This window comes from Artemia sp. Qi Xiang Cuo, chromosome 15, assembly GCF_049724085.1.
Source record: "Artemia sp. Qi Xiang Cuo chromosome 15, ASM4972408v1, whole genome shotgun sequence".
In the NCBI taxonomy this organism is placed as follows: domain Eukaryota; kingdom Metazoa; phylum Arthropoda; class Branchiopoda; order Anostraca; family Artemiidae; genus Artemia; species Artemia sp. Qi Xiang Cuo.
The window spans coordinates 24,041,632-24,113,720 of NC_142808.1; the positions used below are offsets into that span (position 1 = coordinate 24,041,632).

At 34.8% G+C, this 72,089-nt stretch overlaps 1 protein-coding gene across 1 annotated transcript; it reads right to left on the minus strand.

Annotated features, from left to right (window-relative positions):
* Positions 1-8,899: 8,899 nt before the first annotated feature.
* LOC148943472 (uncharacterized) lies at positions 8,900-46,900 on the minus strand. The gene is made up of 2 exons (XM_089101866.1): positions 46,145-46,900; positions 8,900-9,736 (listed from the first exon to the last, which is right to left on the minus strand). The coding sequence occupies exons 1-2, from the start codon at positions 46,716-46,718 to the stop codon at positions 9,405-9,407; spliced, it is 906 nt and encodes a 301-aa protein (XP_088957992.1). The 5' UTR covers positions 46,719-46,900; the 3' UTR covers positions 8,900-9,404.
* Positions 46,901-72,089: the final 25,189 nt, after the last annotated feature.

The following is a 72,089-nucleotide window of genomic DNA, read 5'->3' on the forward strand; positions in this document are numbered from 1 at the left end:
TGGGCCAAACTTTATTTTGCAATAACAAGCAAGGTTGAGCTTTACCGATTTTATCTACTGATTTTTCTTCAAATCTATGAAACATTTGCCAAATTTCACACGACCTTTGCCCGATTCCTGAACAACAAAAGGAAAGCACTTGTACTACATCGGTCCACTTCTTGGACTTCTTCGGTCCACATCGGTCCACTTCTTCGCTCGTTTTTACACCAATACAGGACTTAATTGTTTCAATCAGCTCGAAGGTGCCACTCATTCGGTTTGTTCAAAAAAAATTATTAAAAGTTCTTTGGCTGCTTAGAAGCTGTTTTTATCTATTTATTTATTTCTCTTATATATTAATTGGTATTTTTTTTGAAGTCTATTTAATCTACTTAATTAATTTAGTCTATTTAATATATTTAGTTTTGTTTTCTGAAGTTTTTATTTTATTTCTCCTTTTTGCTCTTCTCTCTCCGAGTAAGTGACTCATAATTTATTTTTCTCTAAGTAAGTAACTCGTTGTCTTCCCCCTTCTTTACAGGCCAATGACACTTTGGGGGAATAGTAATGTGTAATATTATATATGTATTATATGTATATAGATATATACATATATTATATAGACTACATATATACATATATTATATGTATATATGTAGTAATGTGTAATATTATATATGTATATATACATATATATATATATTATATATGTATATATGTATTATATGTATATATATGTAATGTGTAATATTGTATATGTATCTTATGATGATTAAATCTTATCTTATAACAGTGCGTCGGCAATCTTTCGTAGCTTGGACAAAGATCCATTAGAAGCCTAAAGCTGGTTGGAGGTATTCTTGAATCACGTAAAGTCCCAATACTCTAACTTTTAAGCCATGCAGCTGAATATTAATTGGAATCTTACAAAAGAGGAAGCTTAGAATTTTTACAAAAGAGGACCCGGTTTTTTTTTTTTTTACCTATGTCCAGGCCCGAATTTAAAACTTTGACGCTTCTAGGTCCAAGGTATTTTGCCGCTCCGTTTTTGCGACTTTTTCAGAGAAATCTCCGAAGCGTCAGGGATAGTGGAAACACTCAACAGAACGCAAATGATGAGCCAAAAGTAATGAAAGAAAGAGGTGATGGCGAACTCTCAACTGTCATTCTTGGGAGACAGCTTGTACGGCGGCTGAGGACACCTGGCACTTTGACGATAAAACACATCAGTCCAGTTTTTTTTCTAAGAAAAAATCACTCAGTGACAGTTTATTGCGCCCCCTGGCATTGTGTACCCCTAAGCCTGGGCCAAGTGAGCCTATTGGTAAATCCTGGCCTGGCTATTCCATGGACTTAAACACTTTTGACTTGGAGTTTTTCGTGTTTTGTGCTCTACATTGCCCAAAGTCGATGGGAAAAACAGTTTTTGCACTCACGGCATTTTGGAAAACCTTACGCTTGTATTTAGGCAAAACGTCATTTATTGTTCCACTGTATATGCCCTGTAAGTTTTGAACGAACCAGACCTTCTAAGCGTAATTCACAGGTTTTGCCCATCCTGGAGGACATAAATGGTTCTTTGTCCCTAAAATTACTTGCCCTGCAAGATTTACACCGATGGGACACAAAAAGAAATCATTATTCCCTGAAGCTCTAATGGTAAAACTTGTTGTGTGTTAAAGCTTCGTTGCCAAAAGCATATGTTCTGTAAGTCTCAAACGCATTAGACACAGAAATATCTTGTCTGTACTTCCACTTTTTTGAAACAAGTATGCGAGCTCTGAGGTGCACTTGGCCCCTAATACATACCCTGTAACTTTCACCCCAATCGTAAAAAAGCTTCTCTTTCAATCAGCACAAATATTTTCGGGATGTCTGGGTTAGGTTGGTCTGGGTCTGGTTCTAGGTTGGAAAGCTGCAGTGAGTCTCATGATCGATAAAAATACTCAAAATACAGTATATACCCTTGGTCTGGGCTACAAATATTGCAAGTTTGGGAGCCAGTTCTGGTCTGAGATAACCAAAGATTTTCTGACTCCGCTGTTCTTTTTAGTCCGGAATGTTAAATCTCTAACCTGTAAGTTTCAACCTGATTAGTTTGGAAAAACTTGTCTACGCCCCTTTTGTCCTGGATTAAATTTTTAAATAGTTTTGAAAAAAGGTTTCCAAAGAATATTATTCCCGCAAATTCCTCTGTTGACTTCTACAAAAGAAGATTCGACAGACGAGTGGCAGATCCAGGATTTTTTTAGGGGGGGCATAAAATAGGTTGATCCGATAAACTTGCGTTAGGAGCAAGTTTAATTAAAGTAAAATCGCGTTAATTAAGTAAATTACGCTACTTTAGACTATGTTAGGAGGATCCGCCACAGCGACAGACATTTAAAACTTTGAGGCTTAGGTAAGAGGTAAAAGAATAGCGGCATATCAGATACCTTTAAATACCTGGCGCCTTGATTATAGGAATTAAAAAAACAAAAATAGTCAAGAACCATATTAAAACCCAAATCGATTTGAAATAAAGTCATGTAATACTTCGAGCTTAAAACGAACAATAGTTGCTATCAATGAATAAATAAAACCTAAACCGAAGAGAAAGTTCAATTAACTCACAACCAAACCCTAAAGATAGTAGGAATTACTGTTGATGGATTAATTGATACTAAAGCAAACAGAAACAAAAATAATTATCAAGTCAAACTTAAAAGCAACAGAAATTATGGCAAGCAAGAGTTGGGCTACTGCCCCTCAAACAAACTAAAGTCCAGAGCGTCACTTGCTCTTTACTGAAAACGATTCTCATTTCAAGCAGTATGTTTTATTTTCTAAAAGTGTAAAAAAAATTATATTATCTGTTCAATCAAGGTTTCCGGCGAGAAGTGCTGCTAACCCTTCTCCTTCCTCTTTAATCTTTTATTGGCTTGAGGGGTAATTGCGTTTTATTGAAAACGATTTGGGTTTTGAACAGTGAGGTTTTAATTTGTCAACAATAAAAATGAATTCACCATATTAATCGAGATTACTGAAAAGAACTGATGAAAGTAGAATCTTTAATATATAATGATAATAATTCATGGTAGTCTCCTAAACTTTTGATTTTCAATGTTATATAAAAAGGAGGAATTTTTGAAAAAATATCTTGTTTTGGAGGTAGTACAATTGAGGCTCTGACTCTTAGAAGCTTTAAAAAGGGGGGATGGTCTCACTCCTCTTTGTGGTGTTTTGTGTTCATTGCATGTTTGAATTACTAATACTAATTTGTTTCTACCTGACCTAGGTTTTAACATGGATTTTTACTTTTCCTTGAAAAACTTCTTTCTTTTTGGAAAATATTTTTTTGATCGTTTTCAAGTGGTATAGTTTTATTCTCAGTTATATTAGGAATGTTTGTAAAGTTGTTTCTTCTTTCAGTTTTTTTTTCTTTGAGTTTTAACATAATTTGAATTTTCGTCAAAACTTTTCCTCAGAAATAGCTTTGTAGAATACATTTTGATGATAGCTTCACTATAGAATTTTGGGTGTAATGGATGGAAGATTACTATCCAAACGAATAACATATCTGCTTAATTTTTGGTCTTCCATAGAGCTGAAGGCATCTTACCCTTTCTCCTTCCTGTAGACACTCTTAAAGGTATTTATTTAAAAAGTAGTAAGTATTTATTTTATTTTCTTCAAGTTTTAAAACAAGTCGACGCAAAACGAACGAATTTTTCGTGCAAAGAATGGATGCAACTACAGGTTTCCTCTAGAATGTAGCACTTGTTCAGGCTCCTTGGTCTGAGCTGCTTTTCTTGAAAAACTTACATCTATCAGAACAAAGAATATTTTCCCCATTGTGGGCTATTAAAAACTGACATTTTTTTCTAAATATGTTTTCGGCGGTGACAAAAAAAAATTGAGCATATTTTGGGCGTCACAAATCAATACAAAGTTTTTCCATATATTTAGTCTTTATTGAGATCCCCTTGTTTCTGTCTACATGCCATATAAACCTGAGTAAAGAAAACAAAATTTGCTGACCCAGTTTCAGGGGTTAAACGTCAATGCAAGCAATCAATTTTTGTATTCATTGAGGTCTACTTGGTCCTGTCTTGGTCCTTGTTCCGGTCCATTCTCTGTTATTCGGACAAAAAGCATTACGAAACGGTACAGCCAAGATTAGTTTCAAATTTGTTTTCTGCATTAGAGCCAACCTAGCCAAGAATCTTATGAGTGACATTTTCAAACCAATTGGATAGATGGCTCTGTTGTTTATGCGCTTCTAATATTTTTGTCTTTTGGCCTGGAATTACCAAGGAGAATTCAAAGTCAACTAGCTGGTATGAAAAAAGCATGTTGTGCTGACCAGAAAAAGAATTGGGCTCATTTTCTGGTGAAACAAGTTTTGTTAAAGTTTTCTTTTGTGCATAAAGACCCCCTTGACGCAATGGCTTACAGATCGTAGGTTTTATTCTTTTAAGAAAATCGTTGTCATTTTTCCCACAAACTGTTTCAGTTTGGCATTTTAAAAAAGTTACGTAAAGTTTTTTGGCACTTTAAAAAAGTTACTTATTATTCTAATTAAACGACCCTTGTCTTTCAGAAGTCTTACTTAAGGAATTGGGACAAAATCTAAACCTTAGCGTAAAGGGCAAGGTGCTGAGGAAGGGGAAGCCCTCCTCATATACATAATAGTTTCTGTTGGTTTTGAGTTTTAATGTTGCTCCTTACTTTGAGCTGAAAAAACTTGTTTTTTTTATTTAATTTCTGGTCGTTTTTTAAATAACATCAGATTTTTTAAAAATCCCCATCCCCAAAAAATGTCGTCTGGACAATTCAATCCTGGTGAAAATTTACCCCGGAAAATTTATCTTAAGATCTCCACGTGTAAAATTGAGTGGGTAAAGAGAAAACAAGACATATAAAGAAATTTCGTACAGGAATTCTGGCGAATTCCCCCGGAATAAAATTTCCCCTGAAAAGTTCACCCCCTGAAAACTTCCATTTCCTTTGAAAATTCTCTTCATGCAAAATCCCCCCAGCAGAAAATTCGTCCTCCCCACCCCGCTGAAAAATCTATGCATACTTCCCATTAACAAATACTATATGTAAACAAGGGGCAAATTTTATAACTTAGAGACCTTTCCCCAGGAGCTTTGGGGGGGTTGTTTTATCTCCAAAGACACAGTTATTCTGCCTTTCACCTTTGCTGAACAAAATAGTTACCTCAAAATTTTAATTGGACGATTTTGGGAACAAAGGGTCGTTGGAGGGGGCCTAGTTTCCCTGCAATTTTTGTTCACTCAAAATGGCACTAGAACTTTTGATTTCTACAGTAGGGTTCTCTGATATGCTAAATCTGATGGAGTGATTTTCATTAAGATTCTATGACTTTTAGAGGGTTTCGGCCCCTTTTTTAGAAATTCAAGCAAATTTTTTCAGGCTCGTAACCTGTGATCGGAAAAACAAAACTTAATAAAACTTATATATTTAAAATCAGCATAAAATTCGATTCTTTTAATATATCTGTTGATATCAAATTTCCGTTTTTTAGAGTTTTTGTTACTATTGAGCCTGGTCGCTCCTTGCTCACAGTTCGTTACCACGAACTATTTGATTTTAAATAAATAAAAATTGTTCTGTTTATTGTTACCCACCCAAAACCAAAAATCTGAAAAAAATTGCCTGATTTTTGAAAAAAGGGGAAACACCCCCCAAAAAGCAAGCGATTTTATTGAAAATCCCTTTATCGGATAAATCTTATAAGAGAACCCTACCGTAGAGGTTTCAAGCTCCAATATTCAAAATGTAGAATTTTGCTTAAAAAAAAAAAAAAAAAACATTGTCAATGCATGTTTATTTGTTTTTTTTTTTCCCAGGGGTGATTGTATCGGGTTCCCGTGATTTCCCCCCGAGAAAATTCCCCCCGGAGATTTTCTAGCGTAGGAGATTTCCCCCTGGTGATTTCCCCCCTGATTTCCACCCGCTGAAAATTCTCCCTCCTCTCGGAAATAATCGCCACCGGAGACTACCCTTACCTCAGCCTTATTTTCATCGGGTGTAGCCCATGACTCGAAAATTGTTGCAAAATTCTTCTCTTTCTCGGCGGCCTAAAATATAAAAGCGAGTGGAGAACACTTTTTAATTGCCAAGAAACTAGTTAGTTATACATAGTAAAAAATACACGGTTAAAACGCTACACTTTAAAACTAGCATTCCTTGCAATAAGCCTCAGGTACTCCAGCGTCCCGACGTTCGTGTAGTTTCCCATCTGTCGTAGGGTTCCGGCATTTAAATCCACATACTTTTTCTTAATTGGTTCACTGGATTGTCCCGCATTTGCTTGAATCATAACCGCCCTGTTAAGTGCTTGTTCGCGCTTACACGCGGCGGAAAGTTGCAAGGTACTCTCCTACTTCCAAGGATTCTACCGATGTAGTTATCTTCAAAATAGGTGATGATTGGCCCAAACACATTGTCAGTAAGTTTTACTACGACAGCTGTGTATGCAGAATGTACTTCCAAAATGGGCACGAAATACAAGAGCAGCTAGCATTTGGACGGAGACTGCAAATATTCATCATCGAAAAGAACGGATTTCAAGATATAAGAGCATTATATTTGGCTTTAGACCTGTCATTACTAGGCTTATATCAGAGTCAGGATGATCCAGATTTTGAATTGTATCCTGAAGAAATCTTGACAAGAAGTCAGAATATGACCAACTGCACATCTGCCCCAAGTTCAGAGTATGTTGCAGAAATAGTTGGAAGAAATTGTAAGACGCTTACCTTCAGTTATGTTGACCAAAGACTGGGCTAGAATCTGCTGTGGGGTTTCAAGCGTCTCGGTTGCTTTCCTCTTCATCTGGTTGCGGAGTTTTACACTCGCCTTACTTTTCCTTCGTCTGTCGTCTCAACTCACATTCGAAACTGACCACTCCAGCCGCTAAACTTTCTGTTTCGTGTAAACGAACCCTTCGAAAGCAATCTTGTCCACTCCACGCGTTGATTTGAAATATTCCGTTTTTTTACTAAACTTTACGTACTTCTGATGTGACACGAACAAAATAAATGACCCATTATGGCACAGCTAGGGAGCCTAAATAGCTTTCGAATGGAATAATCCGGGGTGGTTAACTGTTATGACATATTAATTATGGGATTTAATTAAGAAGACTAAGAGATTTCAATATTAGTCTCAAGGTCTCACGGATCTTGTGGAGCTAGGAGGGTCGGAATCTCTTACGGGGGAAAATTTCCATTGGGGAGTCTCCTACGGGGGGAAATTTCCTGGGGGGGTCTCATACGGGGGGAAACTTCCGGGGGGATATCTCTGGGGGGATTTTCTCGGGGGAAATCTCCTAGACCCCTCCTCTGTACCCTTGTCTCTTATATCCATCCTGCGAGTCTTCGATTTGCAGTAACATAATCAATGAGGTTGGTTGTCTCACCATCATGTGAGTACCATCGTGTCAGTATAACTAAAATATATTGGACATCAAAATATATTGCAAAATATGTGTTTTCCGCAAAAATTGTAGATAAAATCCCCCCAACCCTCCTACCGTATCACCTTTATGTACATTTTAAGTAGGTTTTCCCCCAAATTGCATTGCTTGCTAGTGACAAGCACGAAGATAGGCTAGGAACCTTAAACTTCGAAATATAATTTTGTAATTTTCCTCATCTTGTCTGATATATTTTGTAAATTTTTAACAAGTTTCGTCTATGGGTTGAGGTTTTGATCAATTCTTCTGTCTTCTCTAAATAAATTCTTCCCCATACAGAAAGTTTATCATAACTTTAAGTTCAGATGATAACGCATTTTGATCTGTTTCGTCTACAAAAGATAGAAAAAAGTACGAATTCAGAAAAATTTAATTTTTTAAACATCATCACAATTTCAAATTTGCACCTTAACAAAGAAAAAAAAACGAAAAACATATATTAACAAATTTTTACATTCACAAAGTTAAATCTCGAAATAAGACGATATATTATGAATTTAAGAGAGCTCTATTACGGTTAAACAATTGTGTCAATGCTCTAAAAGCTGCAAAATTAAATAAGTCATTCATAAACATGGTGAAAATTTTTCAACATTTTAGACCTCGAAAAGAAATAGATAGTCAACATAAAAAGGTACGTCTTGTGTTGAATAGGATGACATTCACTTAGCTCATACTTTCTCTATGGAGCTGAAAAAAAGAAAAATATTTTTCAGTTCGTATATTAACTCCGCATGATTTTTTTTTTAAATTATTCCACCTCAAGAAGAGGAAGAATAATTCCTATGAAACTCCCCAAACGAAGATTGACAAGATACACATTCAACGCCTTAAGGGGTGTACCCTGATAAAATGATATTAGTTTAATGTTAGTTGACATGCCGGAAAGTGCCAATCCTGCTTACTAGGCTGTGAATCTTCTGTTAGATACACTGATTTTTCTTCTTACTAAATCGTTATGTTCATCAATCTATGGCAACGGTGCACAAACAAGTATCTGAACTGTATTTGTTGCGACTTTTCTGTATTACGAATAAGCAAGGATAAAACATATATGTAGAACAATCATGTACATATAATCAATGTATGTCAAAGTACAAGAACCAGGCAGAACAGTTCCAGCGAGTAAGCTATACTACATTTTTTTTTAATCCTTCAGAAATCTAGCACTAGCTTTTCTATGAAAATTTTAAACTTCCAAATCAAGTTCCAAATTTAAATTAAAAAGAAGTCCTTATTCATGGACTTCTTATTATTTAAATTTAAATAATTAAATTTAATTATTTATATTAAATTTATTATATTAAATTTAAATTAAATTTATTATATTATATTAAATTTAAATTATTTTAAATTAAATTTAAATTATTTTAAATTAAATTTAACTTATTATATTAAATTTAAATTAAAAAGAAGTCCTTACTTTTATATGGTGTGCTTTAATTTTATCTAACTTCTCAAATAATTGTTACAACTTTTCAAACTGGTTTACGTTAATGAATAATATACTTCTGAAATTAAGAAATAGTATTTTCCCCCTATATATCTATTCTATAGCCTTCTAATTCATTAGTTCAATGGTCACTTTAACACTGCTGAGACCAGAATGTCTAAACAATTAAAAAAACAGCAACTATTTTACAAAAATCGAATGATAAATTATATTTTTTTTATTCAAAACGCTGCTTCTGTGCTAATTCTTGGGCGGTATGGGTGACAGTTTAATGCAATTAGAAAACAAGAAACGAAACATAAAAAAGCACTGACAGTTACGCAAGTCACTCTGCTCGTTTTGATTGCTTTGCATAAAAACAAACTCCCAGACGCACTCGGCTTGTATTGAAACCTAAATGAGATCTTCACAATCAATCACTTTTGACGTTTCAAAAATGATGGACAACTTCTTTATGCAACTGAGCCTAACCGTGATGAATTACATTTTATGCATATCAACACCAGTTAAGTCTGCCATTGTTAGGTGGTGGTGGTGTAAAGGATTGTACATTAGATGGTGGTGGTGTTGATGATGGTGATGCTGCATCATATTCATCGTAGCTATTTTATGCTCTTTCTTCCACTTCATTCGCCTGTTCTGAAACCATATTTTGATTTGTCGTTCCGACAAACAAAGAGTATGGGCAATTTCTATCCGTCGACGTCTCGTTAGGTAACGATTAAAATGAAATTCTTTTTCAAGTTCTAACGTCTGGTATCGCGTGTACGAAGTTCTCTGCCTTTTGGTCTCCCCGTTTGCATTAACAGCACCTAAAAATAAAGAAACATAGACTTTAATTCCATTTTCATAAGCCTGGTAATCAGAATTCTGGCAGGTTACTTATGTGTTACAGCGATTCCACTCAAGAAGTTTGATCTGATCTGTCTGCGTAGAACCGGTTTGTTCTATCTCCATTCGGAGACAATTAGCTTAGGCACAGTGAGAGGCATATTTTAATTAAATTTTTAATACATAGAGTTGATATTTTAGCTAGGTTAGGTATTTAATATAACGTGTTCTGAGTGGCCTGCTTTCCATAATTCTTTGTTGTAGTCTCCATAATTTTCTTACTAAAGTATTATATTTTCATCATATTTAGGTATATTTCAGTAGGATTAACCTATCTTCACTTCTTGAGTAGGGTCGCTATATTACATAAATACCCGAATTCTGACACTTATTACGAGGGAGACGCTTAACTGAGCCTCTCCCATAATTTTTCTTGACTTTTACTTTTAAGCTTTATTTTCTTAAATCTAACTTTTATTAAATGACATTGTAGTTAAAAATCCTGAATAAAATGAATTTTAAGAAAAGAAACGTTAAAAGGCTACAGGATATAACCGGAATAATCTCCATTCTCAATATCAAAGATTCGACCCTCAGTTATGAGGCCCTCAATAAAGCAAATTGGTGTTGGTGCATTATATATAACACAGCGCTACAGACTGTACAAGGGAATACAAATGGAAACCCGTGAAACGGGTATTTTCAAGAGATAATGGAGTGCAAAGCGTGATTTCTTTTCGCGTTTACTATATTTAAACTGTTGTATTTTGGGGTTTAGGGGGGAGGTACTTAGGTTAGGTTAGTTATTTAATATATGCTGTGCTTTACCTCCCATCCCCACCACCTAATGTGCAAATATATAGCCCAAATTTGTTTCTAAACTATTATATATTCATCCTATTTTATTTCATTAGCATTAACCAAACTTGACTTCTTTCGTGTGTTATATATAAAGCACCAGCAAATTTAATCAAATCATTGATAATAATGAATGCTGAGTAAGGATCAATCTTTGTCTCTAGAAACAAAACTCAAAAACACGGAAGTTTGAAAACGGCATATATGCAAGACAATTCATTGTTTAATGCTGATTTCAAAAATGTGAAGTTCATCAAATTTAATGTATTTCGTCAAAAGTTGTTAAGATAAGATAATACTTAAATAAAAGTTCAAATAGGTAAAAGTTCATCAGTAGTCATCATAACTACTGATAACCGTCACTGCATATGTGACCGAAATATCTAGTTTTTTATGAAATTTATCACTGTCTATTATAAAGATTTTATCCCTATTTGAACTTTTATTTATCGTCAGAGGAAGGCAGCGTGGTCTCCGAAATTATCTATAAGATAATACTCATTTAGATAATACTTATTTCAAACACATAGCATATAGATACGTAGAAAAATCGTTACTGATGCATTATATGGACACTTCTAAAAAGTCAAGTTTGGTTAATGCTAATAAAATAAAATAAAATAGGATGAATATATAATAGTTTATAAGCCAATATGGGCTACATATTTGCACATTAGGGGTGGGGGGGGGGGTTAAAGCATAGCATATATTAAATTCGTAACCTAACCTAGGTACCTTTTCCCCCTTAAATCCCAAAAAACAATCGTTTAAATATTGTAAATCATTGAGAAACCACGGCTTTACAGTCATTTATGTATGGCGGTCTCTTGAGAATAGCTTGTTTGACGGGTTTTTCGTGACTGGTTTCCTTGTACAATATATAAAACTGTCCGTATAACGCACCAGTACCGAAAATTCTATACCCTCACAAAGCTCTATAGCCTGGAATAGAGGGAGAAAGAAAAAAGTGCTATTAAAAAAGAAAAAAATCCATGCTATAAAGGAAAATGAAAATGACAAACTACCGCCCTCCAGTGACTACCCGCCGAATATCTGAAGGAGATTGGCTACCCGCTTGACTCCAATGACTCCAACGACTACCCGCTGAAGCAGAATGCTTTGCATAATAAGCAATGGAATAAATAATTATAACCAAGCCCAGAGACATCAGCCGCACCGCAACATCAAGAAAAAATAATTTCAAGGAAAATAACGTGGAGAAAAAAATTATCACGTAAGAAAATGTGCATAGTTTTAGAAAAAGGAAGAACCGTCCCCTGAAGGGGGAGGATGACTGACCAAGAAGAGAATTACATCATATACTCAAAACCGTCTGATAACCCTGTTTTGAAGTTCGAGCCCTTACGTCTAAAAACCAAAAATTTCAACCTGCATTAGATACTGATCATAATCAAACAGTTCGTGGTAACGAACTGACAGTAAGGAGGGGCCCGACTGAATGGTAACCAAAACTATAGAAAACAGAATTTTGATACTAATAGATACATCAAAAGAATCAGATTTTAATGCTGATTTCAAATATATAAGTTTCATCAAGTTTAGTCCTATCAAAAGTTAAACCTTACCTATCAAAAGTTGCGCGCCTGAAAAAAATTTGGCTGATTTTCGAAAAAGGAGGAAAGACCCCCTAAAAGCTATAGAACCTTAATGAAAATCACACCATTATATTCAGCGCATAAGAGAACCCTACTGTAGAGGTTTCAAGCACCTATCTATAAAAATGTGGAATTTTCCATTTTTTGCCAGAAGAAGATCACGGATGCGTGTTTATTTGTTTGTTTGTTTGTTTGTTGTTTTTTTTTCCCAGGGGTGATCGTATCGACCCAGTGGTCCTAGAATATCGTGGGAGGGTTCATTCAAATGGAAATTAAAAGTTCTAGTGCCCTTTTTATGTGACCAAAAAATGGAGGGCAACTAGGCCCCCTCCCACGCTCACTTTTTTCCCAAAGTCACCCGGTCAAAATTTTGAGATAGCCATTTTGTTCAGCATGGTCGAAAATATGATAACTATGTCTTTTAGGATGACTTAATCCCCCGAAGTCCCCGGGGGGAGGGCTGAAAGTTATGAATTTTAACCCAATGTTAACATATAGTATTGGTTATCACGTTTCAGAGAGGATTTCAGACGTTTTCAGAGAAGATTTTTCTGGTAGTAGGGGGGGGGAGTGGGTCGGGGGCTATGTGGGAGGATCTTAACATGAAGGAATTCTTCATGGGAGAAGGGACATTGCTATGAAGGGGGCGCTGGATTTCCCAGCATTATTTAAATAAAGATAGAAATTATATCTATAAAAAAAAACAAGTTTTTTAACTGAAAGTAAGGAGCAACATCAAAACTTAAAACGACAGGAAACATTACGTATATGATTGGGTTCATCCCCTGGTCAATACCTCGCTCTTTAAGCCAAAGATTATTTAGTACTTTCATAAGAGCTATTTATTCTAATTAACGGCATTTGTGATTAAGGGGTCATTTTTAAAGAATTGGAACACAATTCGAACTTTAGCTTAAAGAGCAAGGTGTTGACTAGGCGGTGAACAATCTAATATGCGTATTAAAAATAGAAGAATATAGAGGTTCGTTACGTAAGTTAGTTCGTAAGTTAAGTATATTTATTACTAATAAAAACGTTCGTAAATAAAATTAAACAGGTTTCGAGAAAGCCATTTAAACAAATAAAAGTAAAATTAATATTCAATTTTTTTTTTAAATTATTCATGTACGGTGAGCCAAAATCAAAACCTGCATTAATTCAAAAACATTCAAAAATTAAATAAAAAAAAACAAGTTTTTTTTAACTGAAAGTAAGGAACGACCTTAAAACTTAAAACGAACAGAAATTATTCCGTATATGAGAGAGGATGTCCCCTCCTCAAGGCCTCGCTCTTTACGCTAAAGTTTTTTATTGTGAAAAAAAAAGAGTTGCGAGAAAGCAAAACTTTAGCGTAAAGAGCGAGGCGTTGAGGAGGGGACAGCCCCTTTCATATACGGAATAATTTCTGTTCGTTTTAAGTTTTAACGTCGTTCCTTACTTTCAGTTAAAAAAACTTGTTTTTTTTTAATTTAATCTCATTAAAGCATAAGCTGGACTTTGCCTATGAATGGCCGTTTATATTGACATAGCCTACTATTTAAACAGTGACTCACAAAAGAAAGAGTCAGAGAGGAAAAGGGAAATGTTTCAGCAATTTTTAAGAATTTATTGTGGTTTATAAAACATTAATAACAGGTTGTTTAAAACATATACCACAGGTTTTTAAAACAACTTCTATCAAACAGTTCGTGGTAACGAACTGTAAGTAAGACTCAATGCTAACCGAAACTCTAAAAAACGAAATTTTGATACCAATAGATACATCAAAAGAATCAGATTTTAATTCTGATTTCAAATATATAAGTTTCATCAAGTTTAATCTTACCTATCAAAAGTTACGCGCCTGAGAAAATTTGGCTGATTTTCGAAAAAAGGGGAAAAGACCCCCTAAAAGTTATAGAACCTTAATGAAAATCACACCATCATATTCAGCGTATCAGAGAACCCTATCAGAGGTTTCAAGCTTCTATCTACAAAAATGTGGAATTTTTCATTTTTTGCCAGAAGAAAGATCACGGATGCGTGTTTATTTGTTTTTTTTTTCCCAGGGGTGATCGTATCGACCCAGGGGTCCTAGAATATTGGGGGAGGGCTCATTGGAACGGAAATTAAAAGTTATAGTGCCCTTTTTATGTGATAAAAAAAATGGCGGGAAACTAGACCCCTCCCACGCTCATTTTTTTCCCAAAGTCACCCAATCAAAATTTTGAGATAGCCCTATTTTTCAGCATGGTCGAAAATACTATAACTATGTCTTTTAGGATGACTTAATCCCTCGAAGCCCCTAGGGGGAGGGCTGAAAGTTATGAACTTTACCCGATCTTAACATATAGTATTGGTTATTGGGAAGTATACAGGCGTTTTCAGGGGGAATTTTTTCTGGTAGGGGGGGGGTGGGGGTGGGTCGGAGGTTACATGGAAGGATCTTTTCATGAAGGAAGTTTTCATGGGGGAAGGGATTTGGTATGAAGGGGGCGCCGGATTTCCCATCAGTATTTAAAAAAAAATCAGAAATTAAATATAAAAAACAAGTTTTTCAACTGAAAGTAAGGAGCAACATCAAAACTTAAAACGAACAAAAAATATTAGCTATATGATTGGGTTCTTCTTCTAGTTAATGCCTCGCTCTTTACGCTAAAGATTTCTTAGTACTTTCATAAGAGCTATTTATTCTAATTAACGGCCTTTGTGATTAAGGGGGCATTTTTAAAGAATTGGAACAAAATTCGAACTGTAGCTTAAAGAGCAAGGTGTTGACTGGGGCGCAAACCCCTTAATATACGTATTAAAAATATATGCATATAGAAGTTCGTTACGTAAGTTAATTCGTAAGTTACGTATATTTATTACTAATAAAAACGTTCGTAAATAAAATTAAACAAGTTTCGAGAAAGCCATTTAACCACATAAAAGTAGAATTAATATGCAAATTTCGTTTTAATTATTCATGCACTGTGAGCCAAAATCAAAACCTACATTAATTAAAAAACGTTCACAAATAAAATAAAAAAAAGTTTTTTTTTAACTGAAAGTAAGGAACGACGTTAAAGCTTAAAACGAACAGAAATTATTCCGTATATGAAAGGGGCTGTCCACTTCTCAAAGTCTTTCTGTTTACGTTACTGTTCGATATTTTCGAAGCTCATTTTTTTTAAAACAATAAAATTCTGTTTAAATTACAAATTTTTTAGATTAACTTTTAACAAAATTCACACCATCAGATGCAGCTTAGCGAAGAACATTATTTGGAATTTCCACAAAAATGTGGAATTTTGCTTTTTAATTAACTTTAACGAAAATTACACCATCACATTCAGCTTATCAGAAAACCCTATTAAAGAAGTTTCACGCTCCTATCTGCAAAAAGGTAGAAATTTTCATTTTTTGCTCGGAGAAAGATCACGATGCATGCCCTACAAAAATGGAGGGCAACCAGGCCCCCTCCCACGCTCATCTTTTTCTCAAAGTCACCCAATTAAAATTTTGAGATACCCATTTTGTTCAGCATAGTCGAAAATCTAATAAATTTGTCTTTTAGGATGACTTAATCCCCCACAGTTCCCAGAAGAAAGGCTGCAAGATATGAACTTTGCCCATTGCTTACATATTGTATTGGTTATTGGGAAGTATACAGACATTTTCAGGAAGGATTTTTTTCTGGGGGGGGGGGGGCGGAAGGAGGAGGATACTCGGGAGAATCTTTCCGTGGAGGATGTTTATTTGGGGCAAGGGACATTTCTATGAAGGGGGCACCGGATTTCCAAGCATTATTTAAAAAAACAATCAGAAATTAAATTTAAAAAAAAACAAGTTTTTTCAACTGAAAGTAAGAAGCAACATTAGAACTTAAAACGAACAGAAATTATTACGTATATGAGGGGGTTCTCCCCCAAGTCAATACCTCGCTCTTTACGCTACAGTTTTTTCTTTAGTGCTTTCAAAAGAGCTATCTATTCTAATTAAACGGCCTTTGTGATTCAGGGGTTTGTGAATTAAAATTTTTTTTTAAATTTTAACGTAAAGTGCGGGTTATGGACTTCGGGGAGAACCCCTTCATATGCGTAATAAGATATACGTAATAAAAAAAAAAAAGCGATACGGTTGAATAGTAATCGAAACTTTTTAAAATGTAATTTTGATGTCAATAAATGTATCAAAGCAATAGACTTCTAATGCTGATTCTAAACATATAAATTTTATTAAGTTTAGTATTAATCATCAAAGGCTACGAGCCTGAGAAAATTTACCTTATTTTTTAAAGAGGGAGGAAACATCCCCTACAAGTGAAAGGATTTTAATGAAAATCCCACCGTCAGATTCAGCGTATCAGAAAACCCTATTACATAGGTTTCAAGCTCATATCTGCAAAAATCTGAAACTATAACTGCAACATATTTTTTGCCAGAAGAAAAATATACGAATATAGAAATTCGTTACGTAAGTTAATTTGTAAATTACGTCAGAACCAAATTTGGAGACAGCCATTTAGCAAAAGAAGAGTAAAATTTTTATGCAAATTTTGTGTACTTATTCAATGACGGTGAGCCAAAATAAAAGCTGCATTAACTAAAAAACGATCAGAAATTAAATTAAAAAAAAAAGTTTTTTAAACTGAAAGTAAGGAGCGACATTAAAACTTATAACGAACAGAAATTATTCCGTATATGAAAGGGGCTGTCCCCTCCTCAACGCCTCGCTCTTTACGCTAAAGTTTGACTCTGTCTCACAACTTTATTTTTTAAGACAATTAAAAACTTTTGCATAAAGAGCGAGGCGTTGAGGAGGGGCCAGCCCCTTTCATATACGGAATAATTTCTGTTCGTTTTAAGTTTTAATGTCGCTCCTTACTTTCAGTTTAAAAAACCTGTTTCTTTTTATTTAATATTTTATAGAGGGTAAGGGACATTTCTATGACGGGTGTGCCGGATTTCCAAGCATTATTTAAAAAAACAATCAGAAATTAAATATAAAAAAAAACAAGTTTATTTAACTGAAAGTAAAAAGCACCATTAAAACTTAAAACGAACAGAAAGTTTGACTCTGTCTCACAACTTTATTTTTTAAAACAATAAAAAACTTTAGCGTAAAGAGCGAGACGTTGAGGAGGGGACAGCCCCTTTCATATACGGAATAATTTCTGTTCGTTTTAAGTTTTAATGTCGCTCCTTACTTTCAGTTTAAAAAACTTTGTTTTTTTTATTTAATATTTTATAGACTATTTGTTTCTCAGTTGTGAGACAGATTTGTCAATTACTATGCTACATTTAAGCAAATAAGTTTCATATAGTTGAGCTCAGGCAAACTAAGCTTAGGCACATTTACTTGTCTACAATAAGTGTTCATTTTGTATAGACTGCATGGGTAAGGACGAATGTCCAATTTTGCAGGAATATGCTTTTGCCGACCTGGAAGCTTTGTGTATAGGTTTTGAAATTTATAATTGATTGGTTACCAGAGTATTACCATTTAGTAGCATATTGACCGTATTTTTGACAACAAATTTGTTTCGTGAAACAAAAGCTTGAAATGCCCCGTTTTTCCGGCATGATCTCTTTCCTTATCTAAAAACTGCATTAAACCCTAAGTTTTTATTGGAGTGAGCCCTCTCTCCATATTTAATGACCCCGTGTTTGCCGATTTGGGCTGATCACCCATTGAAAATCAAACCTTCGTCTACGAAAAGGGTCTACGACAAGGGGAAATCTTTCTCAGGAAAAATGTAGTTGCCTCTTTCACATTTAAGAGAACCTTGGATTAAACGGTTGGTTTGAACCACTGTATATAAATAACGTAACTTATATCTATATACAGTGGCTTGAACAAAGTGTAAATAAACAGCGACTATTATCAATTGAAATCGAAATTCAAAAACCGAAGTTTAAAAAAAAGTATAAGCAACAACAAAATCTAATATTTATGATCATTCTATATGTCAAAGTGTATTAATTTAAAGATGCAGTCTCGATGGAAATTTTACTGTGATATCTGAACATGTATGAGAACCCTAAAGTAGCTATTGACAAAAAGGGCGATTTCTTACTTTTCCAGAGAAAAATGGACGTGCGTGTGGCCAGCCGTAGTTCACATGCTTAAAATAAGTTAAGAAGTTTCATTCGAATGGGCATGAAGATCTAGTGCCCTTTTTAAATGACAAATGAGATCACACCGCAGGTAATTGTCACATTCTAGCATATTGGCCAGTAAAACAGGAATCGTGGCGCGAACTTGGTCAAAATGTTATTGAGCAAAATTTTTGAAAACTATTGAAATGGTATTTATCTAGCCTTTCCGTCCAAGGGGAAGACTAGCGTGCATAAAATCATTTTTATGTTGCAAATTCGTATACTAAACATAACTGCAATCCATTAAAATGAACCGCTACGTTAGACCACTTATCAAACAGTTCGTGGTAACGAACTGTAAGTAAGGAGCAACCCGGCTCAATGGTAACCGAAACTCTAAAAAACGGAATTTTAATACCAATAGATACATCAAAAGAATCAGATTTTAATGCTGATTTCAAATATATAAGTTTCATCAAGTTTAGTCTTACTAATCAAAAGTTACTAATCTCACAGAGCCTGTTGTATATCTCACAGATATATATATATATATATATATATATATATATATATATATATATATATATATATATATATATATATATATATATATATATATATATATATATATATATATATATATATATATATATATATATATATATATATATATGTATATGTACATATATATGTTTAAATACATGGAAGCTTTGTATATACATAAAAAAACAAGTTATATAGATAAACATGTGAATGTAATATTTTATGCTACACAAAAAAAAACACTATCAGAATGGGAGGGGCACTATTAGCCAACCCTTAGCACCAATAACAAAGGCGTAGAACAAAAATATTATTGGGATCAAGAGATATTAGATATCAATTCTACCCTTTGGACAGTTAGACAATTTGAATATTGAAATACGCTCTTTTAGGCATCTTTCCTCCCCAGTCTACTCAATGACCTACCGCTTCTCCTTCATGTTAGCTGATGCTCAAATATACATTACTAAACATAATTTCATGAAAAACCAAGTGAATCAACTTAATCAGGCATTAAGATAAATGTCCAAGTTTACTATTTATCTTGTGTGGATTACGAGTCTTATCAGGAACTACTGTCCCGTGGTTTGGCATTACTGTCTCTACAACTGGGGAGCTCATTATATAGTTTTAAGACTTTAAAATTGGTGGGCTATCTTATAATTTCTAATTTACAGCAATTTGGTCTTCTTTGGGGCAAAATGGAAGTTTGGTGGTATAAAGTGGCAGGAAACCCTTTCCCGTAGCACGTTGTTTTTGGTCCAGAAGTGCCAAATTTGAACCAGAAGGATCGTAAAATTATTATTGTTTGTTAAATAAACCCAATTTTCAATTTTCTCAAGTTTCTATGGGTTCAACACTGGACAGGTTTCAGATAGAATGAAAGTGTCATATCTAACAGATATACAGGCTTTGACTATCAAGGGCGTATTCAGAGGTAAGGGGGTAGAGGTTTGAACCCCCCCCCCTACACGACTCCTCCTGTGTACGACACAGGCCCTCCCTGTACGACTGTCAAAAACGGAACAAAAATGAATATTCACAAATTTCTGATGCGTTTTAAAAGTTTTTTTGTAACCCCCTCCGAAAAAAAATCTTGGATATGGCCCTGTTGACTATAGATTTAGCAACTTGTGTCTTATTAAGCTTTGAATAAGCTAGCATATGCACATATATGGTAAATAAACATAGTTTTTCTCACTTTTCTCTTCAATTACTGGATGTTTTCAAACACTGTACCAGGTGCCAGAAAGAATGAAAGGGTAGTTGTACATAGATGAAGTAATTTTGACTAGATATTTGGCCATTTCCGTCTTATTAAGCTTGGACTAAGCAAAACTACGTGTATGTAAAGATAATAAATATCGTTCTTACTTTTTCTTTAAGTTCTGTATATTTTCTAATACTGCGCAGGTTTCCGATAGAATGAAAATGTGACTTTTCATAGGCATTAGACAAAAATTAGTTTTTTTCATGTGAAAGCATAGAGGACACTAAAACGTAACAAAAATTATGACAAAATTATTAAAATAAAAATTATTAAACAAAAAAATTATTCCGTATATGAGGGAGGCTGTCCCATTTTATGCTCACCGATCTTTATGACAATGCTTTTTGTGCTTTAAAATATTTTAAATTCCACATCACTGACCCTTGTAATTGAGCAATGTTGTGAAAGAATTAGGACAAAAAGCCAAACTTTAGTGGAAAGAGCGATAATTGAGGACGGGGTAGCTCCCCGTCTATACCGAATAATTACGTTAGTTTTATTTTTAATGTCGCTTCTTACTTTTATTTGTTTGTATAATTTTTGTTCATTACTAATACCATACCCAAGGTCACACTAAATACGAGAAAGACTACCATTCCTTGGAGCTTGATTAAATAAAAAAAAAGAAAAGCTTTTTCAACTGAAAGTACGGAGCAACATTAAAACTTAAAACGAACAGAAATTATTGCGTATATGAGGGGGTTCGCCCCCTAGTCAATACCTCGATCTTTACGCTAAAGTTTGGATTTTGTTCGAATCACAAATCCCTGAATCCCTAAGGCCGTTTAATTAGAACAGATAGCTCTTTTGAAAGTACTAAAAAAAAACTTTAGCGTAAAGAGCGAGGTATTGACTAGGGGGTGAACCCCTTCATATAGGCTACGTAATAATTTCTGTTGGCTTTAAGTTTTAATATTGCTCCTTATTTTCAGTTGAAAAAGCTTTTTTTATTTAATTTCTGATTGTTTTTTAAATAATGCTGGGAAATCCGGCACCCCCTTCATGGAAATTTCCCTTCCCCCAATGAAACATCCTTCATTGAAAGATCCTCCTACGTAACTCCCTCCTCTCCCTCCAGAAAACGTCTGTATACTTCCCAATAAGCACTATATGTAAACAATGGGCAAAGTTCATAACTTTCAGCCCTTCCCCTGGGAACTGTGGGGGACTAAGTCACCCACAAAGACATATTTATTAAATTTTCGACTATGCTGAACAGAATGGTTATCTCAAATTTTGATTGGGGGACTTTGGGAAAAAAATTAGCGTGGGAAGGGGGCAAGGTGCGGTCTAATTTTTTAGGTCACTTAAAAAGGGCACTAGAACTTTTAATTTTCTGTTCTTATGAGCCCTCTTACAATATTCTAGGACTACTGGATCGATACGATGTCCCCTGAAAAAAACAAAAACAAAACAAAAAACAAATAAACACGCATCCGTGATCTTTCTTATGGCAAAAAATACAAAATTTCACATTTTTGCAGGTAGGAGCTTGAAACATCTACTGTAGGGTTTTCTAATAAGCTGAATCTGATGGTTTGATTTTCATTAAGATTCTTTGAATTTTTGAGGTTGTTTTCCCCTTTTTTCGAAAATAAGGCAATTTTTTCAGGCTCGTAACTTCCGATGGGTTAGACTAAATTTGATGAAACTTATATATTTTAAATTAGCATAAAAATCCAACTCTTTTGATGTATCTACTGATATCAAAATTCAGTTTTTTAGAGTTTCGGTTATTATTGAGCCGGGTCGCTCCTTATTTATCAGTTCGTTACCACGAACTGCTTGATACTTCAGATGAAAATATAACTTTTGTACCTTTGTACAACAATTCTTCGAGAAAAGAGTTCATTTAGTGCATTAGTCATTTGGAACTTATTGGGAGGGTGTAAAGAGGGAGGCTTTGGATATATTGGGATGAAGAAGGAGCGTTCTTAGCTGTGTCGTCCCCAGGCTGCTTGGAGCTACCGTGAGTTTACAGTAGTAGTAGAAGGGAGATCGGAGGTAAAATTTATAATCTTATACATATTCATCCATACAATAAGAAAAATGAGAAATTTTACATTTTGTAGATAGTGCCTCGAGGGTTCTCATACATGTTGAATTTCATTGTATAATCAAACAGTTCGTGGTAACGCACTGTAAGTAAGGTTCGACCCTGCTAGTAACCGAAACTCTAAAAACAGAGGTTTGATACCAATAGATACATCAAAAGGATTGGACTTTTATGCTGATTTCAAATATATAAGTTTCATCAAGTTTAGTCTTACCCATCAACAGTTAGGAGCCTGAAAAAATTTGCCTTATTTTCAAAAAAAGGTAGAAACACCCCTAAAAATTACAAAATCTTATTGAAAATCACACCATTAGATTCATCGTAATAGAAAACCCTACTGTAGATGTTTCAAGCTCCTATCTGCAAAAATGTGGAATTTTGTATTTTTTGCCAGAAGAAAGATCACCGATGCGTGTTTATTTGTTTGTTTGTTTTTTATTTCCCAGGGGTCATCGTATCAATTCTGCAGTACTAGAATATCGTGAGAGGGCTCATTCGAACAGAAATTCAAAGTTCTAGTGCCCTTTTTAAGTTAAAAAAAATTGGAGGGCAACTTGGCCCTCTTCCCAGCTCATTTTTTTCCCAAAGTACCCCAATCAAAATTTTGAAATAGTCAGTTTTTTCAGCATAGTCAAAAATCTAATAAATATGTCTTTGAAGATGACTTAGCCCCCCACAGTTCCCAGGGGAAGGGCTGCAAATTTATAATCATATGCATATTCATCCATGCTATAAGAAAAATGAGAAATTGTACATTTTGTAGATAGTGCCTCGAGGGTTCTCATACATGTTAAATTCGTTGTATAATCAAACAGTTCGTGGTAACGAACTGTAAGTAAGGAGCGACCCTGCTCAATGGTAACCGAAACTCTAAAAAACGGAGGTTTGATACCAATAGATACATCAAAAGAATCGGATTTTTAGGCGGATTTCAAATACACAAGTTTCATCAAGTTTAATTATACCCATCAAAAGTTACGAGCCTGAAAAACTTTGGCTTATATTCGAAAAAAGGGGGAAACAACTCCTAAAAGTCATAGAATTTTAATGAAAATCACACCATCAGATTCAGCGTATCAGAAAACCCTACTGTAGAAGTTTCAAGCTCCTATCTGCAAAAATGTGGAATTATTTTTTTTTTGCCACGATGCGTGATCACGGATGCGTGTTTGTTTGTTTATCTTTCTTTTTTTTTCTTTTTTTTCCCAGGGCAGATCGTATCGATCCAGTAGTCCTAGTGAGAGGGCTCATTCGAACGGAAATTAAAATTTTTAGTGCCCTTTTTAAGTGACAAAAAAACCGGAGGGCAACTTGGCCCCCTCCCACGCTCAGTTTTCTCCCAAAGTCACCCAATCAAAATTCCGAGATAGCCATTTTTTTCAGCATAGTCGAAAATTTAATAAATGTCTTTGAGGATAACTTAATGCCCTACAGTTCCCGGGGGAAGGGCTGTAAGTTATGAACTTTTTCCCATTGTTTACATATAGTATTGGTTAATGGGAAGTATACAGACGACTTCAGGAAGGATTTTTTTCTGGTGAGGGGGGTTGGAGGGGGTTGGAGGAGGGGGTTATTGGGGAGGATCTTTCCATGGAGGATGTTTCTTTCGGGGAAGGGACATTTCTATGAAGGGAGTGCCGGATTTCCCAACATTATTTAAAAAACGATCAGAAATTAAATTAAAAAAAACAAGCTTTTTCAACTGAAAGTAAGGAGCAACATTAAAACTTAAAACGAACAGAAATTATTACGTGTAGGAGGGGGTTTGCCCCCTGGTCAATACCACAACCTTTGCGCTAAAGTTTTTTTTAGTACTTTCAAAAGAGCTAATAATTCTAATTAACCGGCCTTTGTGATTCAGGGGTTTGTGATTCGAACAAAATTCGAACTTTAGCGTAAAGAGTGAGGTATTGACTAGGGGACGAACTCCCTAATATGCGTAATATAAATATACTAATATAGAAGTTCGTTACGTAAGTTAATTCGTAAGTTACGTCAGAACAAAATTTCGAGAAAGCCATTTAGCCAAAAAAAGTAAAATTAATGTGCAAGTTTTGTTTTAATTATTCATATACGGTGAGCCAAAATCAAAGCTGCATTAATTCAAAAGTGTTCAGAAATTAAAAAAAAAAAAGTTTTTCAACTGAAAGTAAGGAGCGACACTAAAACTTAAAACGAACAGAAATTACTCCATATATGAAAGGGGCGGTCCCCTCCTCAACGCCTCGCTCATTAAACTAAGGTTTTCCTCTGTCTCAGAACTTTATTTTTTAAAACAATGAAATACTTTAGCGTAAAGAGCGAGGCGTTAAGGAGGGGACCGCGGCTTTCATATATGGATTAATTTCTGGTAATTTTAAGTTTTAGTGTCGCTCCTTACTTTCAGTTGAAAAAAATTATTTAATTTCCATTAAGATTGCACCCTTTTTGTTTAATTAATGCACCCTTTAAGTTTAATTTACATTTTCAATTTTTTTTTTTTTGACTACGTGCATCCTTTGGAATGAATCCACCAACGCAAACTGTTGGGTCACTTTGCTGTGGAACAACCTTTTATCAAACAGCTCGTGGTCACATACTGTAAGCAAGGAGCGACTCAGCTGAATAGTAACCAAAACTCTAAAAACGAATTTTGATATCAATAGATACATCAAAAGAATTGACTTATTATGCTGATTCCAAATATATAAAATTCCTTAAGTTTAGTGTTAGCCATCAAAAGTTACGAACTTGAGAAAATTTGTCTGATTTTGAAATAGGGGGAAATACCCCCTAAAATTCAAGGAATTTTAATTAAAATCACATCACCACATTCAGCGTACCAGAGAACCCTATTATAGGAGTTTCAAGCTCCTATAAATGTGGAATTTTGCGAAATTTGGTATTTTTGTTTTTTGTTGTTGTTTTTTCCGAGGGGTGATCTATCGGAATGATGGTCCTAGAATATCGGGAGAGGGTGCTTATTTAACAGCATTCAAAAACTTTAATTTGAAGAACCATTGAATTTGAATGAGGAATATTTTGGCAACTGACAATGATCTGAATGAAACTCAACCCATTTAACTGAACCCTTGTTCAACTGAGGCTTAGCCTCCATTTAACTGAGCCCCCGTTTATATCGACCCTTATTCAACTCAGCCCCATTCAAATCTACATCCGGGAAACTCAATCCCCTCTGAATTCAATCCCAATTTAACTCAACCCCCAAGCAACTCAACCCACACTTAACTCATCCCTTTTTAATTCAACTTCCATTTAACTCACCCCCTCCATGCAGCTCAACACCCTTTAAACCCATTCCTGTTAAACTAAATCTCCAACCCAACCCTATTTGACTCAGCCCCATTTAACCTCATTGCTGCAACCATGAAACTTAGTTGTGTTCAGGTCCTAGGCATGAAAGGTTTTGCTAATGTGAAATGTATATAACAGAAGGATAAATTGTTGTTTTTTAAAGGGGGAGGGAGGAACAGTTTTTCAAATGTTCCTGTAGTAGTACAGGAGTACAGTTCCTGAACAGTGGGAGAAAGCAGCCAAAAAAAAACTTACATGAAAATTAACCAATGAATAAAGACCATTTCATTCAAGTCAACTTTTTACCACAATTAAATAAAAAAAAAAGTTTGTACAACAGAAAGTAAGGAGCAACATTCAAACTTAGAACGAACAGAAATTATTACGTATACAAAGGGGGTTGCCCCCTCCTCAACACCTCACTCTTTACGCTAAAGTTTTTTAGTACTTTTAAAAAAGCGTCTTATTTTTCTAATTAAACGACCCATGTGTTTCAGGAGTCATTATTAAAGAATTGGGACAAAATTCAAACTTTAGCATAAAGGGCGAGGTGTTGAGGAGGGGGCAACCCCCTTCATATACATAACGATTTCTGTTCGTTTTAAGTTTTAATGTTACACATTACTTTCAGTTGAAAAAACTTATTTTTTTATTTTATTTCCGATCGTTTTTTAATAATGCCAGGAAAACTGGGCTTACTTCCACGGAGAAACCCCCTCCCCACGAAAATGTCTCTAGGCAATTCAATCCCCGGTGAAAATTTACCCCGGACAATTACTTTTAGCCACTCTGCGCGTAACACTGAGACGGAAAAGAGAAAGCAAAACATATAAAAGAATTTTGTATAAGAATTATGGCAAATTCCTTCAGTGTATAATTTCTCCTGACAAGTTAAGTCCCTGAAACTTCCCTCCCCCTAGAAAATTCCCCCGTAGAAAAACCTCCAGCAGAAAATTTGTCCACCCCCCCCCCGAAAATGTATGCCCGCATCCCACTAACAAATACTATGCGCAAACAATGGGCAAATTTTATAACTAAAAGACCATTCCCCTGGGGCTGTGGGGGGTCATGTTATACCCAACATAGTTATTGGGCCTTTCAGCCATGATGAACCAAATGAAAATCTCAAAATTTTGATCAGACGATTTTGGGAAAAAGGGGCGGGGGAGGGGGCCTAGTTGCCCTCAAATTTTTTTTGGTCACTTAAAAATGAAATTAGAACTTTTAATTTCCAATCCAATGAGCCCTCTCCCGATATTCTAGGACAACTGGGTTGATACGAGCACCCCTGAAAAAAAGGCAAAATAAAGAAAATTCGACATTTTTCCATATAGGAGCTTCAAACCTATACAGTATGGTTCTCTGATGCGCTGAATCTGACGGTGTGATTTTCATTGAGACCACTTGACTTTTAGGGACTGTTTCCCTCTTTTTTCGAAAATGAGGAATATTTTCTCAGGCTCCCAGTAACCATAGATGGGTAAGACTAGACTTAATGAAATTTATATATTTGAAATCAACATAAAAAGCCGATTCTTTTGATATATCTATTCGTATCAAAATTACGAATTTTATAGTTTCGGTTACTATTGAGCCGCGTCGCTCCTTACTTACAGTTCGTTACCAAGAACTGTTTAATATCGATAAAATGGGTTGAATTACATTTGTAGGTATATTGGTTATTTAAGTAGGGCCGGGTTGAATGGGATTGATTTGAATGACAATCAAGTCAAATATGGTTGGGTCAGAAAGGGGTTGAGTTAAATGAGTGCTGAATAAACCGGTGGTTGCTTTGATTGAGGGCTGAGTTGCATGGGGGCTTGCTTGAAGGGGGTGGAGTTACACGGATGTTGAGTTGAATGAGGGGTGAATTTTTTTTTTTTTTGGGGGGGGGGGTCTAAACAGGGTTGAGCTGCGCGGAGGTTAAGTTGAATAAGAGCTGAATTGCAGGGGGATCGAGTTGAAAGAAGATTAAGTTAAATGGGATTTCTACTGCAAGGGATTTCAGTTAAATATGAGTCCAGTTAAAAGGAGGTAGAGTTGGACGAGGGTTCGGCTAAATATTTTCGGTTGCACGGGATTCAGTTTAACGAGGGTACAATTGCACGGGAACCGCTGACAACGCATTTTTTGCAGCACACATAAAAAAAGCTTACAACTAGTCTCTTCAGAAATAAGCTGAGACCTAATTCATTCCAAAAATCTGGAGGAAAAAAGTGGGTCGTGGCCCCTCCGATGAAGTTGTTATGGCAATAATTTTTAACACTGTCACTAAAATAAAATAAAAAATGTGTTGTAACCTTTGGTTAATTAAAGTAGATAGTCCATCACAATTACCACATCATTAACTCTACAGTCAATTAACTGGGATAGAGATTATTTAAACAAACCCAGTCGTAAGATCTAATTGACAATATCAATAAAAAACTTTAACATCCTAGTACTGCAATACATAATCCATTAACACTAAAATTTTCTTAATAATAATTTCACAAAAAGCAATTGAATCCTAATATCAGTGGCGGATCCAGGATTTTTTTAGAAGGGGGGGCGCAAAATAGGTTGATCCGACAAACTTGTGTTAGGAGCAAGTTTATTTAACGCAAACTTGCGTTAATTAAGTAAATTAAACTACTTTAGACTATTTTAGGAGGGCGCACGCCCCCCTAAAATAACTTTTCTAACGGCAGAAAATCATCCTCTTAGAACTCCCCCACAAAAAATTGCCCCTCCAATGTTAGTGCCCCTGCACAATTAAGAATGTATGCAAGATACCCAAGTTTGAAAAACATGCAATGAATGTGAGAACCAGAATCATAATCATAAAGATATAATACGGTAAAAGATTACGTCCTAATAGTTTTACGACAGGGAATAAATAAGAGAGATGTCAACTACTAGAATACGCATGAAATGAGTTTATTATCCGGTCTTACTAAGTACGGCAATAAGGGCGCACAATTTTACGTATCTCCCGGTGCCAACTCAATAACATATATATTGCATCAGCAATTTGCTCACAAATTGTACTTGCGAAGATATTACGAAAACAAACTTTTTCGTAATATCTTACGAAATATTAAAATATGCAGTCAATTAATTCAAACCCATTGTTTTGTTACAAGTCACACTAAAAAACTATGCCCTACAGAATCTTGTCCTCAACATCTTACTCTTTACGATATTTTTTTTTTTTTATTACTTTAAAAATTATAGTTTTTACAAAGAGTCAAAATTTAGTGATACATCTCGCAGTTATATAATTCTTTATATATTTCCAACAGTTCCATATATTGTCTCGCAGTGTATAAGCAGGATTAAGCGATTTATTTAGTTGTATTTGAGTTGAATATTTCAAAAAAACAACTTTGTAATCAACATAAAGAGTTATATTTACACCTAAATCGTTTCAGGAATAAAGGCGACATTAAGTAGATTTATAAGTTACTGATTAAAAAAATTACTATTAATGAATAAATAACCCCCCCCCAAAAAAAAAAAAATTAAAATGAATAACAGAGTCAAGCCTTAAACGAGCACAAATCACCACCAACATGGATAAAATTATAGCCTTCTTAACATTCAAGAGGCCAGAGGGTGATTAGCGCTTTACTGAAAGCATTTTGTATTTCAAGCAGTGGCGATTTTATCACCGACAACACGACCGAGAAATGATATCGCAAGGTTAATCCAGTTTTAGAAATAAGAATGGTGCACCTCCTCCTCGCCCCTCTCTTTAAACGGCATAGGTATCATTTGCGTCTCATATAAAAACAGTGTGCATTTTTAAATGCGTGATTTTACTTGAGAAAACGTAAAAAAAAAGAAAAACGAAGAAACACTCCATAATAATCAAGATTGTTGGAAAGCACTAGTGACGGGAAAACTTGTTCAATATATATTGATTTTTAAACGGTAAAAATGTCGGAAAATTTGTTGATCTGTCAAGGTTATTATCATAAAAGAATATTTAAAATATATTTTTTTTCCAGCAAAGCATATATAAGATTCTGGTCCTTTGAAGGTTTAGGGGGTGGCACCCCTACTCCTTGTTGGGTTGGTCTTTGTTCGTTTTAAGTGCAATTTGATAATTTATTTTAAATTCTCATAGTTTTAGGGTTCGTCTATCTATCTGCAGCAGTACTTGTTATATTTATGTTTGATGTGATAATTTTTTAATTTCTTTTCGGTTTAAGCTTTTGTTCTTCAAATTTGTTTCCTGTTTCCTTTAAGTTTTAAGTTACTTTAAGTTCCTTTAAGTTTCCTTTAAGTGTGTTTCCTTTAAGTTTAAATTACCATATGACTTCACTTCTGCTCATCTTAATTTCAATATGGCTCTTTTCTTTTCTTGGAAAAACTCTTGTTTTTGGAAAGCACTTTTTAAATTTAATTTATGTGTGTATTTAATTTATACAATTTCAATGTTAGTTGATATTAGAACAATTTGTAAGGTTTTTCTCGCCTTTTCCGCGAGGAAGTTAGAGTTTTTTATTTTTATTTAATTTTGGATAACATTTGAATATTCAGTCAAAATTTTCTATTAGCAGTGGTTTTGTGCAACAAATTTTTAACAGTATCTGTACATTGTAGCCTACTACAGAATTTTGGGGAATTGGAATGGACATTATTATTCATGCACAAGGACGTAAGTTCTTCTCTTGTATAGGGCTGAACCCGTCTTAGCACCCCCTCTGTAGACAAACTTGAATGCACCCGCATCTGACCCGCCACCTTACTAAAAGGGTTGTCTTATGTTAAATTTTAAGGACACTGTTTGTTTAAACAAATACATGTCAAGGTCGTTCGAGAAAAATGTTTTTGCCGTGTTTTCTTGGAAAAAAGAAAAATAGGACGTCGCGAATAAATATAACCAGGTTGTTTCCTTAACTGTTGTCGTGATTGAGGTTCTCTTGGCCCTGAAATTTTAAGAAAGATAGAGAGAAACAGAGGGAGATAGAGAAGTGATAAAGGGAAAACAATTTTGACTCATTTTGGGGTTTCACGAATCGATGCAACCGCATTTCTTTTCCATTGTTCCTCTTTGATTCGTGTGACCAAGATTATATACTAGACGATCGAAGAAAAACGCAATTTAGGACTATGCAGGGTGTCAAGAATTAAAATCACATTTTTTTTTTTTTTATTAGCCTTTGTCTTCATTGAGGTCTATACACCTTTAAAGTTAGCAGCTTATAAGAGTCTTTAACTAAAATCATTCGACTCTTTAAAAACTTTAAGATGTAAGCTCGCCCTCTCCCTCCAATATTTGACATTTAATCGCCCTAACATCCTATGAAACTTAAACTTCGTCCAATACTTGTTCCAAGGATAATGCAGATGCGGCTTTTTGATCAAATAGTAACTATTGATTCATCTTGCCTGATTTATCTTGCCGCTTAGACATGAATAGATTTTAATTTTCATAGGCTCTTTGGCGCAATTAAATAAAAAAAAACAAGTTTTTTAACTGAAAGTAAGGAGCGATATTAAAACTTAAAACGAACAGAAATTATCCCGTGTATGAAAGGGGCTTTCCCCTCCTCAACGCCTCGCTCTTTACGCTAAAGTTTGACTCTGTCACGCAACTTTATTTTTTAAAACAATAAAAAACTATTATTCCGTATAGGAAAGGGGCTGTCCCCTCCTCAATGCCTCGCTCTTTACGCTAAAGTTTTCTATTGTTTCAATAAATAAAGTTGTGTGACAGAGTCAAACTTTAGCGTAAAGAGCGAGGCATTAAGAAGGGGACATCCCCTTTCATATACGAAATAATTTCTTTCCGTTTTAAGTTTTAATGTCGCTCCTTACTTTCGGTTAAAGTACTTATTTTTTTTTTGATTTCTGAACGCTTTTGAATTAATGCAGCTTTGATTTTGGCTCACCGTACATGAATAATTAGAATGAAATTTGCATATTAATTTAATTTTTTTGGCTAAATGGCTTTCTCGAAATTTTGTTATGACGTAACTTACGAATTAACTTACGTAACGAACTTTTACATTTGTATATTTTTGTTACGTATACCCCTAGTCAATACCTCACTCTTTACGCTAGAGTTCAAATTTTTTTCGATTCACAAACCCCTGAATCACAAAGGCAGGTTAATTAGAATAGATAGCTCTTTTGAAAGTACTAGAAAAAACTTTAGCGTAAAGGGCGAGTTATTGACTAGGGGGCGACCCCCCATATACGTAATAATTTCTGTTCGTTTTAAGTTTTAATGTTGCTCCTTACTTTCAGTTAAAAAAATTGTTTTTTTATTGAATTTCTGATCGTTTTTTAAATGATGCTGGGAAATCCTGCACGACCTTCATAAAAATGTCCATTCCCCCACGGAAACATCCTCCATGGAAAGATCCTCCCCCAACCCCCCCCCCTAGAAAAAATCCCTCCTGAAACGTCTGTATACTTCCTATTTACCAATACTATATGTAAACAATGGGCAAAGTTCATAACTTGGAGCACTTCCCTCGGGAACTGTGGGGGATTAAGTCATCCTCAAAGACATATTTATTAGATTTTCGACAATGCTGAACAAAATGGCTATCTTAAAATTTTTATTGGGTGACTTCAGGAAAAAATGAGCGCGGGAGGGGGCCAAGTTGCCTTCCAATTTTATTGGTCACTTTTTTGGGCACTAAAACTTCTAATTTCCGTTCGAATGAGCCCTCTCACGATATTCTAGGAGTACTGGATCGATACGATCTCCCCTGGAAAAAAAAACAATAAAAAAAAACAACAACTTAACACGCATCCGTGATCTTTCTTCTGGCAAAAAAAAAAATACAAAATTCCACATTTTTGTGGAATCCACAAAGTTCTATGACTTTTGGGGGTCGTTTCCCCCCTTTTTCTAAAATGATGCAAATATTCTCAGACGCGTAACTTTTGATGGGTAAGACTAAACTTAATGTTTCTTATATATTTGAAATCAGCATAAAAATCTGATTCTATTGATGCCTCTGTTGATATCAAATTTACGGTTTTTAGAGTTGTGGTTACTATTGAGCCGGGTCGCTCCTTATTTACAGTTCGTTACCACGAACAGTTTGAAAAAGCTTAAATTAACCAGAAATATGACCTTTTTGGCCACTCCTCCTTCCCAGCAAAAAATTTGAATCTCCTTGTCCTTCTTTACACTACCTGAAAGTTTGAGCCGCATCTCCTAGCCACGCCCGAGAAACAGCAGATATACTATTGGGATAGCGTTTTTCGCCCGTTCTTGGTCCTTTTTCGGGCGCTATTTTTAGACAAGCGAGGATTTTTTTTCCTTTTTTGTGTGTACATCAGGATCCCCTTGGCCACGAAACTTTCGATTGAATTTTGCAAGCCGTTTGTAATTTTTTTTTTTTTACTTTTTTCGGCCCTTTGTCGGGTCTGTTTTCGGGGGCAGCCAATATTTGTTTCTATTTTCTTTCTGCATTGGAGCCCCCTTATCCCAAAGACCCAACGATATAAGTACCAAGCCTATCAGGCAAAATTATTTCAGGCCGTTTTTGGGCCCTATTTTTGTTTTTTTTTGGGGGGGGGGAAGTTTCAAGCTGATCACGAAAAAAATGGCCAGTTATGGCTTAATTTCGAGAAGCAAATGCGCTAAATGAGCTCTTTAAAACAGTTCGTGGTAACGAATTGTAAGTAAGGAACAACCCGGCTCAATAGTAACCAATATTATAAAAAACAGAATTTTGATACCAATAATTATATCAAAAGAATGGATTTTTATGATGATTTCAAATAACCTATATAAGTTTCTTTGAGTTTTGTCTTACCTATCAAAGGTTACAAGCCTGAGAAACTTTGACTGATTTTCAAAAAAGGAGTAAACACCCCCTAAAAGTCATAGAATCTGAATGAAAATCACATCATCCGATTCAGCGTACCAGCGAACCCTAATGTAGAAATTTCAAACTCCTATCTGCAAAAAATATGGAATTTCGTATTTTTTGCCAGAAGAAAGATCACGGATGAGTGTTTATTATATTTAATTTTTTTTCCAGGGCTGATCCTTTCGACCCAGTAGGCCCAGAAAATCGGGAGAGGGTTCATATTAGCGGAAATTTAAAGTTCTAGTGCCCTTTTTAAGTGATCAAAAAATTGCAGGACAACTAAGCCCTCTCCCATGCCACTTTTCCCAAAATCATCCGATCAAAATTTTTAGATATCTATTTTGTTCAGCACAGTCGAAAGGCCTAATAACTATGTTTTTGAAGATAACATGACCCACCACAGCCCCTGGGGAAAGGTCTTTAAGTTAAAAAATTTGCCCATTGTTTACGTATAGTATTTGTTATTCGGAAGCATGCATGCGTTTTTCAGGTGGGGAGGAGAGGATGCATTTTCTGCTGGGGGGATTTTGCACAGGGAAAATTTACCAAGGAGATGGAAGTTTCTAGGGGGTCAACTTTTCAGGGGAAATTTATGCTAAGGGAATTCGCCAGAATTTTTATATGAAATTTCTTTGTATGTCTTGCTTTCTCTTTACCGACTCAATTTAACGCGTGGAAATGTTAAGGGTATTTGTCCGGGGTAAGTTTCCACCAGGATTGAATTGTCCAGAGGATATTTCCATGGGGAGGGAGATTTTTCCACCAGATTTCCTGGCGTTATTAAAAAAAAATCTATCAGAAATAAAATAAAAATAACAGGTTTTTTTCAGCTCAAAGTAAGGAGCAACATTAAAACTTAAAACTAACACTAATTATTACGCGTATAAGAAGGACTTTCCCCTCCTTAACACCTCGCTCTTTATGTTAGAGTTAAAATGTTGTCCCAATCCTTTAAAAATGGCTCCTGAACTACAAGGGTCGCTTAATTAGAACAATAAGTAACTTTTTTTTTAAAGTGCCGAAAAACTTTAGCGCGAAGAGCGAGGTGTTGAGGTGGAAGAAACCCCTCTCGTATACGTGATAGTTTCTGTTCGTTTTAAGTTTTAATGCCGCTCCTTACTTTGAGCTGAAAAAACTTGTTTTTTTTAAATTCCTCCAAGGATTGCTTTGCAACAGTTAAACTTTTATTTAAAGAGTTTATTTTGAGAGGTTGATAGTAACGTATGCAAAATAGCAAGGATATATGTAGAATGTGAAATAGAAAAAGTAAATTTGTAAAAATGTAAATTAGGCATTTTTCACAATGCTTAAGTACTCCCCATTGTTGAAAGTTTATGTTCAGCCTTTTCTATAATGGCGAGTAGGGGGGGGGGGGGCAGTGATCCTAATATTGTTTGGGATATCTTCTCTTAAATGTTAGTTTGGCTTGATTATTCATTTAAACTTCTGTCCATTAAAAGTTCTTTTCTTCATCTTTAGTTGTACACATTATCTTCATATTTTATTTACTCATTTAGTTTATGTTTATCTTGTGTTTCATATATTTTTTTTTAAATTAATTCATGTTCGTTCTAAGTTTTAATTATTACATGATTTTATTTCTGCTCATCGTATGTATTAGTATGGCTCTTTACTTTTCTCTATAAAATTTCTTTTTGGATAATGTTTTCTTAAAATTTATTCTTAAAGACAGGAATGTTAGGACTTGAAAAGAACTTGATTAACCCAAAGAAGTTAAACTCGAAACAAAAATAGGTTTTTATGATTGAAGAAATCAAACAAAAGAGATGTACAGTAGCAAAATAAAGTAGAATATAGAACTGTGAATAATCTTAGAATTCGTCTCATGTTTAGAAAAATATATCCTCTATCGCCCGAGTATCTAGATTTTCACTTTTTTTTTATTTGTTTTTATGTCTTTATTTGCGACCCGTCAAAGGAGTACAAAGACAGTCATTAGTTGGCCTTTTACTGACAATTCTTAGTGGAAGGAATCTATTCTAATCTCAAATATGAAGAAATCGAAAGGACGAACGGACGAAAGGTCGAAAGGACGAACCTTACACTTTTTTTGATAATAAAAAAAAGTGTACGAAAGGACGAACCTTACATACGAAACCCCCATACGGAAGGACGAACCTTACACTTTTTTTGATAATAAAAAAATGTACGAAAGGACGAACCTTACATACGAAACCCCCATACGAAAGGACGAATCGTACACTTTTTTTTATAATAAAAAAAAGTGTACGAAATGACGAACCTTATATGCGAAACCTTCATACGAAAGGACGAATCTTACACTTTTTTTGATAATAAAAAAAGTGTACAAAAGGACGAACCTTACATACGAAACCCCCATACGAAAGGACGAACCTTACACTTTTTTTGATAATAAATGCGAAAATGAATAAGACTATTATAACAACTTTTCATCATAATTGAAGATACGCCGCCTACTTACTTTTTAGGAATTTGTGGAAAGCAACAAATGGAATAAAGTGTTTCAGTGACTCTAGCTAAAATGACTAGTTAATCTGAAATAATACTAAAAGCTAAAATACTAGCTATAAAAAAAAAACCTATTTATTGTGCACTAACATTACGGCACATTGTCCTGCAGAATACTTTGATAATTGAATATTTTTTTAATTTAATGTTTTAAAGGATGTTGTTTCTCAAAAAAGCTTGAAGGTCAACTACTTTAGAAAGAAAAATGTTTATACGCAAAATTACTTTTCAAAACAACCTATTTGAATCCAAGAGTCCATAAAAACCCTTGTGATTTTCTAAGCAACAGACTTTGGTCACCGAAATCCCATTTCCTTAGAAATTAGAAACCTTATTAATATAGTTCCGTTTCATTTGGTGTGGGTAGAGGCAATAATAACAGGATACAGCCCATAGAAACCAAAGCAAGTACATGCATAAAAAGCGTAAAAATATATGTTCACAAGGACTGGGGAATGGGGCAAGATTTAAGAATTACAATTTTTAATAGCCTAATATTTTATTTATAATATTGCGAGAGATAATGCTTCGTTTTTTTTTTTTTAAGAAAGTATAATAGCCTCAGGGACTCCTGATTAATACCTGATACAGGAAAATAAAAAAAATAGTGAAAAACAATCAGAAAACCAAAAATTTGTAAAATTACTACGAATGTTGTAAATTTTTCGAAACGAAGAGATTTTAAACACGCTTTAAATAAGTATTTTCTAGTTAATTAAATAAAGAAGCAAGTTTTTTTAGTTGAAAGTAAGGAGCAACATTAAGCCTTAATACAATTAGAAAGTATTCCGTATATGAGGGGAAGTGCCCCTTTCCTCAACTCTCGCTCTTTAAGCTAAAGTCTTAAAGCTCAAATTAAATTCTCCTTGTGTTTCACAAGTTTTTTAGCGCTCTAAAAAGTTTTTTTTTATACAAATAACCCGCCCTTGTGCTTTAGGAATCGTTTTCGAAGAATTCGAAAAAAAATTCAAACATTAGCGTAAAGAGCGAGGGATTGAAGAGGAAGCTGCCCACCTCATATACAGAGTAATTCCTGTTCGTTTTAAGTTGTTATGTTGCATCTTACTTTCGGTTGGAAAAACTTGTTTTTTGTTTAGTTTCTGATCGATTTTCCAATGATGCTGGGAAATCCATCTCTCCCCTCAGCGGTAACCTTCACCCTGGAATCCCCCCATGAAAGTTTCTCCCAAGGAAAACTTGCAACGAAAAATTCCTCCTGTGTAAAATTTTCCCCTCAAGGAAAATTCCCACGGACAATTCCCTCCTCCGTGAAAATTCTCCCCGCTTGTCTTTCATTTGAAAGAATTTAGTTTTTTTAATCAAATCATGCCGGAAATCCCCAGATCTCCCAATGAAAATCCCCACCGTGGAAAGCTGCCATCTCAGACCCACTCCCCCTATAGAACAAAACCTCCAGACAATTACCTCTCTATTAAAGATTTGCCCCGGACAATTTCCCAAGGATATTCTAACCCCTTTTAAGATTGAGCAGCCAAAGAAAGAAATAAAATAGATTAAAAAAATTCTGCAAATGCATTCTGGAAAATTTCCCGGTGTAAAATTTTCTCTGGAAAATTCCCCCTGGACACTTTCCTCCCAATGGAAATTTTTCACCGTGGAAAATCCCCCTCCCCGCAGAAAATCCCCCCGTAAAGATTTCTGTATATTTCCCAATAACAAAGACGGTAATGCTCTAAAAATCCGGGAAACACGCGATAGGTGATGTTTGGATAATGCTAATGAAATAAAACAAAATAGGATAAAAATATAGTAGTTTAGAAACAAATTTCAGCTATATATTTGAACATTAGGGGTGGGAGGTTTGGGTAAAGCTTAGCATATATTAAATACGTAACCTTACCTAACCTAGGTACTTTTTCCCCCTAAACCCCAAAAAAACTAAAGTTTAAATACAGTCTTGGAGTGAGAAACCCCTTGTTATATAGCGTCAGATAGGCAATTACCGGGCAATGGCTATCTGAGCTTTGCTTTTCTCGACGCGTGTTTCCCGCATTTTAGAACAGTACCACAAATACTATATGCAACCAATAGGCAATTGCCATAACTTACAGCCCTTTTCCTTGGGTGCTGTGAGAGGTCAATTTAACCATTGGGGCATAGTTATTTAACCGTTCAACCATGTTGGATCAAATGGCTATCTCAAATATATTGGATCAAATATGTTGGATCAAATGGCTATTTCAAATATACATGAAATGTCAATGGAGACATCCAATCATCTATGGGGAAAAACGGGTGTGGGAGGGGGACTATTTGCCCTGTACTTTTTATGGCTACTTAAAAAGGGCTCTGAAACTTGTAATTTCAGTCCAAATGGGCCCTCTCCTAATATTCTAAAGCCATGGGTTCGATACTATTACTCCTAAACAAAAGAATAAACATACATCCGGGTTTTTTTTCTTCTGGCAAAAAAAAAATCCACATTTTGTAGAAAGAGCTGGAAACCTTTATAGAAAGGTTTCTGGCATGCTAAATCTTTCAGTTATGTTTTCATTGGGATCGCTTGTGGGTCTTAACCCCTTTTTCAAAATTCAGGCAAATTTTATCAGGCTCGTAGCTATGCGTAGGTAACATCAGCCTTGATGAATTTTATCCATTTAGAATCAGCATAAAAAGCTAACCCTATTGATGTATTAATTGTTATCGAAGTTTCTTTTTACAGAGTTTCGGTTACTATTGAGCCGAGTCATCTTTTTCTCACAGTTCGTTACCACGAATGTGTTTCTAGGGTATTAGTTTCTATTAATTAGAGGGAATATTTGTTATTGATTGATATCGTCAACAGATTGACTCAGGCACGTACGCAGGAATTTGTTTCGGGGGGGGGGCCAAATCCTTCAAACCCATTATTCTGTGAGAAAAATCAGAAAATTATGGGAAAATGAAAAAAATCGTGAGATTTCGGGGGGGTGGGCCCGGAGGCCCCCCCCCCTGCGTACGTCCCTGGATTGACTTAATTGTACAGTTGAGCGACTTTTGCGTAGACAGGCATTAGGGAGGAAAAGGATTTGCGACCTAAGTTCTACAAAAACCATCTATGTATAACATCTTTTTTTCAGAAAACTTGTTTGTTTTCTGCCTTTATTTTTGTTTTCATACCTTGCCAAAATCTTGTACCTTCCAGAAGATATCCCTGGCTAACTGAATGAAGGTAGATACAAAAAAAGGTAAAATTGAAAGAAAGGGCTTTCAGCAAATGCAGGATTTCAGAGGCAGGGCTCAAGTGTTGTCGGTCGTAGAGCCGTAAGGCTTTTATTCATTTTTTTTTCTAGAGCCACTTCGTATGGAAGGGCATGGTCGTAAAAACTTCAGATGGTGCCGTTTTGACTGTAAATTGGAAGCTCTGTATGCTATTTTTAAGTGAAGAATTTTGATGGTGGGGGGGTAACCAGACCCACTCCCAACCCTTTTAGATGCCCATCCAATAAAAACCTCCGACAAAAATTTTGAGATAGCCGTTAGGTTCAAAATAGTCTAAAGGCCAAACAACTGGTCCTGGGGCAAGGGCTGTAGGCTAAAATGTGTAAGTTGCCCATGGTTTAGATATAAGATTTAATATTGGGAAAGGGAGGCTTGTTTAATCTAGGGTTTCAGATGTACTTAGAATATTAAGGGGATACTTTCAGAAAATGATGAGGAGGGTGTTAAGGACATCCTAGACGGTCAATCATTTTGATCAAAAGCTTCCGTCAATCAATTGATTAAAGCATGATTGACCGTCTAGGGACCGATTGAGTCAGTCAAACTTCATATCAATCACCATCAACGCTTGAATCAAGCGTCAAACAGGTTCCTAGGCGGTCAATCATGCTTTAATAAATTGACTGACGGAAGCTTTTGATCAAAATGATTGACCGTCTAGGGTGTCCTTTAAACATAATCAACACATACTATGTGAATGCTAGTAGTCACAAGGGCTCAGAACCGGCTGATGGTAGTAAGTTGAAACTTTCAGGGCATGTTGAGGGGGATGTTGTAAAGTGATGAGAGAGCAAACAGCCCCCTTTACGATTTTTAGAAGCCCCCCTTTGACACCCCTCAGCCCCGAAGCATGGGTTATAAACTATGCGATTTTCCCCATTGTTTATATACTGGATTTATAATTGGGAAAGGGGGACTATTTGATCCTCAGTGCCTCCGAAAAGTCCAAGGGTATTAAGGTGGAACTTTCAGGGAATGTTGAGGAGGATGATGAGAAAAATCAAAAGACACTATATGCACACTGGTTGTCAAAAGGGTGTGTTAGTAATATCTCAGGAATGGCTACTTGCGACTGTTACTACTTGTAACTGCGACTGCTTGTAATTGCGACTGTTACTACTTGTGACTGCGAATGCGACTACTTGCGAAAGTGAATACTTGTGGCTAGTTGCAACTTCGAGTTTGACTGCTTGTGGCTGCAAGAGCTAGCAGCTGGAGCTACGACGAATTGCAACTGCGAATACGCGAAACTGCGACTGCTTATTACTAAAACTACTTGTGACTGCAGCTACTTTCGACTGCGACTTCTTGCGATTGCGACTGTGACTACTTGTGACAGTGAAAGCGATTACGAATTATTGCGACTACGACTGCTTAAAACTCTGACTATTTGTGACTTCTATTGTGAATACTCGTGGCCGAGACAACTTGCGAATGCAACTATGATTAGGATGTGACTACTTGCGAAACAACTGCTTGCGACTGCAACTACTTACGAGTGCGACTGCGACTGCTTGAAAATGTGACTATTTGTGGCTACGATTGTCAAAACTTGTGATTGTGACTGCAACTACCTGAGATTGACACTACGACAACTTGCAATTTTTACTACTTACAACTACTTGCGACTGCTTGTGATTCCAACTACTTATGACTCCGGCTACTTTCGACGCCAAAAGGGACTGCTTGTATCGTGGGACTACTTGTAAGTGTAACTGCAACTTGAAAGTTAAAACTTTCAAAGAATTTTGAGTGTGAGGCTGAACTAGTCAAAAGATTCTATGTGCATTTAGGTTGTCAAAATAGTGTGTGTGCAATATCTTAGGAACTGTTAGGGTATTAAGTTGAAACTGTCAAAGAATGTTTAGGGGGATGTTTAAATAGATCAAAATACTTTATGTGCATTCCCGGTTGTTCATAGGGCGCATATGAAATATCTCAAGAAGGTCCAGTGCATTGATTTTGGATTTTCAAGGAATGTTGAGAGGGGTGTCGAACTTAACCAAAAGATATTTTGTGCATCCAGGCTGTAAGAATAATATCCATTCCACACCAAATCAAGCAAACACTCACATCAAAGCAACAATTAAAATAGTTTAGAGAGTCAGAATTAAAGAGAGCTGAGTTATGCCTTTGATTTATATTTACTCTTTTATTCCATTTTCATTCATATGTAATCTTCTGAACATTCTCCCAGGTGGATTTTTTCGATTTATTATCTAGAAATTCCTGTTAAATTATAATCGTAACAATTATACTGAATAAAATCAAAGACAACACTCAGATCACCATATGCAACTTATGAATTTATGTAAGAATCCAATATCTTAATTATTAAGTCAAAAACCTCTGAGAAATATTCATAATATTGATCAATGATAAAACATTAGCAATAAAAAAACAAACAGATACCAATTTTTTAAAGTTTACAAAATATGAAGTTTTTCAACAAAAGTAAAGAAAACTTAACTTAAACTTAAATTAAAACTGAACACGAGCAGAAATAAAGTCACATAATTATTCAATCTAAGAACAACCAGGAATTACCATCAAATATCAAATGAAACCCAAAACAAACAGAAACTAATCAAAACCTTATCAAGCATAAGGACAAAAGATACTGATATAGATGAATAGATAAAGCCTTAATACGAGCAAAAACTTAAAATAAACAGTCAAGTTAAATTTTAAACGAACAGAATTTGCAAAAAAAGGAGGTTGACTACTACCCTAACCCATCTTACCGCCCCCTTACCGTAACCCATCTAAGGCTTTGGATGTCAGCTGTGCTTTACTGAAAAAAAAAATATATTTAATTTCTTTTATAATTGGAACGTGAAAAAAATTACTTTCAAATAAAATCTTGAATGTCGAATTCCTGAGATATCCGGGAATTATTATCGTTTTAAATATTCAGTTTATTTTCATTAGTTCTTCCCTGTTATCTTTATTATTATAGTGATTTATTTTTTATTTTCCGTCGATGTCTTTAGAAATAAAACACATTGCTCAAAATACTTATAGTTTTAAATAAAACGCAAATGACGCAGTAAAGTTTAGAAGGCTTACGATTAGGGGAAGGGGGAGTAGCCAAGATTTTGTTTGTAGTACTTTCTGTGCGGTTTAGGTTTGAAATCAGTGTTCATTTTCATTTTTCTCTTTTTACGATTTATCTATTATCTATTTATCTGTCTCAGAATGTGCTGTCATTATTTCTTCTCGTTTTGGGTTTAATTTATTTTATGACAGTAATTTCTGGTTCTTTTAAGTTTATAGTAGTAAGTACTTTATTTTTGGTGGTCTTAAATTTAATATGGCTCAATCATTTTCTTTGCAAATTTCGTTTTTGTGGAAGTTCGTTTTTATTCCTCAATTACAAAGGGGTTTACAACTCTCTTTCACTCAAATATATCTGGCAGACACATTCTTGGTCTAATTAAATAAAGAAAAATCTATTTTTTTTTCAACCGAGAGTAAGGAGCAATATTAAAACCTAAAACGAACAGAAATAATTCCGTCTGCGGGGGGTTGCCCCTTCCTCAACCCCTTGGTTTTCACACTGAGGTTTTTTAAAAATAATTTTAACCATTTTGTTTCAGGAGTCGTTCTTTAAGAACTCGGGGCAAAAAGCCAAACTTTAGCGTAAAGAGCGAGGTATTGAGGAGTGGGTAGCCGCCCCCCCTTTACAAGCGGAATAACTTCTGTTTGTTTTAAGTTTTTATGTTACTCCTTACTTTCAGTAAACAAAACCTGTTTTTCTTTCATTTAATTTCTGATCGTTTTTAAAATTATTCCAAGAAATCCACCTCCCCCCGCCATAAAAATATTCCATCAACGAAAAAATCCTCCATAAAAAGTTCCTCTCACGTAAAGTCCTCCAGAAAATAACCACAGACAATTCCATCCTCGCTGAAAATTATCTCAGGGAAATTTCCTGCGGAAAATCCTGCCTGGAAAATTCTCCTTTGTCTACTTTTATTGGGAAAAAGACTTTGTTATTATTTAATTTCTTTTTTTTTCAAATCGTGCAGGAAATATCCCCATCCTTCCGGAAATTTCTTCCTCTCAATAGAAAGCTTCTCTCATGCAAAGTTCCCCCATGGAGATTTTCCCCAGCGGAAAATTCCCCCATGGAGAATTTCTCCCGTGGAAAATACCTCCCACAGAAAAATCCTCCAGGTGATTCCAACCCCTCTGAAAATTTTCCCCGGACAATTCCCCAGGAGCATTTACACTTATTAAACTGAGTCCCCAGAGAAAAAGTAAGACCAATAAAAAGGATGTCAAATAGGAATATCTCACGTAAAATTTCCCCAGAGGCATCCCCCCTCCAAAAAGAACGTTCCTCCCACATAAAATTCTCCCCGTGGAAAATACGCTCGCAGAGAATCACCCCCCCTCCCAAATAAATGTCTGTATACTTCGCAATAACAAATATGATTTGTAAACAATGAGCAAATTTCATTACTTGTGCCCCTTTCCCCAGGGCCTGTAGCAGGTCATATCATCCTTAGGGGCATAGTTATTTGATTTTTCAACTATGCTGAACAAAATGTTTTTCTAAAAATTTTGATCAGATGACCTTGGAGAAAAATGGCCGAGGAAGGGGATCGAGTTGCACCTCAATCTTCTTAGTCACTTAAAAAGTCCACTAGAACTTCCAATTTTCGTTCCATTGAGCCTTCGATCGACGCTTTAGTACCATTGGTTCAATACCATAATCCCTGGGGGATAACGAAAAAAAATCAAATAAACACGCATCCATGATCTTTCTTCTGGGAAAAATTCTACATTTTTAAGAAATGGGGCTTGGAAACTCTACAATAGATTCTTTGATACGCTGAATCTGATGGTGCAATTTTCAGTAAGATTCCTTGATTGTGTGGGATATTTCACCTTTTTTAAAATCAGGCAAATTTTCTGAGGCTTGTAGCCTTTGATGGGTAACATTAAACTTAACGAATTTTATATATTTGGAATCAGCATAAAAACAGTCAATTCTTGGATGCATCTATTTTTATCAAAATCTCCTTAATGTAGAGTTTCGGTTACTATTTCACTGAGTCGTTCCTTAATCATAGTTCGTTACAACGAATTGTTTGATAATAATGAAGTGGTCTTAGCAATTTAATTACCTTTATATTATCAAAGTTAACTAAATGACAATTCAGTTAGGTCTTAGGAAATCAGTTCAAACTCCCAGGAAATTGAAAGGCCTATGTGTGAAGTTAGAGGGTGAAAAACTCCTTGGAAAGATTGGGCCACAAACTAAGATGTCCCGTCGGTCAATTACCCGTCATTTTTTTAAGGTTCTGATAGAATTTTCAAATAAAGGGAAATAGTCATGAACAACGCCAATGCAACCAGAACTTTAAACGGCAAATCCCTTTGTGGCAATTACTGCAAGGGTTTAAACAGGTGGCAGTATCTTATACCTGGTAATTTTTTTTCTTTTTGAAAGTTTTGATCTCACTCTTTGCAATCAATACCATTTTTTCCAGTGAATAAAGTCTTCGCGCGATGCAATTGGCTGGTTGATGAAAAGTGTAAGGCTTACGGTATTTTGATGTAATTTGATAGGGAAAACCTATAAAGTCTTATAATTCTTCAGTATCGAATGCTTTTTAATACGGAAAAGAGAGTCTGAATTTGATTTTGAGACTTTTTGAATTAGATGCCTTATCGAGGTCCAACCTATCTTCGTGACTACAAGCACATTCACGAGATTCGAGAAATAAGGTTGGCTATATGTGGAAAGCAGAAGAAAATTCGATCAAATATAAAATCAAAATCTAATGCAAAAATCAGAAGACAAACAAATCTTGTGAGTTTCTCGATAGTTAGTTTCTTATATTTCAATTATTTTCATTTTTCTTTACGGGTTTAAAAAATTAGACCCCACGTAGACAAGCTAAATCTAAAAAGGTCTATCACATTTTATAATGAACAAGTCGTGGCCTAGGCTGTGTCGAGGCCTTTTTATACAGAATTTCTTAGTGGGGGGGAAGGGGGGGGGGGGGTCGGCAAGCACAACTAGAAGCTTTTTTTACAAGAATACAAATGGCAATTCCTCAGTTTTCTATTTTTAGATTTTATTCCCTAGGTAGCAGTGGAACCTGCTACCTAGTTGCATTCAGTGGCGGATCCAGGGGGCAGGGGCGCGTGTGCCCCCATAACGTAGTCTAAAGTATTGTAATTTACTTAATTAACGCAAGGTTGCGTTAATTAAACTTGCTCGTAACGCAAGGTTATCGGATCAGCCTATTCCCCCCCCCCTAAAAAATCCTGGATCCGCCCTTGGTTGCATTCATTAGCAAAATTTGATTTCACATTACAAGTATAATTTTTATTTAAAAATAAGCTCATTTCTTTCGAAAATTTAATCCTTTTGATTGAATTAAACTGGAAAAATCCACCTATTGAATTTTATAAAGCCCTTAATAATTTTGCTTCACTTTTTTATTTTTCTCCTTCTGATACTATATAAACCGCATTGAAGTAGCCTACATTTGATATAATTTGTTGTTAAAAACATGAATATGTTGGGCAAGCTGCTAATGTATATTAATCTATATATATATATATATATATATATATATATATATATATATATATATATATATATATATATATATATATATATATATATATATATATATATATATATATATATATATATATATATATATATATATATATATATATATATATATATATATATATATATATATATATATATATATATATATATATATATATATATATATATATATATATATATATATATATATATATATATATATATGTATGTATGTATGTATATATATATATATATATATATATATATATATATATATATATATATATATATATATATATATATATATAATAGCTTGACCAACATTGTCATATACTTAACAACAAACTATATCAAATCTACTTCAATACTGATTATATAGAATCTTGATTGTTCCACTTAGAAGATAAAATATCATAAGAACAAAAGCTTATATAAACCTATACTTCTTATTCGAATTAGGCTGCTTTCACTTAGGTACCAAGGAAAATACCAATTTGATGTAAAAATCATACAGATTAAAAAGTAAAAACAAGCAAGGATTGATCACTTACTAGTTCCAAGATGTACTCTTTTCATCCAGGGGAAAATAGGAACAGAGCTTTTCTCCTTATCTTTTTCATCCTGGGTCTCTCCTTCTTTTGAAGGGGAAGTTTTAGTACTTATTGATTTCCCGGAACTTTCCGTGCTAGGACTTTGTTTGCTACTTGACTGCTGGCTAGGTTCCAATTTATTTTCTCCAGCTTTTCCAAGTTTGTTCTTATCTGTCTTGCTGTCACTTGGTCTTGTGTGAGGATCACGGATTGCTGATGTTTCAGCTGCATATTTGCAGCTGCTTACACTTTGTAGCGGTAGGGTACTGGGTTTTGGTTTATCAAGCTGTTCTAAGTCAGAAGTTGCCTGTATAATGTCGTCTAATCCACTGCGAAGCCCCGAAGGTTGATAATTGGAAACTTGTTGCAAAGAGGAAAAATCAACTTGCTGTTCTGGGTACGGTGTTGAAAATTGTGTATATCCACTGAAACACGGCTGAAAGTTTGAACTTGCAACTGCTGCTGTATTATAATACTCGGTTGACATGTTCATTTCTCGCGATGGGAATGGACCCACAAACTGATACGAACTCATAATAAAATGTCAAAAATGTATTTACAAACTAAGCAATATATCTTATGCGAATTATCGACACAAGAGATAGGGCCTTCGCTAATCGGCCATAAATGCCTTACGGGTCTCAGGTAATGACTTCAAAATTGTATAAGTAATCCCTCAGTTGGCATGCCTATTATTTAACACTCAATCCAGATGTGTACTAAGCACTTGGAAGTCTAAAACAAGAGTTTCGGCTTCCATGAGAAAGAATCCAGGTTTCCATACGCGCATCAGTCCAACAATCTGTATTACGTCACAAAATTTAAGAGCGAATGGTTACGCAAAATCGGGACCTTTTCTATAAAATGAGCCAATAGCATGAAGGAATATTGTAATCTATCATTCTGTACTCGGAAAATAATCTGGAGGCTCCGGGAGAGCTTAATATAAGACTCTAAAATGACTAAGTAAGAACTGAGAGATTTTCGAGTCTATTTTGATATATTTAATCATGAAATCAAAGACTTAAATACAGAAAGGGATTTACAATTATAAATTAATAGAATAGGTTTCGTAATAATGATAGCTAATAATTTGGTTTTCGCTTTGTGACGAAAAGTATTTGTTGACGAATAACTTCTGATCCAACGAACAAAAGAAGCGGTTAGAATGATGAAGAGAAAATTGTTACTAATGCCTCACTTAAAAAAAATCCATAGCTACATATTGAAGTTCATGCAGCACAAAAAGATTGTCTTATGTTACAGGAAGTAATTCTATATAGGACAGGGGGGAAATCCCCCTCCCAGACCCGAGTTTGCCCCCAGCTGAAATTTATTTTCTTCAAAAATCTTGTCAAATTAAGATAGACCTGCATAATTTAAGCATCAACAGAAACAAATCATTTTTCTTTAGTATATATGTACCTTTATAGTACTATAAAGTACTTTTATGGCACCAAATGGCTCATTTTCAGGATTTACTGTCATTTTCGCTTGATTTGCGGAAATTGCCACTGACTTTGCCCCCCCCCCCAGAATCTTGACGAATTACGCCACTGTTATGCTATTGATAAATGTTGATTGAAGAACCATGCTTCAACCAAATTTTGGTAGAATTAAATATTTTTTTTATTATAATTACACCAGGTCACACAATAAAATATTCAATTTTCTTGAATTTATTGCATATTTTAAAGAACTTTCTTATGAGTTCCAAGTTACATTTCAGAAAATTTCAAAAATCGAGCAAGTCTGAATTGCATTCGTGCTGGTTAATTGGTCTACAATAGAGCATCAAGGGAAGACCAGCCTAATATTTTTAGCCTTGGGTTTATTTGAGCAAATTTTTGAATTTATTGCATATTTTAAAGAACATTCTTATGAGTTCCAAGTTACATTTCAGAAAATTTCAAAAATCGAGCAAGTCTGAATTGCATTCGTGCTGGTTAATTGGTCTACAATAGAGCATCAAGGGAAGACCAGCCTAATATTTTTAGCCTTGGGTTTATTTGAGCAAATTTAAGGCGGACGTATGGGCAAATTTGTCGTTTTCTTCATTTATTTTAGTGAAAATATAAGAAAAAGGAATTTTCCAATGAAAAGTACCCCAAAACAGTATTTTTCAGTTATGTTGCCCCGAAAATGTTGAAAGTGGAAACAATTCTTACTCCTTGAAAAAAGTATAGAAATTCCAAAACTAACTCTGACGGATTTTCTTTCTTTTGTACAGTATTTTCGTTCAGAAAAATAAAAGCGACACACTTGTCGCATAACCTCGGGGTACATAAACAGTACCCCGAGGTATTTCTCTAAATCTAGAGATGGGTATATGCTCTCTCCCCTTTATTTTTATTTGAATGTTTTTGAGCTACAACTCACGTTATACAGTCTGTAACTTTATCTTTGGGAATATATTTTTAATGACAGCTAAAAAATAGACAAACTCTACAATTTCATACACATTGTATGGTTAAGTTGTTTCTAATTAAGGGCAAAGCAGAGCCCATGTTATTTTAGGGCTGAGCCCTCACGTACTTTGTAGTTTCTAACGTCCAAAGAAACTGATGCTACATTTCGAAGGGCTAAGATGGTTGATTCAATTTATTGTGTTTTGTGTTGTGTTGTTATTGTGTTTAAATGTGTTATCATGTAAAGGTATCGGCGTAATTTCATCCTTTTAATTGGGGGGCAAGAGGGGATATGTGATACAATTCAGGGGAAATGGTGGTTTCCAAGGGGCCTCCCCGAAAAACATAAGCCTAAACGTGTTCTTAAGCTGTCTGAAAACTTATTTTGGAATATTATTTGATAGCCTATACCGAACAATAAACGGTGAGAAAGTAAAGGTAGCGTAAGCCTGCCCTAAGTCTTCAATAGCACATTTTTCTTCAAGCGGTAACGGATAAAGTTTACTGTTTTACCGGCCGCCGGTGAGCCTTACTATGTAAGGCTCACCGGCGGATACTCAGCGACCGGAGTATATGGTGCGTATCTGTTTTTGTAAACTTATTTTTATCCTATCAAACTTTGAACAAAACAAGCGCTATCGTTATCTTTGCCGTGTCAACGCTAATTCGATAAAAAGTTAATTTAAAATGGACCTCTTAACCTAGTCCAATTTTGCGTTTTATCAAAAACTGAACCTGGCAACAAACAAACCAGTTTTGCACCAGTTATTATTTTTAGGTTTACTTAATAAAATATGATATTTTCCAAATTTTTTGGGGGAACTGCTCCCCTTGCACCCTTCCCCCCCCCCAAGAAAAATAACTCCAATGACCAAAAGTCATTGTGTGCTGTTTGAAACACACAATGGCTTTGAAACAGCACACATAACTCTTATGTGTGCTGTTTGAAATTTTAAAAATGATAGACTTTATTGGTATCCTAAAACTAGTCTAGTTCACCCTATGCAAGTAAAGCCTCACCGTAAAGCTTCCTATATATATAAAAAAAAATTGAGTATTTTCAATAATTTTGAGCGCTAGATGTCAAACAGTTCGTGGTAGCGAACTCTAAGTAAGGAGTGACCAGGCTCAATAGTAACCGAAACTCTAAAAAACGAAATTTGATACCTGTAGATACATCAAAAGAATTGGATTTGTATGCTGATTTCAAATATATAAGTTTCATACAATTTTCATACAATACCTGCAAAAAATTGCCTTATTTTCGAAAAAAGGGGAAAACACCCCGTTAAAGTGATAGAATCTTCAATCAATGGATTCAAACCATTAGATTGACCGTAACAGAAAACCCTACTGTAGATGTTTCAAGCTCTTATCTGCAAAAATGTGAAATTTTGTTGTTTTTTTTGCCAGAAGAAAGATCACGGATGCGTGTTTTTTTTATTTTTTTTCCAGGGGTGGTCGTATCAATCCAGTAGTCCTATAATATCTTGAGAGGGGTCATTCGAACGGAAATTAAAAGTTCTAGTGCCCTTTTTAAGTGACCAAAATATTAGAGGGCAACTTGGCCCCCTCCCACGCTCATTTTTATCCCGAAGTCCCCCAATCCAAATTTTGAGATAGCCATTTTGTTCAGCAAAGTCAAAAATCTATTAAATATGTCTTTGAGGATGACTTAATCCCACACTGTTCCCTGGAGAAGGGCTGCAAGTTATGAGCTTGCCCATTTTTTACATATATTATTGGTTATTGAGAAGCATACAAACGTTTTCAGGAGGGATTTTTTTCTTGTGGCGGAAGGGGGTATCAGAGAAGGGGGTCATGCGGGAGTATCTTTCCATGGAGGATGTCATCTTGGAGGAAGGGACATTTCTAGGAAGGGGGTGGCGGATTTCCCAGCATTATTTAAAAAACGATCAGAAATTAGATAAAAAAACAGATTTTTTCAACTGAAAGTAAAGAGCAATATTAAAACTTAAAACGACAGAAATTATTACGTATATGAGAGGGTTCGCCCCCTAGTCAATACCTCGCTATTTACGCTAAAGTTTTCTTAGTACTTCAAAAGGGCTATCTACTCTAATTAAACGGCCTTTGTTATTCAGGGGTTGTTGATTCGAACAAAATTCGAACTTTAGCGTAAAGAGCAAGGTATTGACCAGGGGGCGAAACCCCTCATACACGTAATAACATATACGTAGTAAAAAAAAAACAATAGAGAACAAGCAATACGGCTCAATAGTAATCGAAACTTTAAAAAACGGAATCTTGATGTCAATAAACATATATAAAAAAAATGGACTTATAATGCTGATTCAGCATTATAATGAAAAAAATTCTCATTGTTCCAACTAAACGAAGACAGTGTTTCAGAAGTCGTTCTTAAAGAATTGGGAAAAAATTCGTAAGTTACGTATATTTATTACTAATAAAAACGTTCGTAAATAAAATCAAAAGTTCAAGTGCCATTTTTAAGGAGCCAAAAAAATTGAAGGACAACTAGGCACTCACCCCCGCCCCTTTTTTCTCAAAATCTTTCGATCGAAATTTTGAGAAAGCCATATAGCCCAAAAAAGTTACAATAAAATGCAACATTAGTTTGAATTATTCATATACGATTATCTAATTTCAAAACCGGCATTAATTCAAAAATGTTCAGAAATTAAATAAAAAAAAACAACTTTTTTAACAGAAAGTAAGGGGCGACATTAAACCATAAATTGAACAGAAATTATTCCGTATATGAAAGGGGTTGCCACCTCCTCAACACCTCGCTCTTTTTGCTAAAGTTTAAATTTTCTCCCAATTCTTTAAGAACGACTTCTGAAACACTTATGTTCGTTTAATTGAAACAATGAGAAGCTTTTTTCAAAAGTACTAAAAAACTTTAGCGTAAAGAGCGAGGTGTTGAGGAGGAGGTAGCCCCCTTCATTATACGGAATAATTTCTGTTCGTTTTAAGTTTTAATGTCGCTCCTTACTTTCTGTTAAAAAAGATGTTTTTTTTTTTATTTAATCAAGTCAGGAGTTGACTAGCTATTGCCGTACGAGCTCAGTCTTTGCGCTTCAGTTTTTTTTTTGCACCAAAAAAACGGAGTTTTTTTGGTGTTAGTGTTAGTGTTTAGTGTTAGTATTTTGTGTTTAGTGTTAGCGTTAGTGTTTAGTGTTAGGTGCAAAACGTCCTAAGGATAAAACAGGTGTTTTTTAAAGCGTTACATAAGCAAAATTAACTTTTTATACTGGCTGTGAATACTTGTAATTGGCCAAATTTTGAAGTTATTAGTATAAGAAAATTCGAATAATTTTAGAAAAGAAGAAAAACCCCTACTACAAATTTCTAGGCAAAAAAAACAAAAAGATAGGAATAGAATACAAAATATAAAAACTTTTAAAAAATTGGCTAAAATATTAAAAAGAACGAGTGAATAAGACACAGGCAATGTAAAATAGGAACGGAAGAAACAACTAGTAGGGGGGGGGGGGATAATAAAAAATACGAAAGAAAATAAAATAAGAATGTAAAAAAAAGGATATTTCTTACCCTTTTTGAAGGCTACTAGTGCATGAATATGCAGTAACCTTGAAGGAAATTAAGCTAGGAAGTCAGGGTTTGACAGGGTTAGGAAGCATACGTAAAGCCTTTTTTTGGATGGGGCACGTTAAATATAGTTAGGTATTCAAAAAAAAGTAACTGGACATTATTTCCTCTTTTTTCTTTAAGAATATACACAGATATGAAAATGTTCATGCAATGTAGAATACAAAATTTGGCAGACAAAATCAGCCATGGTTTTATTTTTGCCTCTAGGGTTTATGAGTCTGAAACAGAACTCACAAAGCATTTACTGCTAGATTCAAACGATATTTGAGCTTTTAGCCTTTTTTAAAGTTTTGTTTAGTCTCATACCTTAAGCAACCAGTTTAGGAACAATCCAGAATCCAAAACAGACATTTTTTGGATATAGAGATCTATAAAAAACAAATCAGAATCCAAACAGAACAGAATCCAAAACAGACATTTTTTGGATATAGAGATCTATAAAAAACAACGTTCAGCACATCTATTTTATTGTCATTTCGTGCAAATGCAACTTATTTCTAGAGTAGTCTATTTCCACGAGAGATGTGAAATAAAACAATAAAGTTTCTAAATGGAACTTAGGTACATAAGCCACTGTACAACATCAAACAGTTCGTGGTAACGAGCTGTAAGTAAGGAGCGACCCGGCTCAATAATAACCGAAACTCTAAAAAACAGAATTCTGACACCAATAGATACATCAAAAGAATCAGATTTTTATGCTAATTTCAAATATATAAGTTTCATTAAGTTTAGTCTTACCCCTCAAAAGTCATGCACCTGAGAAAATTTGCCTGATTTTCGAAAAAAGGAAAAACACCCTCTAAAAAGTCTTAGAATCTTAATGAAAATCACACCATCAGATTCAGCGCATCAGAGAACCCTGCTGCAGAGGTTTCAAGCTCCTATCTGCAAAAATGTGGAATTTTGTATGTTTTGCCAGAAGAAAGATCACGGATGCGTGTTTATTTTTATTTTTATTTTTCTTTCCCAGGTGTGATAGTATCGACCCAGTGGTCCTAGAATGTCACGGGAGGACTCATTCGAACGGAAATTAAAATTCCTAGTACCCTTTTTTAGTGACAAAAAAACAACAAAGAAACAAGAAACAAAAAACAAAGGAATTAAAATTCCTAGTGACCTTTTTTAGTGACCAAAAAACAAGGGCAAAAAGGCCCCCTCCCACGCTCATTTTTTTCCAAAGTCACCCGATTCAAATTTTAAAATAGTCATTTTCTTCAGCATGGTTGAAAAATATAATAACTATGTCTTTGAAGATGACTTAATCCCCCACAGTCCCCAGAGGAAGGGCTGCAAGTCATGAACTTTGCCCAATATTTACATATAGTATTGGTTATTGGGAAGCATACAGACGTTTTCAGGGGTGATTTTTTCTGGTATTGGGGATAAGTGGGTCGGGGTTTACGTGGGAGGAAATTTCCATAAGGAAGTTTTCATGGGAGAAGGGACATTGCTACGAAGGGGGCGCCAGATTTCCCAGCATTATTTAAAATACGATCAGAAATTAAATTAAAAAAACAAGTTTTCAGCTGAAAATAAGGAGCAACATCGAAACTTAAAACGAAAAGAAATTATTATGCATATGATTGCGTTCGCCCCCTAGTCAATACCTAGCTCTTTAGACTAAAGTTTTTCTAGTGCTTTCATAAGAACTATTTATTCTAATTAACGGCCTTTGTGATTAAGCGGTCATTTTTAGAGAATTAGAACAAAATTCGAACTTTAGCGTAAAGCGCGAGGTATTGACTAGGGGGCAAACCCCCTGATATACGTATTAAAAATATATGAATATAGAAGTTCGTTACGTAAGTTAATTCGCAAGTTACGTATATTTATTACTAATCAAAACGTTTGTAAATAAAATTAAACAAGTTTCGAGAAAGCCATTTAACCAAAAAAGGTAAAATTATTCTGCAGATTTCGTTTTAATTATTCATGTACAGTGAGCCAAAATCAAAACCTGCATTAATTCAAAAACGTTCAAAAATTAAATAAAAAAACAAGATTTTTTAAACTGAAAGGAAGGAGCGACATTAAAACTTAAACGAACAGAAATTATTTCGTATATGAAAGGGGCCGTCCCCTCTTCAACGCCTCGCTCTTTACGCTACAGTTTTTTATTGTTTAAAAAAATAGAGTTGTAAGAAAGTCAAACTTTAGCGTAAAGAGCGAGGCATTGAGGAGGAGACAGCCCCTTTCATATACGAAATAACTTTTGTTCGTTTTAAGTTTTAATGTCGCTTCTGACTTTCAGTTAAAAAAAACTTGTTTTTTTTATTTAATTAACACCAGAGATTAACTTTTTAATTTTTATTTATGAGTTTCTAATTGTAGCTAAAGCATTGATACGAAAAAGCAATAAATTTTTCCATTTAAACATTTGTATATCATTTGTACCAACATTTGCACCAATAAGTATATCAGGGGGTTCGCCCCCTATCAATACCTCCCTCTTTAAGCTAAAGTTTTTTATTGTTTAAAAAAATAGAGATTTGAGAAAGAGTCAAACTTTAGCGTAAAGAGCGAGGCGTTGAGGAGGAGACAGCCCCTTTCATATACGGAATAACTTCTGTTCGTTTTAAGTTTTAATGTCGCTTCTTACTTTCAGTTAAAAAAAAACTTGTCTTTTTTTATATTTAATTAACAAGGGAGCTTAATTTTTCAATTTTTATTTATGAGTTTCCAGTTGCAGCTAAAGCATTGATACGAAAAAGCAACAAATTTTTCCATTTAAACATTTGTATATCATTTGTATCAACATTTGCACCAATAAGTATATCAGGGGGTTCGCCCCCTATCAATACCTCCCTCTTTAAGCTAAAGTTTTTTATTGTTTAAAAAAATAGAGATGTGAGAAAGAGTCAAACTTTAGCGTAAAGAGCGAGGCGTTGAGGAGGAGACAGCCCCTTTCATATACGGAATAATTTCAGTTCTTTTTAAGTTTTAATGTCGCTCCTTACTTTCAGTTAAAAAAAAACTTGTCTTTTTTATTTAATTAACAAGGGAGCTTAATTTTTTAATTTTTATTTATGAGTTTCCAGTTGCAGCTAAAGCATTGATACGAAAAAGCAATAAATTTTTCAGCGACGGGTGATGATCTTGGGAAGATATTTAGGATTGTAAGAACTTTACTAGGTTGTCATTTAGTATTACAAATATACGTTCACAACATGTAAAGATCTCTATCTTGGCGGAAGACAAATTGTTTAATTGCATGGTCGAATACTATTCAAATAGAAATATAAATCCAATCTTCCCTTGATTAAAAAAATTGCTTAAACAATGAAACTTTGGTCTATAAAACTAAAGTGAATTGAAAATCCCATTTTCCATAGACTATATGAATCAAATACAACAAAAAAACTGTTTAATGCTAGAATTATTGAATAAATACTGTTAGGCTATTGAGTTCAAGTACACGTCTAAGGGTTTTTCAGACTCGTTTATTTATTTCTTAAAATGCCCTAGAATTATTTTTTTTTCTTTTCTTTAATATAATAGTATTTTTAGTCATAGTTTTCCAAGCTCCATAATTTTCTTAAAAAACAACAATTAATTTGAGAAAAAAAACAATCTTTTATAATAAATGCATGATATTTCAAACGCAATCAAATTTTTGTCTTATAAAAATGGTTTTATCTAAATATTTCTTATTGTAATCATGTCAGAAAGTCTGACCTGATGACATCTTAAATCTAGTAATTTGAAAAATGTTGGGCCGCTTATATAGGCTCTATGAATATAAATCAATTACTTTAAATCCCTTAGTGAGGATCTATTCTGCTGTCCTTTTCACTAAAAACGTGTCTCTTAATATTTTAGATTTAAATTAAATCTAATATTATTTTATTAATATTAAATCTAATATTAAATCTTAATATTAAAATTCTTAATATTTTAGCTCTTTGTATATCAAAAATATTGAGGTACATATTCTAAATATTTTTTAGTGCCACGTTTCACTTGGAAACAACTTAAAATTGCCTATTAAATCAAAACGTATTTAAATACATTCAAACAATACTGATAAATTCTTAGCCAAACCATCATTTCCCATCCAGAATAAAAAACAAGTAATTATTTTGCTTACCACTTTGAAGCATCTTATGTCATGTTCCAGTTGTTTTTGTTTAGTGAAGTAACCGAATCTCGTATGCACGAGATCAGAATTTTTTCTGATTATATAATAGGAAACATATGAATCCCTAATTTTAGTTTGCCCACTACACCAAAAAAAAAAAAAAAAAAAAAAAAAAAAAAAAAAAATCGCATGCTGACCATGGTCTGGGCAGGTACCGACCCCAGATTCAATGCCTTCGGCCGAGAGTCCAATGTGTGATTGGGGACAAATCATGCGAAACTTCCCGTGTCCCCCCAGATTTCTCCAGGTGCCCATTTAAAGCTGTGTCAACTCTGGCTGGGCTTACAGAGTCACACCATTGACCCCGTTCTAAACCAAATAACCTGTGACACTGCTCTTTCCCAAGAGGTCAAGATGACTAAGGAAGAACGGGGCTGAGAAGAGAAAGCCCCTCATATACGGAATATTTTCGGCTTGCTGTATGTTTAAAGTTGCAATTTACTTTAATTTGAATCAATTTTCTTGTATATTTAATATCCTAAGGAAGAAACGCATCACAGTACGATTCTCATTGACCTCTGAAACTGAATGGCTATATGGATTAACTGTCGATAATACTAAATGAAATGACATTATGAATATCGTTGAAAAACGAAATTCGCTTACGGAAACTTCTGACTTAAGGTTCTCTAATATGCTGAACTTCATAATGTAATGTTTGTTAAAATTTCTCTCCTTTTCCGCCCTTTTCTAAAGTTAGATAAATTTATCAGGCTTATAACCTTTGATGGGCAATTTTAAACATGCCAAATTTAAATACTTGAAATCACAATATCAAATTAAATCAACAATGTTTTTTTTCCTTGTTTCGTAAACGAAGTCTCAGGATGCAAGCCTAATTTTTATTTTCCAATGTCTTGAATTGTAAAGGGGATGTAATTACAAAACCCAATTTTTTCGTAATCTGAGGGAAAATAAGTGAAGAATTGTCAAAAGCAAATTTTCTCAACAGATTACAAAACTCATTATTTTACGTAAGTGCAATGATTTGCCAAATCAAGCAATTTTCAATCAATGTTTAATTTTTTAGTTTAATTTTTCTCTTTTACTGGTAAAAAAATATACTTAGTAGCCTACTGATGACAGTTAGTACTAATTGAAATTAACTAATTTCAGTTTGTTTGTTTGTTGTTGTTTTTTTCTCCAGAGGGCTTCGTATAGAAGAATGACCATAGATTTGAGTCTTCAATGTGAATTATTTGTTTATTTTATTTGTCAGTTTTCGTTAAACCAGACTTATGGGAGCTACGAAAGAATATACTTTAGCGGAGGTGGGTAGGGGAAGGGGGATTAAAAAATATTATATACTTTTGAAAAACAGGCACTATTTATAAAAATTATAATAATTTTGGGAAATTTGCAGTAGCTTCGACATTTCCAGAAGCTATGGGCCCGAGCCTCCCCCTTACCTTGAACAATAGCCTAAATCAAAGCGATACAATAAATTTAGCCTCAGCGCAATAAGTTGATAACGGAAGAGAATGTAGAAATCTCTTTGCGTTGTTTGAACATTCTATATGATGCATCATTAGCTTTTATTATTAGATTTAATGCCCATTATCACATGTAAATGTTCCTTTCAGTCATATTGGCATTTGGCATCCTTTAGAGTTACGCCAGCCTACCCATCGTTAACATAGGTCCTATTAAATTATGCAATTAAGTCTTAATCAGTATCAAAGAGAAAATTTCCCAATGCCCTGTTTTTAACTTATCAGTTCTCTTATTAAGCGTGACATGCACTTTACTGAAAATATTTGCATTTGCAACAGTAGTTTTTTTTTTTTTTGTCGTAGCATCGACAGCAAAATAATATCATCAAATTAATGAAGGTTAACAAATAGCAGCTACCGCAAATAAGAGTAAGGCTATTCCCACTCAAACTCTCTTAACGTATTGGGTGTCATTGATGCTCCACGGAAAACGATATGTAGGCCTATTTTGATTTGATCAGTGGGGTTTTTTGTCCAAACATCAACAGCACCTAAAAGAATGCCACGATAGTAATCAAGATTGTAGGATATGAAAAATATTCCTTAGAGTAATAATATTTGTAGCTTTCTTTTTTTTACCTATTTTGTCAAAACTTCTTTTGTTTCTATTTCACTCAAATATACAGAAACCTGATGCCTATATAAAGTTTTAAAAAAACATCCAATTAAAAAAAAAATAGGTTTTTTCAATTGAACTTAAGGAGCAAAACTGAAACTTAGAATGAACAGAAATTTTTCCGTGTATGACGGAGGCTGCCCCTTCATTAACCCTAGCTCTTTACTTAAAGCCACAAAGTACATTAAAATACCTCACATACAAACTCAACGGCCCTTGTGTTTGAGCAGTCTTACTTAAGGAATTTTGACAAAAAGTCGAAACTTTTAGCGTCAAGAGCAAGGGTCAAGGGAGGGGCAGCCTCCCTCACATATGGAATAATTTTTGTTCCTTTTGAGTTTAATGTTTAGTCCTTACTTTCAGCTGAAAAACTTGTTTTTTTTATTTAATTTCTGGCCATTTTTCAAATCAGAACAGGACATCCCCTTTCCATCTCCCGAAGAAATTCCCTTGGAAAGCTCCAACCGAAAACTTGACTTACGAAGGAAAAATCTTCCTGTAGAATATTCCCTCCCGAAGAGAAAATCCCCCGTACAAAATTTACCTATATTTCCCAATAACAAATAGAGTATATGAACAGTGGGCAAAATTCATAGCTTACAGCCCTTTCCCCAGGACCAATGGGGGTTAAGTCATCATCAAAGGCATAGGTAATGGACCTTCCGAATATGCTGAATTAAATGAATATCTCCAATTTCTGATTGGATATCTTTGGGGAAGAAAGGGACGTGGGAGGGCGGCTAGTTACCCTTCAATCTTTTCGGTCACTTAAAAAGGGCACTAGAGCTTTTGAATTCCGTTAGAATATGGCCATTTGCTCGATATAATCACCCCTGAAAAAAAAATACGCATCCGTGAAATTTTCTTCTGGTAAAAAATACAAAATTCCACATTTTTGTAGATAGGAACTTAAAAACTCTCCTATAGTGTTCTTTGATATTTAGAATCTGTTAATGTGATTTTTACTAAGATCACTTGACTTTTTGGGGGTGTTCCAATGTTCCTCTTTTTCGAAAACTAGACAAACTTTACGAAAGTTCTTACCCTTTGATGGGTATTAAACTTAAGGAATGTTACATATTCCTTAAGTTTAAAAGCCGCCCTCCCACGTCCCTTTCTTCCCCAAAAATATCCAATCAGAAATTGGAGATATTCATTTAATTTAGCATATTCGGAAGGTCCATTATCGTATGCCTTTGATGATGACTTAACCCCCATAGACCCTGGGGAAAGGGCTGTAAGCTATAAATTTTGCCCACTGTTCATATACTCTATTTGTTATTGGGAAATATAGGCAAATTTTGTACGGGGGATTTTCTCTTCGGGAGGGAATATTCTACAGGAAGATTTTTTCATCGTAAGTCAAGTTTCCGGTTGGAGTTCTCCAAGGGAATTTCTTCGGGAGATGGAAAGGGGATGTCCTGTTCTGATTTGAAAAATGGCCAGAAATTAAAAAAAAACAAGTTTTTCAGCTGAAAGTAAGGACTAAACATTAAACTCAAAAGGAACAAAAATTATTCCATATGTTAGGGAGGAGCCCCTCCCTTGACCCTTGCTCTTTACGCTAAAAGTTTCGACTTTTTGTCAAAATTCCTTAAGCAAGACTGCTCAAACACAAGGGCCGTTGAGTTTGAATGTGAGGTATTTTAATGACCTTTGTGGCTTTAACGTAAAGAGCGAGGGTTAATGAAGGGGCAGTCTGCGTCATACAAGGAAAATTTCTGTTGGTTTTAAGTTTCAGTTTTGCTTTTTACGTTCAATTGAAAAAACCTGTTTTTTTTAATTTGATGTTTTTTAAAAGCTTAATTTAGGCATCAGTTTTCTGTATATTTGAGTGAAATAGAATCAAAAGAAGTTTTGACAAAAATGGTAAAAAAAAGAAAGCTACAAATATTATTACTCTAAGGAATATTTTTCATATCCTACAATCTTGATTACTATCGTGGTACTCTTTTAGTTGCTGTTGACGTTTGGACCAATAAAACCGCACTGATCAATCTAAAATACATAATTTCTTCCGTGTAGCATCAATGACACCCAAGCCGTTAAGAGAGTTTGAGCGGGGATAGCCTTACTCTTATTTGCGGCCCCTGTTATTTATTAACCTTGATTAATTTAATGATATTATTTTGCTGTCGATTCTACGACAAAAAAAAATCTACTGTTCCAAATACAAATCTTTTCAGTAAAGTGCATATCACGCTTAATAAGTGAACTGATAAGGTAAAAAACAGGGCATTGGGTCACTGTCCCTTTGATACTATTTAAGACTTAAGCGGTATAACTTAATAGGACCTATGTTAACAATGGGTAGGTTGGCGTAACTCTAAAGGATGCCAATATGACTGAAAGGAATATTTGCATGTGAAATGTACATTAAATCCAATAATAAAAGCTAAAGATGCATCATATAGAATGTTTAAGCACCATAAAGAGATTTCTACATTCTCTTCCGTTATTAGCTTATTGCACTCAGGCTAAATTTATTGTATCGCTTTGTTCAAAGTGAGGGGGGGGGGGGCTTGGGCCCATAACTTCTGGAAATGTCGAAGCTACTGCAACTTTCCCAAATTCTTATAGTTTGTATAAATAGTCAAGGCCATATCCAGGGGGGTTAGGGGGTTTGACCCCCCCCCGAAATTTTTGTCTGACTCGTTAAAACGTAACACAAATGGACATAAACAAATTTTGTATGCATTTTTTTGAGGCTTTTTGTGTAAACCTCCCCCCCCCCCAGAATTTTTTTTAAAGTAAAACCCCTTCCGAAAAAAAGTCCTGGGTACGGCCTTGTAAATAGTGCCTGTTTTTTAAAATTACATAATATTTTTTAATTACCCCTCCCTCTACAATGCCATTCACCTCCGCCAAAATAAATTCCTTCGTAGTTCCCATACCTCTGGTTTGACGAAAACTGAAAAATAAACTAAACAGACAACTCACATTGAAGACTGATGATAGTAAATCTATGGTCATTCTTGTATACGAAACCCTCTGGAGAAAAAACACAACAAACAAACAAACTGAAAATAATTAATTTCAATCAGTACTCACTGTCATCAGTACTAAGTAATTTTTTTACCAGTAAAAGAGAAACATTAAAGTAAAAATTTAAACATTGATTAAAAATTGCTTGATTTGGCAAATCATTGCATTTACGTGAAATAATGAGTTTTGTAATCTGTTGAGAAATTTTGCTTTTGACAATTCTTCACTTATTTTCCTCAAATTACGAAAAAAATTGGTTTTGTAATTACATCGCCTTTACAATTCACGACATTGGAAAATAAAAATTATTCTTGCATCCTGAAGACTTCGTTTACGAAAAAAGGAGAAAAAACACTGTTGGTTTAATTTGATTTCGCCTAAGGGCACCAGTTTAATTATTCGTTTCAGGCGGCAAGCTTATCATCACATTACTTTGCCGCATTTTCCAAAGAATACAGCATGTGGTATTGTGCATAGCGTTTTCGATAAAGTAATATATTAGCAGTCATTCTTTGGATGCAAGAACGGGGCTACGTTGGCAGACCAAATTTGTCATTGCCATTGGGCACTGATAGCTAGCTGGAACGACAGGGAACACGTGTTGGAAAAAGAAAGAAAAACTGGAAAAATTCCTGAGAAAAGACAAACTATTATAAATTTCAGCTTTTATGAACTTACAGCCTACCCCAGGAGTACTGCTAAAGCCGAAACATATAAACTAAAAAGAAAAAAAAACTAGAAATGTAAAGTTACGATAAAAAGTGTGCAGGCAATGGTGTCAATTGGAGGGGGACACGGGGCATTTCCCCCTAGCTTTTTGAAAAGATACTTTTTTTTTAATTTTCGTTGAAAAACACCTTTTGTGGAATTTTCATTGAAAAAATTAAAAACGAAAAATTTACCTGAATGTCGACCCACCTGAATTTTGAAAATACAGTTTGCCCCCTCCCGCTAAATTTTCGTGAAATAACGCCTCTGTGTTTGAGTTGCTAATGTTAATCTATAGCAATTATTAAACCTAATCATACTGTTCATGGCATAAACACTAACTAAATAAGACTTCTTGTAATTTTGGAGCGGAGCAAGTAGCCATTGCCCCCCCCCCTGATTCTTTAAAAACTTATTCGAAAAAGGATTTTCCTCCTTTATATTTTTTAATCCCGGAATTTGGATAGGCTGTTAAAGTTAAAGATAGGCTAGTTAAAGATTACCACCTGTCTTAGGCAAGTTTCTTCAATGTTTTCCTGTTGTTGTTTTTTTGTGCGTGTCTTGTTTTTTTATAATAAATCTTTGCCCCCTTACATTGTCATTAATAGGCGCAACTGGACTCTTGTCAATACCAAGATATTAACCGAAAGTGCAAATTTGAAAACAATGTGTAAACTAAAAAGTATCAGTTTTTATTATGATGATGAATTTCAAGAAAAGTTAATGTTTTATGGACAAATAATTATCAAATTTAATACTTGAAAGGAGCAGATCAAACTGTCTAGGATAATGAACTCTAACTGAGGAGCGACCTGGGCTAATAGTTATGAAACTATGAAAAAAGGAAAACAAATAGATCAAAAGAATTGGGTTTTTATGCAGATTTTAAATATATAAAATTCATTAAGGTTAAAGGTTTTTTTAAAAATTTAAAGAGTCAGAGAAAATTTGTCTGATTTTCAAAAAATGGAGAAAATAACCCCGAAAAGGCAAGTAATCTTACTGAAAATCACCGCACCAAATTCAACATTTGAGAGAATTCTATTGTAGGGGTTTCGAACTCCTATCTACAAAAATGTGGAATGTTCAATTTTTTCCTAGAAGGAAAATTATGGATACGTATTTATTTGTTTTTAATTATTATTTTTTTGATGTCGTTCTTCTCCCCAGGGGTGATCCTATCGAACCATTAATCCTACAAGATTGAGAGAGGGTTCATTTGAATGGAAAATAAAAATCTAGTTTTTTTCAAGGGATTAAAAAGATTATGCCACAACTAAGTGGGGTTTTCTGCCGTTTGGTGGCAGTAAATCGTCATTTTTGCTCAAAGAGGACATAGTATCAAAACATTAAAAAGTGCAATAAAAATAAACTGGCTCGTGAGGAAAAATTGTCATTTTTTGCTGATTCAGGTTATAACTATAATAACTAATAATACAAATTATAACTGAAATATAACAAATAATGACTATGATTTCGGTTAATCTTAATAGTTCAATGTTATTTTGAAATCCAATTTATGGGAATTTCGGAAAATTGTCCGAAAACCCTAAAAAAAATAACGCCAGATTGAAACAAAAGGCGCGCAATTTATATTGCCCTTGTACACAAGCCAATGCAGGAATTTTTCTGTCCCGTGGCTTCAAAATACGGGGAATTTACTTTTTCGCATGAGTAGCACTGATATGTCCTCTTTTTCTTTTCTTTTTGTCATTGCTAGTGGGGAATTGGAACAACATAAAAAGCTGTTTAAGGGCTTATTTGAAAGGAAGTTGCTATGCCTACGAGCTTTTGTAACCAAAGAACATAATATTTGAAATATAATACAATTTTGACAGAAAACTACATCTTCATACACAAGATAAAATTTGACAAAAGATGATATAATATACTCATCTTTTGAAAATAAATTTTCTGAGATATAATGCCATATTTGAGCGACCTGCTGCCTGATTCCCTTTGGTTTGTTCTTTACTAAATTCAAATAAAGCAAACTCCGAAGGCCTTTTCTTCTGTGTGATATATATTTCTTAATAAAAGTAGAAAGTAAGGAATAAATAAGAGTGATGCTTTCGTAATAATACAGGCCGAAAGTTCAGATACTTGGAATTTAGGCAAAACGCTATAAGAATTCTGTCAGTATTTTAAACCTAATTTTTCCAAAATTCTATAGTGCATAGATAGGCCAGGTGGTTTCAAACTTGTCTAAGCCCCTGCTATAAAAATAAAATAAATAGGGCTATGCTAAATGTAATGAAGTGAGAATTATATTGTTACGGTTGTAAATTTACAGAGGGAACCAAACTTCAGGGTAATCTTTTTGTTTTGGAATTTCATCAATTTCATTTTTATATAACAGCAGTCGGATATATATATATATATATATATATATATATATATATATATATATATATATATATATATATATATATATATATATATATATATATATATATATATATATATATATATATATATATATATATATATATATATATATATATATATATAAGAAGCGACAAAAATCATATAAATGGTAGCTGGGCCTTTTCAAATTACACCCAAAATTCATTTGTGTATTTTTTTTGTAGGTTTTTATTCCTTATTCTTTTCTCTTGATCTATATACTAAGTTACAGACACTTTATAAAGAATCAATCTTGCAATTAACTGATGTAACTTAGTCAAAGTATTAAATGTTCATGAATGTCAGTAATTCCAAATTTTTGCCATAAATATATATTATTGATGGTTTATCAGATTTCATGACTGGTTTTGTGGCCTTCATTGCACATAAAATGACCTAGTGTGTTACCTCTTTAGCCAGGCATTACCAGGCAGGACACTAGATATACAAGTTCGTCTCCCAATTTTTCAACTTCTATTTTATTTGACTTGTTGTAAAACCGTAAGGTCAGACCAAAATGCAAGTGAATTGTACAGATTTTGTAGGACTACTATTAAAATTTTAAATTCTTAGTTTCAAATATATTAGTTACAATATGCAGCAAATATTTCACCATGTTGGTAGAATTTTATTGCAAGCACTATAAATTCTTGGTTGCAAGTAAAAAACAAACATTTTCAATTAGTTCTACAAATTTCATTGCTGTTTTTCAATAAAAAAATGTTTGTCAAGTATCCCCAATAGGACACTAAGTAAAGGCACGTACACTTAGTAAAGAGCAGATTGTTTCCCATGTATTACTTTTCCCCTTGGGTACTTTGTATAGAAGGGGTCGTCATAGAAGGGGTCGAAATAAAAAGTTCTAGTTTCCTTCGTAAGAGTCAAAAGTGATTGAATCAAAGTGATTGAATTGGAAAACGTTTTCACAAAAAAAGTATGGATCTGTAACCATTCATGAAACGAATATAGGCAACAAAGCAGAAACAGATAGAGAAAAGCAACAGAAACATGATAAGGAAGCAACACAAAAGGGAAAGAGCAAAGGAAATTAATACAGGAACTAAACAGAAAAAGATACTAAAGGAGATAAGACAATAGGAGGGAACAAAAACAAGCACAAACACAATAAAAAAGACAAAAACTAACACAGGAGTGACTAGAGGAAAAAACACAGGAATAATGGAACACTGTCACACACACAGGAATCCGAATACTGGGCAACAGAAGGAAAAATTATCTATGTAAGCAACAGAAATGCCATAATAGGAAAAAAACTGGGAAGTTTCAGAAAGACTTGATTTAATATAAATGAAAAACTACCAACAGGACTAATAGTATTCCCATTTGTTTTGAAATTCATAGAAAAAGTATGAGAGCAGAGCTTATCAACGATCTGTCAGAAAAGAAACTATCAAGAGAACAAAAATTAAATCAAGTATACTGTTACGGCTAGGCTCAAAAATATCAATAAGCAACGTAACTGGACTATCAACTGTGCAATTGATGAGGGAAAAAATAAATAAACACACATCTTTGACCATCATTGTAAAAGAAAATAAGTTTCGTAGATAAGGCCTTGGAGCCTCTACAATTGATACGTATTATCATCTGAGCCCAATGGAGTGCTCTTCATCAAAATTACTTTCCTTTTTTTTAGGTTGCTGGTCTCCTTTTTCAGAAGTTGTTCATATTTTCTCAGGCTCGTAACTTTTAACGGGTGACTTTAAACAAAGTAAATGATATATATTTGGTATCAAAATAAAATTAATATAATAGGGAAGCTTCTGTGGAGTGCCCTCCATGTACGCGGCAGGCTACCAGAAGGGAAACTTTGTCTTTTTATTGAAGGCAAAGTCCTATATTTATCTAAGAATTATTTCTGAAAATGAGTTGGCATACCAACTTAGCCTAGATTAACCTAACTTAAAAGTTACTTTGGTGTAATTTAACCTCAGTTAGAAAACGCTAAACGCTAATTTGGGTTAATGTAACTTAGGTTAATCAAACTTAAATTCTACATTTTATTTTGTAAATAATTGGTTTATATATGTACGTGTGTTCTAACGTGTTGAGGTTTAAATAGCTATTTTATAACAGCTCAGATTAATTTAAATTAACCTAAATCACTAACCTATATCATAACAACTAACCTATTTTCAATGTTCGTTTGATTATGTTCAGGTGTTTATGACTGTCTGAAAATTCTGTTCAAGTGTTTCTGACTTTAAAAAATTCTGTTGACACATTTCTGACTTCTTGAAAGTTTTGCTCGTCTGTTACTGAACTTTTTCAAATTTTGCTTCGTGTGTTTCTTATTTTTATGAAAATTATGCTTGCATTCTTCAGAATTTTAGAAATTCTCTTGTTTTTGAGACCTTTTAAAGTTTCTCTTCACGTGTTTCTGACTTTTTGAAAATTCTGTTTACATATTCCAAAAAAACGTTTCCAAGAAACATGTTTTCCAAACAAAAGTAAAGAGCTCCATTAAACTAAAAATGAGCAGTAATAAAATAAAATAATCCTCCAAGCGTAAAACTACCACGATTTGCGCTGCCTAAGTAAAGAACGATGTGGGCACAATGTATCATTTATTTTTTTCGGGGTCTTAGACCAGGGCACTTCGTATCGAAGGAGTTGTCATAGAAACTTCGAAAAGGGCTCATTTGATTAGAAATTGGAGTGGCTAGTGCCTTTTTAATAGTCGAAAGTGATTGGAGGGCAACTAGCCCCCTCCCCACGCCCATCATTCCCCCAAACACATCCAATCAAAATTTTGAGATAGCCATTTTGTTAAGCGTAGTTGATTTCCAGATAGAAGATATGTTTTTGACGAGGATACTCCACCACAACCCTCAGGGCAAGGGTTATAAGTTATGCCCAGGGAGGCATATAAGAACGATGTTAGTACAATGTAATATTTATTATTTTTTTTTCCTTTAGAGCAGGGCACTTCGTATCGAAGAAGTTGTCGTAGAAACTTCGAGAAGGGCTCATTCAATTGAAAATTGAAAGGGCTAGTGCCTTTTTTAATAGTTGAAGGGGATTGGAGAGCGACTAACGCCCCTCTGACGCCCACCATTTTCCCAAACACAGCCAATCAAAATTTTGAGGTATCCATTTTCTTCAAAATGGTTGAAAGTTTTGGAAATTTGGTCTTTTAGGATGATAAACCCCTCATAGCCCTCAGTGCAAGGGTTGCAAGTTATGCCCTGGGGGCATATAAGGTTTATATAGAAAGTTGTTGTAGAAATTTCAAAACGGGCTCGTTTGATTGGAAATCGAAATTACCCTTTATAATAGTCGAAAGTGAGTGGAGAGTAATTAACACCCCTGTCACGCCCACCAAGGATGACAAACCCCCCAGAGCCCCAAGGCAAAGGTTGTAAGTTATGCCCTGGGGGCATTTAAGGTTTTATAGATAGAGTTGTCGTAAAACTTCAAAAGAGGCTCATTCAATTGGAAATTGAGAAGGCTAGTGCCCTTTTTAATAGTCGAAAGTGATTGGAGGGTAACTAACCCTCCTCTTACGCCTACCATTCCTCCAAACACATCCAATTAAAATTTTCAGATAGCCATTTTGTTCAACGTCGTAGAAATTTCTGGAAATCAGATTTTTGAGAATGACACCCCCCCCCCCCAGCCCTTAGGGCAAGGTTTGTAAGTAATGCCCTGGGGGCATATAAGGTTTTTATTGAAAGTGTTGTCGTTGAAACTTCAAAAGAGCTCCTTTGATGTTTTTTCAATAAAGTGCAAATTTTTTTCTGGCCTTGGGAAGGCATAGGGGTAGTGAGCCCAACTTATGTTAAGTTCTGCTCGTTTTGAGTTTGACTCGGTTAATTTTTGTAATTTCTGTTCGTTTTGGGTTTCATTTATTTATCGATGCTGATTTGTGGTAGTTTCACGCTTGGTAGATTATTTGATTTTATTTTTCCTCATATTTTGTTTAATGGAGCTCTTTACTTTTCTTTGAAAACTTATTTTGTGGAAATTTTTTTTTTGATTAATCACTAAATAAAAGAAACCCGGAACGAAAAGAAATTAAAATAATTTGCCGAGTCAAACTCAAAATGAGTAAAAATAAACGTCAGTAGTGTTAACACCCCCCATACCTTCTCAAGCCCAGAGTATAATTTGCATTGTACTGAAAACAAAACATATAAAAATGCTTTCACTTTTTTGACTTTAATAAATAAAAACTCTAGAAAATTCAAGGAACAAGTATCAGTATATGTATGTTAAACTGACAATCCACGGTCATATGTCTTTTCAGTAAAGTGCAAAATATGTTCAAGATTCCTTCACCACAAGCTGAAAGTTTCAACTTAATACCATCAACCGTTCCAGAAGCATTGCTGATACGCCCCCTTGACAACCTGTTTGGCCACAGTGTGTTGTGAGTTAGTTCAATACACTTTCAATATTTCCTCCATTTTTAGCCTGAATACCCTTAGCTTTAGTAGCAGCAGTAGTAGTAGCAATAGAATTAACAGTAGTGCTCTTCACTTTAGCGGCAGTAATAGTAGTAGACGTGGTTATAATAGTAGCAGTAGTAGTAGTAGCGGCAGTAGTATAAATAGAAGCAGTTGCAATAGGATTCAAATATTGTCTTTTGGTTAGTACAGCATCCCCCTCAACAAGCCTTGCAAGTTTCAACTTCACACATCAAACTGTTCCTAAGATATTGCTGGTACACCCTTTTAATAGCTTGCATAGAGACGGCGTGTTGTGATTCAGTTCACCTTCTCCCCCCTCAAAATTCTCAGAAAATGTTACCTTCATGTCCTTACGCATAGTTTCAAAAGTGGTCACAGGGCACTAGTAGCATCAGTAGTGTTAACGTATTGTCTTTTGGTCAGTTGAACATCCCTCTCTTTAAGTCCTGGAAGTTTCAACTTTACAGAATTATCCATTGCTATAAGATTGCTGATATGTCCTTCTAATATCTTGTATCTTCATGTTCTTCTTCAAATTGACATTTCAATGCTCTTAGCCTTACAAGTAGTTGTTATGGAAGTAGTAGTTGAAGTAGTAGTAATAGTAGTAGTAAATATAGCAGTGTAGTGGTGGTAGTAATATTAGCAGTAGCGTGCACATATTGCCTTTGGGTCAATTGAGCTTTCCCTTTTAAAAATCTCTGAAAGTTCAAACTTAATGCCCAAATCCATTCTTGAGATATGCTCTTTTGACTTTCCCCACATATGGTTTGATCTTCCCCATATATCCTTTAGACTATTTTGAATAGCTTTCTCATAATTTCGATCAGATACGTTTGGGGAAAATAGGACTTCGGGCGTGGGGCTAGTTGCCCTGCATCACTTTTAAATCGTAAAAGGAAAATATAACTTTCAATTTCCGAACCAATGAGCCCCATCCAAACTTTATACGACAACTCATTCGATAAAAACGTATTATACCCCCAGGGCATAACTTAAAACCTTATTCCCAGGGCTTTAACGGATTGTCTCAACCCTGGAGGCATTTTTAAGTGTCCTTTGGACTATTCTTAACCAAACGGCTGTCTCAGAATCTCTATCAGATGCGTTTGGGGAAAAGAGGACGTCTGGGCGTGGGGATAGTTGCTCTCTATCACTTTTGAAGTTTAAAAGGGAACTAGAACTTTCAATTGACAATTAAATGAGCCTCTTCTAACGTATAAAAGACCACCCCTTCTACAAAAACAATAGAGGCCCCCGGGACATAACTTACAACCATCGCCCCCTGGTTCTGAAGGGTTGTTTCAACCCCGAAGGCCTAGTTTTATGATCTTTAGACTATTTTGAACAAAGTGGCAATCTCAGAATTTCTATCGGATACATTTGGGGAAAAGAGTACGAGGGGAGGGGGGGGGGTATTTGTCCTTTGATCACTTTTGAATCTTAAAAAGGCAACTAGAACTTCTGCCAATTAAATAAGTGCTCTCCGAAGTTTTATACGACCACCTTTCCATAAAATTTTATATGTTAATAACAGGCAACTATTAGGCTATAACTTACAGCCCTTTCCCTTAGGGCTATGGGGTTTTCATCCTCGAAGCCATAATTACTGGACCTTTAAATTACGTTGGAAAAAATAGCTGTCTCAAAATTTTGATTGGATGTGTTTTGGGAAATGATGGGCTGGTTGCCCTCTTATCCCTTTTGACTCTTAAAAAGTACACTAGGTTTTTTAATTTGAACGAAAACCTTATACGCCTCGTGGGTATAACTTACAACCCTTGCTCTCAGGCACTGAGGGGTAGTGTCAACCATGCTGGCATTGTAATATGATCTTTGGATTATTTTGAACAAAACGGTTATCTCAAAATTTCGATTGGATGCATTTGGGGGGGAGAGGGCAGGGGGGGGGGGTTAATTGCCCTCCGGTGAGTTTTTACTCTTAAAAGGGCACTAGAACTTTTGATTTCCTATCAAATGAGCCTTCTTTGTAGTTCATACGCCTCTCCATCCCATAAAAATCTTATATGCCCCGGGGCATAACTTACAACCCTTGCCCCTGGGCTTGGGGGGTTTTGCGCTGGAGGCATTCCTATACAATCTTGGGACTATTTTTAACAAAATGGGTGTCCCGAAATTTCGAAATATCATTAGGGGAGAAGGGGTCTTGGGGGGGGGGGGGCTAGTTTCAATCCGATCACTTTTTACTCTTAAAAGGAAACTAGAAGTTTCAATTTTCATATAAAAATCCTCCTCCGAAGCTTTTACTACTACCTCCTCCATAAAACATTATATGCCTCCAGTGTGTAGCGCACAAATCTTCCCCCCAGGCTTTAGGGGGTTGCGTCAAGCCCAAGAGGCTTGTTATATGATCTTTGGACTATTTCAAACAAAATTGTTAACCCAAAATTTCGATCGGATGTATTTGAGAAAAAGAGGGCGTTGGAGGGGGCTAGTTCTCCTCCGATAACTTTTGAATAATAAAAAGGGCTCTAGAACTTCTAATTTTCAATTTAATGAGCCCCCCTCCGAAGTTTATGCGACCATAAGCACCTTACATTTTAATAATGGGCAACTAGCATAACCTATTTCCCTTGCCCTGAGGTTTGTTTGAGGGGTGTTACATCCCTTAAGACATATTTACTGCACCTTTCAGCTACGCTGAACAAAACTGCTATATTAAGATTTCGATAGGACGTGTTTGGGGAAATGAAGAGCGTGGGGTGGGGCTTGTTGTCTTGTTCAATTACTTTTGACACTTAAAAACTGGTTGTCAGTTTTGTAAAATTGCGAAACATGTTTTTGTTTCAAACAGTTCGTGGTAACGAACTGTAAGCAAGGAGCGACCCGGCTCAGTAGTAACCGAAACTCAAAAAACCGGAATTTCGATACCATCAATACCATAGATACATTAATAGAATCAGAATTTTACGCTGATTTCAAATATAAAAGTTTCTTTAAGTTTAGTCTTACCCATCAAAAGTAACGCGCCTGAGAATATTTGCCTTATTTTTGAAAAAAGGGGGAAACATCCCCTAAAAGTTATAGAACTGATTTAACAAAAATAACACCATCAGATTCAGCGTATCAGATAACCCTACTATAGAAGTTCCAAG

Coding starts and splice junctions, on each gene's coding strand:
- LOC148943472 (XM_089101866.1), bottom strand. CDS start 46,718: ATGAGTTCGTATCAGTTTGTGGGTCCATTCCCATCGCGAGAAATGAAC. Junction 9,737..46,144: donor AAGAGTACATCTTGGAACTA/GTAAGTGATCAA, acceptor CTTTATTTTTAG/GTGCTGTTAATGCAAACGGG.